General features: G+C 38.6%; 2 protein-coding genes, 2 long non-coding RNA genes and 1 other non-coding gene across 5 annotated transcripts in view; 2 read left to right on the forward strand and 3 right to left on the reverse strand.

Moving 5' to 3' along the window:
• Window positions 1-9,233: 9,233 nt before the first annotated feature.
• On the reverse strand, window positions 9,234-15,528 carry LOC104216797 (cryptochrome-1). The gene is made up of 5 exons (XM_009766931.2): window positions 14,698-15,528; window positions 12,207-12,428; window positions 11,280-11,986; window positions 9,741-10,419; window positions 9,234-9,575 (listed from the first exon to the last, which is right to left on the reverse strand). Exons 1-5 carry the CDS (start codon window positions 15,008-15,010, stop codon window positions 9,559-9,561), a joined length of 1,938 nt encoding a protein of 645 aa, XP_009765233.1. The 5' UTR covers window positions 15,011-15,528; the 3' UTR covers window positions 9,234-9,558.
• Window positions 15,529-23,998: 8,470 nt separating this feature from the next.
• LOC104216804 (uncharacterized) lies at window positions 23,999-25,030 on the forward strand. The gene is made up of 3 exons (XR_011402670.1): window positions 23,999-24,072; window positions 24,611-24,833; window positions 24,961-25,030. It is a non-coding gene; the product is annotated as an uncharacterized lncRNA (long non-coding RNA).
• Window positions 25,031-52,727: 27,697 nt separating this feature from the next.
• On the reverse strand, window positions 52,728-52,834 carry LOC138882095 (small nucleolar RNA R71). The gene has a single exon (XR_011403580.1). It is a non-coding gene; the product is annotated as a small nucleolar RNA R71 (small nucleolar RNA).
• A 100-nt stretch (window positions 52,835-52,934) lies between these two features.
• LOC104216796 (uncharacterized) lies at window positions 52,935-56,493 on the reverse strand. The gene is made up of 4 exons (XR_011402671.1): window positions 56,352-56,493; window positions 54,467-54,567; window positions 53,561-53,636; window positions 52,935-53,436 (listed from the first exon to the last, which is right to left on the reverse strand). It is a non-coding gene; the product is annotated as an uncharacterized lncRNA (long non-coding RNA).
• Window positions 56,494-72,020: 15,527 nt separating this feature from the next.
• The window catches only part of LOC138891270 (uncharacterized), a 561-nt gene continuing 492 nt past the window's right edge, over window positions 72,021-72,089 (forward strand). The window contains exon 1 of the mRNA XM_070174574.1: window positions 72,021-72,089. This exon is cut by the window's right edge and continues 59 nt beyond it. Coding sequence (XP_070030675.1) covers window positions 72,021-72,089 — 69 coding nt within the window.

A 72,089-nucleotide genomic window follows, 5' to 3' on the forward strand; every position in this document is an offset into this window, starting at 1 on the left:
CAATTTAAATCTTTCAATGATATCCACAATACGCATATCAAGTTTTTCATATATTGCCAGATTAAAACCTGAAGTGACTATATCCACTATAAGAGAACATGTCTCCATATAATCAATGTGAGGATATTTATTAATTTTCTTGTGCCACAAGTCGTCTTTATGTCTATCGACTTGAACCTTTCGCACAATAACACATTTATACCTCAATTGACTTTATACTTTCAGGTGTTGGACTATCCGTCCAACTTCACATTTTTCAAGTGAAGTCAATTTCATTGCGTATTTTTTATTTGGCCAATCTTTTATCCGTCCAAATTTCATGACAGATTTGATCTCAAGATCCTCGTCAATATTAATCATATTGAGCGCTACATTATATTAACAATATCGTCGACAATCATTTTATGTCGGTTCCATTATTACCCAATAAAGACATAACTTATTGAGATCTCTTTATTTCATTATTTTCAGGTACCTGAGCCTCTCACATGAGGTCTTACGAAGTGTTATGTCGTGGTGCTCTTCTAGAGCACTTGCCTCCTTATTATGACCATTTTGAATATTTGCCCCTCTCATTCTTCAAGGAGTTTTATCTTTGGAACCGATTGGTCTGTTACACTTCATGTGTGCCATAGACTCTGTCCCTCATGGACTTTATTCTATTTGGAGCATTAGCAGCTGAAATATGACATTTAGCTTTGGGTCAGCAAATGCGTCTGGCAATAATTTGTAAATGAATTATCACTTGAACTTCAAGTTTATATTTTCTTGTACGAGGATCTATATGTATTCATAATAATTCATTTCACGTATCACTTTCTCAGCTGCCCATTTTCTCCCCCTAATGTTGGGATCACCAACACATTTCCCAACCATCTTTGGGAACTCATCTTTGTGCATTTTGGTGGCATAATTAAATCATATAGCACATCCATATTTCTATATAGAAATTATTTGGTTCCTGACCCTGAACCGATTGTGATAGGGAGAAATTTTTATAACTTGGTGTCACGACCCAAATCCCGGTCGTGATGGCGCCCAACACACTACTAGGCAAGCCCGACCATTATTCAACACTTAACCCAATTTATCAAAAATAGCGGAAAGAAATATCAATTAAGCAAGATTAAAGTACTGAAGAATTTAACAAAATACACAATATAATCTCACTAGGACCCGGTGTCACGAATCTGAGCCTCTAGAATACAGAATATCATCCTAATACACGGTATATCTAAAGTCCGATAATGCGGAAATAAAGAGATAGGATAGGAGGGAGAAGATCAATGGCTGCGAACGCCGTGCAGCTACCTCGATACTCCCAGAGGCTGGATCTGCTGATCAACTGGATCTACTGAGCCTGAGACTGCCCTGGATCTGCACACAAGGTGCAGGGAGTAAAGTGAGTACTCCGACCCAGTGAGTAATAAAAGTAACTACAGTCCGAAGATAAGAAAATCCAGTAAATACACAAAGTAAGCTACAATCCGAATATACAGCAACATATGGAACTGAGCAGCTAAACACTAGTATAAATACAAATACATGAATGCAATGCAATGCATATGATGGTACATTCCAGTACCCACTGCGGCGTGCAGCCCGAGCCATCCATATTTATTTATCGTCGACGACGCTCACTGGGGGTGTGTACAGACTCCGGAGGGGCTCCTACAGCCTAAGCGCAATATCTTGGTCAGTCATTGTTACCTGACCGGTCAGCCATTGTTACCTGACCAATTTATATCATACAGTGCCATTGTTACCACTGTTCAAGTATATCATCCAGTGTCATTGTTACCACTATTTCAAGTATATCACACAGTGTCATTGTTACCACTGTTTCAAGTATATCACACAGTGTCATTGTTACCACTGTTTCAAGTATATCACACAGTGTCATTGTTACCACTGTTTCAAGTCACTTTATAATCAGTCCAGAAAATAATATAATAAGCCCCTTGGGCATTTACAAAACAGAAGTTCCCAGCCCGGAATACATTTAAAAATATCATTTAAGTTTTCAACACTTAGAATTATGGCTGAGTTTGCAAAACAGCATTTAAAACCTTGGACTGAAATTAAATGATATGCAAATCATGCTAAGCAGTAATATCAATCCTCGAAGGATTTTACAAATCGGCACAAGGCCCCAAACATGGCATCAAGCCCAGTAATATCAATGAAGTATGTGTATCAATCACCAGTATAGTATAAACATCACACGGGATGGACCAACTCACAATTCTCAATAGTATCCGACCCCGCACTCGCCATAGAGTGCGTGTCACGCCTCAATATAGCGTTACGATGTGAAAGTCCGGGGTTTCAAATCCTCAGAACAGCATTTACATCTATTACTCACCTCAAGACGGCCAAAAGTCTACTCCGCGATTCCCTTTCCTTCGAATCGACCTCCTCGCGCGTTGAATCTTGCCAAAACCACAAGGAATATATTACAATAGGCTAAGGGAATATAACTCAATCAAAAAGACTCGAAAAATATCGAAAATCACGAAATTTGCAAAACCCGAGCCCCGGGCCCACTTCTCGAAAAATTACGAAAGTTACATCACCGGATTCCTCGTCTCGCCACGAGTCCGTACATATAAAATTTACCAAAATCGGAGTTCAAATGACCCCTCAAATCTTCATTTTAGAATTTCAATCTCAAACCCTAATTTCTTATAATTTGGCTATGTTTTCATGGATTTCAAGGATGATTCTTCAATAAAATCATGTATTTAACTCATAAAACTTACCTCCAATCGATTCTCAGTTGAAACTCCCTTCAATCCCCGTCCAAAAGCTCTCAAAATGACTGAAAATGGTGGAAAAATGACCCAAAATCGGATATAAACTCACTGCCCAGATTTTTCGCAATTACTGTTCACCCGCGCGGTACTGTTCACGCGCGGGTTACTGTTCACTGCTGCTAAAAAAATGCACCAGCAGCCAATTTAAATTGCAGTACAGCCATTTTTCACTAAAATAGCTCTAACTCCATCATACGAACTCGGAATTAGACGATTCTTGTTCCTATGAGTCACAAATAATAATACGAACACAACCCTTCAATCGAAACTCAATTCGGAGCTCATTTTCCCAGTGCGATATCCATTTCACTCGTTAAATAATTACTCATGTTTCGCGTCAAAAACCTAATCGCGACTGGATGAAATTAGACCAAAATTTTCAGATCAGTCCTATAATTCATTATCAAAATTCCGCAAGTCTCGGGATCAAATTTGGATCTATAGAATTAAAAATGAACCTTTAGATCATTACATTTATGCTCAAAACGGCAAAAATCTTCCAAAAACTCTTCCAAAATTTGTCCGAGCCTCATGGGATCCCAACAAAGTATACTAACAAGTCCCATAATATGACACAAACTTAGTTGTTCCTTCGAATCACCAAAAACAACGCAAAAATACTAAATTCACCACGGATTCAAGCCTATGAACTTTGAAACTTCAAATTTTCACATCCGATGTCGAAACACGTCAAAACTAGTCCGAATGATCTCAAATTTTGCAGACAAGTCCAAAATAACATAACGAAGCTACAGAAACTCTCGGAATTCCATTCCGAGCCTCGGATCAAAATCTTACCTATCAACCGGAATTCGCCAAAATACTAACTTTGCCGATTCAAGCTTAATTCTACACCGGTCATCACAAAAATATTCCGGACACACTCCTAAGTCCCAAATCACCTAACAAAGCTATCCGAACCATAAAATTCGCATTTCGAGCGCTCTAACACATAAGTCAATATCCGGTTGACTTTTCCAACTTAAGCTTCCTTAAAAGAGACTAAGTGTCTCAAACCTTACCAAAATCATTCAGGAATGACTTCAAATTTTGCACACAAGTCACATTCGACATTACGGACTTGCCCCAACTTTCGGAATCGCATCAAAATTTCCACTTCCGGTCGAATTTTCTCAAAAACCTTCAAATTTCTATATTTAGCCAAATGACTCCAAAATGACCTACGGACCTCCGAATTCACTTCCGATCGCGCTCCCAAATCCAGAATCACCATACAGAGCTACTCCCAGTCTCGGAATTCCAAACGGACATTAATAACACTGAAATGCATTTTAAACCATACTGATGCAATTTCTTCTAAAATGCTATCTTCCCCAATATGCGCCAAAACGCTCCCGGGTTATCCAAAACCCGATCCGGGCATACGCCCAAGTCCGAAATCATCATACGAACCTGCTGGAACCTTAGGATCCCAATTCCGAGGTCGTTTACTCAAAATTCCAATCCTAGTTCATTTCTTCAATTTTAAGCTTTCAAAATGAGAATTTCCATTTAGATTTGACTCCAAACTTCCTGAATTTTAATTCTGACCATACACACAAGTCAATATACCTGAGATGAAGCCGCTCATGGCCTCAAACTGCTGAATGACGTGCCGGAGCTCAAAACGACCGGTCGGGTCGTTACAATTGGCTAGATGCGTACACGTGCTGCTGTATATTAAATAATAAATCTCATACCAAATTTCGTTTTTGGGAGTTTTGTTCTCATAACCAATGATTTAGCTATAATTGGAGGCATACAATTTCTGCTAAACCAACTTGGATTTAAACCAGTATTATTAAGATAAATCATCATAATTTATATTCTGGAATTGTGCTCTAATAATTTGAGCAAGCAATCTTGCAAAAACCAAACTGCAAGTTGATAACAAATGCACATGTGACCATAAAATAGATGCATCTATTAAAATAATATAATAGTATATGGTTCACATGGCAGGTGACTGGGCCCATATATATATCACCTTTTATTCCTTCCAGAAATCAAAGGATTCAATCCCAACCTTTAACTGGTATATCATGAGAATAAGCAGCACAAGAGAATTCTTGAAGAATATTCTATTCTTCAATATGTGTCAATGTAATTCTTAATTAATTTTTCGCATCATAATTGAACCGATATGGTCAACCGGTCATGCCAATTAATATTTATTTTAGTAAATCTCTAGTTTACTTGTGGCATATGATTCCAGCATCATGCTTATATTTGTGTAGTACAAATAGAAAGAAGATCGGGTAACCTTTCATATTTACCCGGTATGATTATAGAAATATGAAGATATTCAATCTTCCTTTCATTTATAGTCTCAATATGCCAATCACTTTGACTTATATATTTGAAACTCAAAAAGTTTCTTTTGAGACTTTACAATATCAATGTCATGAATAAGTTTATTCATCCGGGTAGTAACAAATTAGTTTTTCCGGAGTTCTTAACAACTTTTGTACTACAAGATCTTTTATCATACCATTCATATGGTAAATGTCTCCTTCACGGAGAAAATTATATCATAATAAATTGTCATGGTCAAAATCATCATAAGCAAAATTATTTCTTGCTTTAATTTTGCCTTTAATAACTTTTATAAGGCATGACAAAATAATATTTGGCATATCACATGTACGTGACCGATGACATATTCATGTAACTACACAATAATATTTATTCTCTTTATTTTACTCAAATCTCCCTTAGAGGTGAGTTGTGTGGTATTCATATAATCATGAATTGCATGTCTTTATTCATTGCTTTTATCACATATTGTCACATTCAACTTTAGGAATGGGTTTGCATTCTCAATGCTTATCACAAGTCACATTCTCTTCAAGGAATGGATCATAATTAGCGACGTGCTTTATTATTTTCATATCAATTTAATGGTAAGCATTGCCTTCACATTTTGAAGGACTATTTTGAGAACGCTTATTGTTCTCCTTTTATAATCATAGTGATTATTATTATTATTATTTTGATATTTGGAACGCCCACGTTCATTGTTCAACCACTTGTCTTCATTGAAACTTATTATGCACTGCTATCACATTCATTTCAAGAATGGAGCAAATCAAGTGGGACATTTTTCATGCCTTTTCATGAAAAATATATTATTTTTCTTTAGTCATCATTATATCATCAATATGGTACATTGGGACTCAAACCCAATGTCTTACCAATATAAAGGCATGTTAGTCCATAATAAATTGGGACTCAAACCCAACTCTTATCATTATGGAGCATCAGGACTTGATCCCGATGTCTTATCCTCAATTAATGGCATAATAGGCTAAACAATATTGAGATTCATTCTCAAGCCTTAATTTCAATCACATGCCAAGAAAGTTATACACAACTAATTTGCAACTTAGCAAATCAAATTTGCTTTCTTAAATAAGTGTACAAATCTCAAATCAGCGTAAAGCTTTATTAATTATTTGTAGCATCTATATGAAATACAACCGTTTGTAGTCAGAATATTTCTTCTAAATTCTATTAGAGTTTAAAAGGATCATAAAATCATTGTCATAATATTTATTGAGTCTCTCTCAAAAATATTGTTGTTTTCGGGGTATACCCTACCTATTGGATTTGATTTAACGCCATGACTTTCGTTCACTCAGTTCAACCAAGCAATTAGTGAATAAATTTATCAAAAGTATACCATATAGGTAACAACACATACATAGTACTAATACATAAATTCAGCATTTATATTACCTAAAAAGTGACATTATAGGTAACAACTTACCAGTTGTAGCTTGTGCATCATTCATATAAAATACTTAAAAATGGTAAGTCAGTAGCAAGCATCAAGTAGGTCATGGATACTCAAAAATACCTCTTCTAGTAGTCATACTAATCATTGTTTGCTTTCAAATGATACGACCATAAATTATGAAGTATACTTTCTCAATAGCTTTTGAAGTAATTAATCAACCTAGATAAAGATGTGAAGTATTTCTTGTTTTCTTCAAGATGATTTATGCTTTTAATCAGTATGACCAATTTTATTTTATTTTTTATTCCTTTTTTTGGTACTATATGCAAGTGTAAAAATCCAAAAGGAAAAAAATATTCATCAAAGTAAAAGAAAATGTTAAAAACGGCAGGACAGATTGAAGATAGTTAACACATAAATATGCATAAGACAATTTATATAAAATATCCTTGGTTACCATGACATGCATCATATCAACAATTAACTGCTACTATGATTTTCACATATAGAACTTCGAAAATTTTATTCCATTCATGTGATATAAAAGATGTAATATTAATATGTGCTTATGCAATACAGGTGTAGTACGAAGTTGTGTGCATATGAGATTTTAAAGGAATGACAAGTATAAGATAATCATACCTTCTTACATTTCATTACTTACCATATGTAGTTTCTCTTTACATTTAACCATGTAATGATATGTATGACTTCTAATTGTAATCTTTCTGGATGTAGAACATTTTTTGTAGATATATATATATATATATATATATATATATATATATATATATATATATATATATATATATATATATATATATATATATATAATTGGTTAGAGACTCGTGCTGATAACGTGTTATGGAATAAAAGCAATTTAGTAAAACATGAACAAGAAATAGAGATAGAGAGAAAGAAGAGATTTTCTTCTTCAATTGTGTGTATTTTCCTATCTATTACAAGGCCTTTATATAGGCATGAAAAGTGAAGAAAATATGTCATGGAATATGTCATTGAACATAGAAAATATGTCATTGAATATGTCATTAACCATTTGAGAGAAAGATCATGGAGAAAGAGTAGACATCCACCATATTTTGATTTTTATCATAACATCTTATTATTTTTAGATCTATGAAATTAATCAAACAAAAGCAACAAAAGAGTGTCAGAAAGTAGGAGACTTTTTTCATTCCATTTTGAGACTTCAGAAAAACATTTCAACAAATGCATAGTTTAGCGTAGGGATGTACATCAATCGGGCTGGTTCGGTTTTGATATACCAACTTTATCAGTTTAGATTGGTTTGATTTTGTCAGGTTTTTTAGGGTTTTTTTTTTGTTGCATGAATATTATTTTAATCTTACTTTATTAAACTCATGGATAATTAAGTTTTGATAAGTGAATATATGTCTAGTAAAATTTGAAAAAATTGATAAACATATGATCTATTAAAATATTTTATGGAAGAATATTTTTAGTAACACATGATAGTTATTTTCTTAGTCGTCTAACAATAAACTTTCGTTGACGTACGTTTTCAAGGTTAACCGAGTTTAATAATTAAACTTAAAAATCAATATGATGCCTAAATAATGACATGTTCTATTTAATTTTAAATTATTGAAATACCATTTCAAATTCAAAAAAGATATAAGAAATCTTGATATATGAATATGGAAGAACAAAGAGTTGATTGATGCATTTCAATAACACTTGATAAGAAAGTGAAACAACCCATTATTTAAAGTAAATAAAAACGAATGCTCTTCATAATTCTATTAAATATTACATCCCATAAGAGGATCCCAAATATTTCTAGACATATTTTAAAGAAAAATTTATATAAATCTTAAAAGTGTATATAAAAATTATATATTTATATGTCAGTTTAGTTCGGGTTTTTTAAACTCAATACCAAACCAAATAAAACCAAACGTAATCGGATTTTTTAATCGGTTTGGTTTGACTTTTTGGTTTGGTATAGTGGTGGCAAAATGAATTTAAATTATAGTTATCCACCCATATTATTCATTAAAATATGGGTTGGATAATGAACTATTTAAAAGCGGGTCAAATATGAATAAGAACCATATTATCCACCTAGAAAATGGATAACCAATGGACAACTAAAGTGTTTAATTTTCACATTTGTAAAGCCTCAAATTGTGGGTTTTTTCAAGTGTGGGAGATTAAGAATTCTCTCAAACGTGATCATACTCAAGAAGCCATGGATAATATGTATATCCATATTATCCACCGGTTAACCTTTTTTTATCCGTATTAATATGGGTCGGGTCGGATAATTTATCTATTTTTGCATTACCCGTTTTTTATCCGACCCGACCGTTTGCCACCCCTAGTTTGATGTGGTTTTTCGATTCGATTTGAACACCCCTAGTTGAGTGCTTCGAGAACTCGTCATAAACAGTTGTATAAAAGGCTACTGACTACTCAGTGACATTCTAGTCAAATGCTACAAATTTCTAAACCTAGTATGTCCCTTGCCTAGTCAGATCAAGTGCCAATTTTTCACCGCTGAAAGAAAAAAGGTAGTCCGGTGCACTAAGCTCATGCTATGTGTAGGTCGGGGAAAGGGCCGAACCACAAATACATATGCAAAAATCTGTGAATTATAAGAATAGACAAGCACATCATATCCACAGTAGACTGTGTTATAGTTTCTCAAAACTGGATGACCTCTTTCATCTTTTATTACTATGAAATACAAGAGAAATTCAATTTCAAGATTACAAATGCATGGTCTATATATGTAACTAAACAAAGTAGAGATTCAACCATGAATCTGAGCTGGCTGCTTCAGTTGAGTTCTATCGTTACTATGTCAAACAAACTACAACCCCGCTAACGATTACCAGGTAGTTATTTACAAGACATGTTTAACAGAATCGCCGTTCCACTGCATATGCTGATTTGACTATATTTGTATCTCCTATTGAACAATTTCGAAAGAGACAGCCATTTGAGATGGTGAAGAAATCATTCTGCAATAGCTCCTGCATACGGAAAGAAGACAGGTTCGTCATGGTGAAGACTCGAACAGAGACAAGACAAAAGATTGAACAGAATGAAAGTATTGTGTAGAAATACATGAAGCTTTCCTGTTCTAAATGGAGAAATAGGACAAACAAAAAGTCAACCTTAGGGTGTTTGTGTCGTACCATTTTTGCATGAATTGATTTCCATGTCAATCTCTTCTTCATTTTGCAGCTTCACGTGTGATGATGCTTCACCATCAAAGGATTTTATGTCGTAAGACATGGAAATTGCTTGAGGTACTGAAAATGAATTTCTGCTGGTTGTCATTTGCTTTTTCATAGAAGAGGATTCTGCAGTCGAGCACAAGTCATCATCCGCCTTTGAGATCTTCCCTTCAGTCTTGATCTTGCAACTAAGCCAATTATCTTTGAACTTCTTTTCTTCTTCGACCGGGTTTGGTCTCTTCTTATTTGTGCTCCCCTTTTGCATTGATGGCACCCTCTGATCATAAGATGAACTGCTCGGGCAAGGCACCTTTCCCTTTACAACCTTTGGATTGACCGAATCTCCAACATTTTCAGAGTTATCAAAAACAACTTCGTTGGTTCCATTTGCATCTGCGGCATTTGCAGCTGCTTCTTTTTCTCGCATGATAAATATAGCTTGCATCAGACGATCCCTCGCAACATCTACATCAATTATAGGGTTTGGATAATTCATTCCGAGTTCCACCCCCGCAGCCTTGAGCACGGTAAGAGGTGCATCCCAAGGATGATGGATCCATTCAGCTGGCATTCTTGCTAGCTCGGGCAGCCAATGCCTCACGTATTCACCCTCCGGATCGTAGTTGAATCCTTGAACCTGCATGAAGAGTTGATGAAACTAAATAAACTTTGGACTCATCAACTAGATTCCCCAAATATACGCCATGCTTATAGCTAGGTAAAAAAGAGAATTCAGTTTCTTTTCTCAATTAAAATAGTTGTACTTAACAGGACAGGTTCTTCTTTCGATTAGAGTACTCGTACATCACAAAAAGGGCAGCCCATTGCCCTAAGCTCTTGCTATGCGCGGGGTTCGGGGAAAGGCCGGACCGCAAGGGTCTATTGTACGCAGCCTTACCATGCATTTCTGCAAGAGGTTGTTTCCACGGCTCGTACTCGTGACTTCCTGGTCACATGGCAGCAACTTTACCAGTTACGCCAAGGCTCTCCTTCAGTAGTCGTACATCACAAGCAACTAACAAGACTTGAAAATTCTGACTCCCAATTTTCTTTTGTGCTATTCATGCATCAAACTCCGACTATATGAGCTTGCTCACATTGCCGATCCCAAACCTGGATAAAGGAGGAGGGTTGCGGTAGGCTGGCAGCTAGCGTAAAACTAGCCAATTCCTGATGACTTTCAGGCCCCAACTTGTATGGGGACTGAGGCACAGTTGTTGTTGTTGTTGCTATTCATGCATCAAGTTATTGCTCCTCAATATTTATGTTAGTTTCTTGATAACTTGCAGAATATATGTGTGGCTATAAATATCTTTAGCGGAAGAAAAGAAATTAACTTTTGTTCCAGAAAATGATTGATCTATCGACCCAATAGTGCACAAAAATGTCAAGTTGAAAAATGGGAAAATGAAGGTTTTTCTTGGGTTCGGCATGATTATGCAGTCTCTTCTGCCACAAAATGGACTAGAAAAAACAAAACCATGCCAAGAAACATACCTCTGGGTTATCTAGGCGCTCAAGTTCATGACCATCTGGCAAGCTACCAGAGATATATTGCCAGCCAATAATATCGCTTTCTAAATCCGCGTCCAAAAGTGTATCCCAAAAGTACTTCATCCCCCATTGCCATGGCAGAAGTAAAAACTTCACAAAGAAACTTGCCACAATAACTCGTATTTTATTATGAATCCATCCAGTTGCCCAAAGCTCTCTCATTCCTGCATCTACTAATGGGTAACCAGTCCGGCCCTGTCGCCATGCCTTAAAACGGGCCTGATCAGCATTCCAAGGGAAAAACTTCAGGTTGTTCAATAATGATCTTTCATGAGTAAATGGGAAATTAAAACAGATATAGCGGGAATACTCTCGAAGCCCAATAGCTCTAAGGTAAAGACTAGCACTCTCGTCTCCAACAGAGTTCCCCTCTTTGGTCCATAGTATCTGCTTCAAACGCACACTGTTGAAAACCTTCCTCACACTTACTTCTCCAAAGTGAAGATAAGGAGACAAAAGGGATGTCGAGTTTCCCCCGACTCTCAGCCTATCCTTTGAGTAAGCAAGTAGTTGGTTCTCTACAAACTCTGTTAAGGCCTTGTCTGCATTGCTCCAACCTGGTGCCCATCCTTTCCCCAGTAATGCGTTACTAGATTTTTCCGACTCATTTTCCAGTCCCAATTCCTCAACCGAACACATTTTAACTGATCCTGTCAATGAGAGAGATGAAAACTATCAGGTTTTTCTATAGGTTTATGATACGTGTGCATTTAAAATATAAAGCATCTAAGAAATGGTAAACATTGTTCAATATCAGTATTAACCATATTTTTACTAGACATCCAAGAGATGGCGAACAATGGATGTAGTGATACTCAGTGTAATTCCAAATGTTCAAGAAAAATGCGATTAACTATTCTTCAGACATACCTGCAGCTGGAATTAATTTCCAAGGCGGAAGGTGAGAAACGGGTTCTTTTTGGAGACGCAAAGACTTCTCCCAGTATGCATCAAAAGTAGTAAAAACTTTTCCATCATCGTCGTAGACTTCCCATGGTTCATTCAGTAAGTCCCCATTGTAGCTCTGAACAGATATGCCAAGTTCCCCCAGCTTTTGCTTGATATTGTGATCACGAACAAGTGAAACAGGATCTAAATCAAACAGGAAATTGGTCATGTACTTCCTCAGAATCAGATACCATGCACATGGAACTCAAATATTCAAGTACCGTTTAGCCTTCTAAGAATTAGTTTAGATGTGCTATTAGGTTCTTCTCCAGTCAAAAGTAGATTTTAAAACTAATATCATATTTTTCACATTCTTAACGGAGCAGAATTAAGGCTTGAATAACCATACTGGAAAAGGTAATATATGTTTGTCAGGTAGGAGAGGCTGAAATTATTAGACAAACCAACTCATAGGAAACCCAAGCGACCATTAAAAGAATTATACAATACCCAACAAACAAAAATGAAAGGAGACGAAGAGCAGAGAAAGCTTCTACAAGTTATGCAATGAACTCCAAATGATTTTATGGTTGTTTGGTTGAGTACCAAGTGAAATATGTATTCCCCTATAAAATCTAAAAGATGCAGCAGGTGTCATAGTAAAGATAAGACCTATCAATTTTGATACCAGAAATCAAGTGCTCGCAAAGCGACTACATCAGATCATTTAGTGCCTCGGTGTTCATTCAACTTGTAACTCCTTTTGAATTTGAATGATGCTTCTATACATTCAGCCCATAAGAGGGAATTGTTAGCATTAGAAAATAGGCGGCACCTCTTACATTTCTTAAGCCTTCAATTGTTAAGTGAAAATTGCATCCATGTGATTTCAATGAAGGGCAAAGGTAAAATTGCAATGAATATCTCGGCTCCTTAATAGGACGCCTGCAGTATCTCGGAACATAAGCAAAAATACTTCTATTTACCGCTAAGGTGCTGTGTGTAGCCCTTATAGATTCATTTCACTCGGTTTAGTATATTCGACCATTTCTGAACACCTACCTGGTAATTTAATCAGCTTCCAAGAGAATGGTGTCAGTTCAAGTTAAGTGCGCCAGATTTTTGTTGAAGGTCATAGTCTATTCATATGGACTCTTTAACATCGCTGAGAACATTACTTTTTTATGTCGTGTAACCTTCATTTACTAGCGAAATAGAGTAACAACAAAGCGAAGCAAAAGAAAAGAAGTAAAGAACCAAAAGCCAAAAGCTTCAATAAGTTTGCAAGAAAAAAGATAAATCACAAACAGCTCTGCTTCCATGGAGTAAAAATTCTGGGTTATCCAAGTCCAATCACCAACAACAATAACGTACCCAGTTTATTCCCACAAGTGAGGTCCCGGGGTAGTGTGTACCCAGACCTTACCCCTACCTTGTGTAGGTGGAAAGGCTGTTTTCGATAGACCCTCGGCTCAAGTAAGCACAATATCAGTAGTAAAGAAATGCAATATATAAAATGAACAAGTCATGGAAAGGGAACACAGCCAACAACGGGATATTAACAAACGGAAACACAAGCAATATCAAGTATATGAGTCCACGAGTATGCCACAACTAGAGTAATACTAAAGCAACCGGTATTAAGGGAATATTCTTTACTACCCAATATTCCTCTACCCTAATCTTCGACCTCCATACCCTCCTATTAAGGGTTATCCAAGTCCAATCAAAATGTGATTTTCACTTAGACTTGTGAACATTCCTAAGGAGCATTTCCAGACTACAGAAGGCACTTTCACATCAAAGATAGCATTTATTCCAACATAAGCACTGATTCATTAGAGGAATTTAACTTACTAATCATAGTCTACTAGGATCTGCACATAAATAGATTTTGGTCTTAGAAGCCTCTCCTACTGTATTATATAAATTAGCCTTCACTGCCCGCCCCACCCCTATCCTTAATCTTAAGTAAGTTGAGTCAATTCAATGAAGTGAACAGCACAACCTCTTTGTTTGAAGCTGTGCCAGGACGCTTCTATTTATTTCTATTAACTACATCAGATAATCCAGAGTGGCTTTGATGCTTATGAAAACTATGGCCTGTAAGATATTGCTATGCTAACTAAACAATTCCGAGCTTTCTCTCTTGTTCTCTTTTCTCTGTACAATTAGTGCTTTTTTAACAGATTGGAATTCTTAAACCCCAAAAGAGATCTGCTTTCCGCGAAAGAAAATCATGTTCTTTCAGTAAATTCAGAAGTATAATATCTCCAATATGTCTAAAACTTCAATCCTTTCCACATAATTAAACAACAACAAAGCTAATTGGAAACTGTTTCTTTTGACAGTTCAATGGATTAGATCTATCAAATTAGCTCATAATACAAAATTAACAAAAACAAGAGGTTTTGTCCATAGAATCAAAAACATTAATTCTAACTGCAATAGCCAAATGAAGGTTACTACTCACCATATAGATGATTATACACAACTTTTGTCGCCCCAACAGCTTCGATGCAGTCCAAGAGAGCAGAAAGTGTACTCTGAGCTTTGATCAGCACAAGTTCAGCACCAAGAGATTTCAAAGACTGTTCCAAGTGAATAAGAGATTGCTTCAGCCACCATCTTGAAACTCTACCTGGATAAAATTGCCCTTCTTCTTTAGGACTCCATATAAACACTGGAAATACACTCCCATTCCTAGCAGCTGCTGCTAAAGCTGGATTATCCTCAATTCTCAAATCCCTCCTAAACCACACAATTGTCTTAGAATTGCTCTCCATTTCCAACTACTCAATTCCCACAGATCCTACAAAGTTGGACAAAAACCAAATAATCCTCAACTAAGTATCTTCAATTCAGCTCTTCAACCCAAATCTTGGAATATCATAAAAATCCAATCTTGCTCAAAATTCAGTCCAATTTCTCATCATATTCCCAAGAAAACCATCATACTTAGTAAAAATCATATTTTGTCAAAACCCAACTAAAGCCAAATACTCAAGAAACTCTAACTCTTCAACCCAAATATTGAAATATCATAAAAATCCCATCTTGCTCAAAATTCAGTACAATTTTTCATCATATTCCCAAGAAAACCATCATACTTGGCTAAAAATCATATTTTGCTTAAACCCAACTAAAGACTAGCAATAATACTCAAGAAATCAAGAATCTCACTCATATCAATAATTCACCCCAAAAAAAAAGGTCAAGTAGAAACATGTCAGGAGAGGACCAATAAGGGATTAATAAAAGATGTACTACAGAATTTTAGTACTGAGATTGGTATAACCAAAGCAGAAAATCAAAGAAGACAAAATTCAAGAACAACTGTTGGAAACATCCCACATGGGGTATTAAATCTAGCTAAGATGCAAAAAGAAAAAGATAGTGAGTTAAAGATTAGACTTCATGTGATCAAGTGGAATGGCTTCAAGACAAACAGCCCATAATCACCTCTCTAGAAGAATAATACTTAAAAAAAATGTCATCTGCAGGACCACCAACTAACTAAGAATAGAAATAAATGAAAAATAATTAAAATAATAAAGGATTAACAGCTTTCCATTTATGTAAGAATTGTGAGGCTAGTAAAGTTGTATTTCTGTGATCATCGCTTCGACCCGTGGAAACATTAGAAATATAATGTATTAAGTAGCGTAGAATGGTAGGCCGGACCAGCGCATAACGTACCTTTTAACAGTAATTTGGATTCTTGATTGTTCTTGCCAGAGAATATGCTAAAATTATTTTTCCTTTTTGGTTTATATTTTAATTTTTTTTTTTTGTATTAGGTCTCTTGCTAAATAACATGACAGTGCCATACAAACTTTTAGATTTGGTTTCATGCTAATTATAGTATCTAACATCATTCCACTTTTCGGTGGCCGTCTTTTGTTTATTTTATTACATACTTGGATCGTAGATCAGACAATCTAAAAAGTTAAGTACTTTTGTTGTACTCTCAATTTCTCATGCTTTCAATTTTTTGCATAACAAAAAATAACATTGACATACAATTTACAACATTAAATTACCATAGAGGTTTGCCACATAAAATTAGTTACAGGCAAAATTTGGATAATATTATAGGAGATGATATGAAATATAAATACGTGCATTAGCAATATATGAATGAGAGCACCTAAAATATCAAAAATATTATACTGTTGGGCTCCTTAAAGTTATGCGCATACATTATACAAGAGGTCTTAAATAAATAAATAAATAAATGTGATTATAAAATACAGTAAACGTTTCTAATATTTTCGAATTTAGACTATTCTTAATGCTAAAAATTGTGCGACAATATTAATTACTAAATTCTTTCGCTTCGTTTGGAAAAAAAGTATTTTTTTACATATTTTTTATAGCCATGACATTCTTCATTAAGTATGATTTTTATCAAATCATAATTGTTCTAAATGACAAAGAGTGGCGTACAGGTAAAGTGTATTACTGAAAATAACTTTCATCCCGTTTAGTGCCAAGCATATTTTAGATTGTACTCTTTATCTCTAGTTTTTAAGTCATTGGCCTTTAAATAACTTAGTCGATTCCGTCGCTTCAATAATCATTACAAAAATAGATTTAACATGTAAACACTAGTATGATTATTTGGTACATGGGATAAGAATAATAGTTTCGGGATAAAGTTTGGGATTAATTTATCCCATATTTAGTGTGGGCTATTATCTAGTCACAGGATAACTCTTACACTAATCGTTTGTAACAATGGTGAGATATCTGTTTGACTCAAAAGATATTGGAACTATTTTGGACAAATCAATAAAAAAAATGAAGGGGTAAATCTTAGTCAACCATAATGAATTCCAGATCAATAAATTAGTTGGAAAAATAAGACATAAAATGAGATAGAGGTAACCAATCTTATTGAAACTTTTCGTTGTGGATCTCATTAATCAATGGAGGAGACCCTTTAACATATTTTTCTTGGAGGATGCTTAGTTCTTCTTCTCATTATGAAGATTACAGGAGAGGGGACTAGGGAGAGAGGAAGAAGTGAAAAATCGCCTCCCATTATTGAAGGTTTTCCTCTACTATATATAGTCATGGGACATTTGTTATGTACTTGGTATGACGCTCTTTCACACTATGTCCGTCTTGGTCGTCCTCTGAGCGTTGTTTCTTCTGACTCGACGGGTATCGTGAGTACGGGATGTGGAATAGACCATGTCGTCTTTCGTAGCCTTGCCGCTTGGATAGGATGTTGGTCAGCTTGACCGCAATGGTCAGATTTTGACCAATACAATTAGTCCCTCCGTCTGTCGGGGTCGTCCTCTGTCGGGCCAGGCAGACGGATCATAATTGCTACAAATCCGAGAGAAATCTGACTACTTATCCCTTGGTTATACTCCTTAGGTTTTAAGTGAGGTGACGACGCTCTTTCGATATCCTTGGACCGTTGTGGTAGTTTCGGAACCGAAACGTCGTTTGGATTGAAACCGTGTTTCGTGGTTGCCGCCATTATGACATACGTTCCTAGGGAATTGAGACGTTTCGTGACCTATCAGATTCGATTGGCAACTCTTGGGTTTCGTGCTTGGGGGGATTTATGTCTCTTATAAATAGAAGGAACACACCATTCGATTGGCACACTTCCTTGCCCTTTAATTGAAAGAATTTTGCGAATACTTTCTTCCTGATACTCCAAATTTTCACTTGCCCCCAGTTAATCGAAAACTTTCATCTTTCCTTTCCATTGTCTTTTTACTACACCAAATTGACATAATGGCTGGTGATTCTTCTCGCGCTAACCTGCCTATCACAATTTCGGCGCCAAAAAATGCTGCTCTGGCAACCGGAGGAGTAGAGGTGGTGGAAGATGAGGAGGTCCCGTCGGTAGCCGAGATCTTGCCTCGTCCTGAGAGAGAATGGACCGACTTTTGCAGTCGCGCCGGGGTGGAGCCGAAACCTATCCCCTCTGTTATAAAAGAGGAAGACATTGCAGAGTTGAAAACTAGGTGGAGAATCCCCAGTTACGTTGACATGCGGCCGGCAGTAGGGAACAACATAGTCCATTTTGACCGCCCGGGTACTGCGTGTTCTATGCCTACACCTTTCTTATTGGATACACACTTCCTCTCCCTCTCTTGGTGGTAGATTTCTACCGTTTTTACGAGGTATGCCCCGTCCAACTTTTGTCGTACCTGTACAAGTTATTCCTTATGTTTCTCAAGTTCGCGGAACTCGCCGGTCGTGAGATCACTTTGGATCGCATGCTCAATATCTTCGCCGCTCAACTCATTCGAGGGACGATGATTCACATGCGTCCCCAGGGGTCGAAGAGTCTGGTGGTGAAAATGGAAGACAGGGCTAACCGTCATTTCTATGAGAATTATTTCTATGTGCGGACCGAGCACATTGTGGCGGATCCAATGGGGTTCCGTGAGAAGTGGAACTTTGCGCGTAAGTTTCTTATGATTTTAGTCGGTGAGATGCCCGACCGCTTTCTGTTACAGTACTAAACCCAGTTATGTCTCTGCAGTTGAGAAATTGCCCCCTCTATCTATTGAAGGTATCCTCGAGTGGGTGAGTGTCATCCTTTCCTATACGGCGGGGGTTCGCACATGGTTGGCCTTTTATGAAAAATTTGGATGCAGGCCCCTTATAGGTGAGATGTCGTTTCTGCTTGCTATTTTTCCTCTCTTTTTACTTAGTTTCTTATGTGTTGTTTGTCGATGCCAGGGAGAGTGCGGAGAGCGAGGGCTCCTCCATTAACTTTTCGTCAGCTTGCATCATCTACTCGCCCTGCTGCGGCACCTACTGCTCGGTCTTCGTCGAGGGCTGCTTCAGTTGAGTCTGCGGCTGTGGTTATTCCTGCGGACGCCACTTCTCAGACTGAGGTTCTGACTCGTGTCGCTCGTCTGACGGGTGAATCTCCTCACGCTGAGGAAGAAGAAGGGTCGTCCAAGAGGTGGCGAGTGGAGTTCGAGGCAACCCCTCCAATTGTAATACACCTGGACGACTCTCCCTTGAAAGGATTTGGGGTGGGGGTTGATACCACTCCGCCCGTAGAGATGGAGCCAGTCGTCGTATCTGCCCCGTCGAAGGAGATTCCTACCACTGTCGTTGATCAGCAACCTGCCGTGACAGGGGGCCAGATTTCGGAGGCCGCCGTTGTGGTTTCAGACGTACCCTCGTCCTCCGTACCTGGTCGTGCTTCCTCCTCAGCTACTCATAGAGGAAAGGGCGTTGTGGTCGACGACTATGAATCCGAGTTGGACCTTGATCCTGATGATGTTAGGATGTTTGAGGAGGGTATCACCCACTCGGTGGTTCATGCAGGAGGTCCGGCCCGTATTCTTGAGATATCTTCAGATGTTAATCTCCTTGGGGGCCACAGAGGATCTGGTGCCGCAGTTCGACATTTTGTGCTCCACTACCGAGAACGAGGCTCTCCGGAACATTCCTGATAGCGACTTGATGAATGAAGTGGTCGCTATGGGCCTGAGGGTACATTTCGCCTTTCTTTCATGTTTCTTTTATTTTTCTGGATGATACGATCTTAACTCGTCTTTTCATTTTTCAGACGTGCATGTTGGAAATTGAGAGTGCTCGTAGGGCTGGCATTCGGACTAAGATTTTCTTGAAGGCGTTGGAGAAATATCGACGCTATCGCGATAAGTGTCGCGAGTTGCACGAGCAGCTGAGGGAGAATCTCGGTGCTCAATACCTCAGCGAGGAATTGGAGAAGAGAGACCAACAGTTGATGGAGGCCGTTCGTATAAATAGTGTGCTCGAGGAGCAACTTCGCGCGAAGTGGGAAGAGCTTGAGTTAGGCAAGGGGGTAGCTGCAAAGTGTGACTATCTGCAGGGGAGACTGAGGTCAATGTAGGTCGAAATGGATTAGAATCTTATCAAGGTCGAGGCGATGAGTACGGAGTGGATGGGAAAGTTGGTTGAGTTAGAGAAAAGATTGTCGGGTTGGAGAGCATCGAAAGCACCTGGTCTTCAGCTTCGGCAAGGGCAGCGGCCCTGGAGAACACTATCCGCATCCTCCAGTTCGAGCAGAAGTTGGAGAGAGCGACGACCACGCTAATGGAGGCGAGTCTTGAAGAACGCATTGGTGAGATCGACCGGGAAGCTTCGACCTTAGGAGATCGGGCGCCTCTCTGGAGGCTGAAAATGAGCAATTGTTGGCTCAAATTGAGTCTTCCTCCGCCCTTGTTCCCCGCCGCTTACACGAGCTTTGGGTTCATGCTGAAGCTTAGCGGGATATATACAAGAGTTTATGGGAGGCGGGCAATGTTAGTGAGGCCGCATATAAAGGAGCACTGGCAAAGGCACGAGAGGCTCGTGTCAACTATGGTTATGACTCTGCGACTCCGGAGGCCGATGAGGGCACGGATGTCTAGGGAGAAGTTCTTGAAGATGGTAGTGAGAGGGCGACGATGATGACGTCGAGTGAAAAGATAGCTGTCTTTGTCTGTTTTCTCTTCTTTTTTTGTGTTTCTCTCTTCTTCTTTTTTTAGACTATTGATTCAAGCCGTATGTAATCTGTGACTGTTTACGCATTGACTTTGTATAAAGAAGAATTTTTCATTGTTATTTGCCTTGTACTGTTTCTTTGTTTTTGCTTTTCATGACTTTGGTGCGAGATAGATTCACATATGGCGAGTCCCGGTGTTTCTTTCCTTTTATATTTTCTGATAGCCCTTGGCCTTAGGAATATTTCAAATTTTCTCTTTGGCGATGGCTCATGGCCTTTAGGATATTATTTCGAACTTATCAAAATGTTAACATGTCGTCGTTCGATCGAGGTCGAACTCTTCTCTGTGGCGAAGGCCCTTGGCCTTTAGGGTGTTACTTCAAACTTATCGAAATGTTAACCCGTCGTCGTTCGATCGAGGTCGAATTCTTCTCTGTGGCGAAGGCCCTTGGCCTTTAGGTTGTTATTTCGAACTTATTGAAATGTTAACCCGTCGTCGTTCGATCGAGGTCGAACTCTTCTCTGTGGCGAAGGCCCTTAGCTTTTAGGGTGTTATTTCGAACTTATCGAAATGTTAACGCGTCGTCGTTCGATCAAGGTCGAATTCTTCTATGTGGCGAAGGCCCTTGGCCTTTAGGGTGTTATTTCGAACTTATCAAAATGTTAACCCGTCGTCGTTCGATCAAGGTCGAACTCTTCCTTTTGGTGAAGGCCACTGGACTTAAAGGGTGTTATTTCGAACTCGTCGAAATATTAACCCGTCGTCGTTTGATCGAGGTCGAACTCTTTTCTGTGGTGAAGGCCCTTGACCTTTAGGGTGTTATTTCGAACTTATTGAAATGTTAACCCGTCGTTGTTTGATCAAGGTCAAACTCTTCCTTTCGGCAAAGGCCCTTGCCTTTAAAGGGTGTTATTTAGAACTCGTCGAAATGTTAACCCGTCGTCATTCAATCAAGGTGGAACTCTTCCTTTTGGCGAAGGCCCTTGGCCTTAAGGGGTGTTATTTCGAACTCGTCGAAATGTTAACCCGTCGTCATTCGATCGAGGTTGAACTCTTCCTTTTGGCGGAGGCCCTTGGCCTTTAAGGGTATTATTTCAAACTTGTCGAAATGTTAACCCGTCGTCGTTCGATCAAGGTCGAACTCTTCCTTTTAGTGAAGGCCCCTGGCCTTAAAGGGTGTTATTTCAAACTCGTCAAAATGTTAGCCCATCGTCGTTCGATCAAGGTCGACCTCTTTGGCGAAGGCCCTTGGCCTTAAAGGGTGTTATTTCGAACTCGTCGAAATGTTATTCGTCGTTGTTCGATCAAGGTCGAACTCTTCCTTTTGGCGAAGGCCCTTGGCCTTAAGGGGTGCTATTTTGAACTTGTCGAAATGTTAATCAGTCGTAATTCGATCAAGGTCAAACTCTTCCTTTTGGCTAAGGCCCTTGGCCTTAAAGGGTGTTATTTCGAACTTATCGAAATGTTAACCCGTCGTCAGTCCCAGTTTTTGGAGGATCAGGTATCCTTTGGGGGAGTCCCAGTTCGCTTGATATTGTTTGCATCGGAGAGTGAAATGTCGGGGAGTATGAAACGTTGCCGTTTCGCGTATGTTTGTTGTGTGCACACATTGGAGTTTTCTTGTCTAATTCCTACTTTCCGGTCTGGAGATATCATCGGTGGGCGATATTTCGGTGGTCGTGTAGTAGTTTCCCCTTCTCTGACTGAGATGTTTCTTTGCTCGCTCGCCCGTGCGGTGCCTGAGTTCCTGCTTGAGCAAAGAACAGAAGGTGAGTCAAAATGATACTTTCTTTGCCCCCATCCAATGGATCGGTGGATGAGAATAGGTTTGCTACGTTGCTCATTTTGTCTGGCATTGCGGCGGTTGAAGTGGCGATGATTCCTAAATTCGGTGACTTTGTTCAGCTCTCTTTCCCCTCCTATGCTGCGCCTTTGCCCTGCATGGGTTGGGTTTTGCCTTAGCGCTCTTTTTGGTAGGTAATCGTGTTTCTCGTCTTTGATCTGGAAGAGACTAGGAAATTTCACTAAGAAAACCTCACAGACGGCGCCAAATTGTTTGACTCAAAAGATATTGGAACCATGGTTGACAAATCAATAAAAAAAATGAAGGGGTAAATCTTAGTTAACCATAATGAATTCTAGATCAATAAATTAGTTGGAAAAATAAGACATAAAATGAGATAGAGGTAACCAATCTTATTGAAACTTTTCGTTGTGGATCCCATTAATCAATAGAGGAGACCCTTTTACATATTTTTCTTGGAGGATGCTTCGTTCTTCTTCTCATTAGGAAGATTACAGGAGATGGGACTAGGGAGAGAGGAAGAAGTGAAAAATCCTCCCCCCCCGCCCCCCGATTTCCCCTACTATATATAGTCATGGGACCTTTGTTATGTACTTGGTCTGACGCTCTTTCACACTATGTCCGTCTTGGTCGTCCTCTGAGCGTTGTTTCTTCTGACTCAATGGGTATCGTGAGTACGGGATGTGAAATAGACCATGTCGTCTTTCGCAGCCTTGCCGCTTGGATGAGATGTTGGTCAGCTTGACCGCAGAGGTCAGATTTTGACCAATACAATATCCCATAGGATTAGCTATCTCACCTTCTATACGGGATAGTTAATCCCACCATTTTATTGTAAAAGTTATCGACGGATTTGCTAATACTGCATACCAAACATGTGATAAAGTTAATCCCAAACTTAATTTATTCTGAGATTATTATTCTTATCTCATGTAACAAACGAATCCTAAAATGGTAGGATTAGTTATCTCATATAGAAGGTGGGATAATTAATCTCATGGTATATCTCACCCCATGGAATATCCTGATATACTAACATTGTACCAAGCGACCCATAAAATGGTGGGAGTAGCTATCCCATATAGAAGGTGGGATTACTAATCCATGAGATATCTCACCCTTACGATATCCTGAGATATCTCACCATTGTACAAAACGATCTCGGCGAAGAATTTCATAATTTATTATAACAAGAAATATAATCTTATTTTTGAAGTTAATTCAGTAAGTAATTATGGATAACTACTTGTAGTTATCCTTAGGTGATTTGATAGCATAAGATATTCCCTTACATTACCGGTATATAGAGATTAAATTTTACCTACCATAGAGCTTTATACTAGTAATTAGTTTATAGATTACATGATTTACTCATTTTGATAACCAACAATGCACTAGTAACTGACACTATTTTTTCTAGTATTATATAACCTCAGCGGTCTATATGCTAGCTGCCTCTGGTATTACTTGCATAATTTGCATAAGAAAATCCATGGCAAAAGTCTGCATTTCTTTGTTTCTTGTTTCTTTCTTTTTCTTCTTTGCCTGCAGTCTTGGAATCTCTGAATGGGCTAACCAAAAGAAAGTAAGAATTTCATTCTTTTTTTAAAAGAAAAAATATATAAAGAATTTTGTTATTGCTTGTTTTTTCTGCTTCTTTTTTTATGTTTTTCCTTGGATCGGGGCTTTATCAGAAATATATAGTCTCTCTACTTTTACAGGACTAGGAGTAAGGTTTGCGTATACTCTACCCTCCCCAAACCCAAAACCTCATTTGTGAGATTAACACTGGGTTTTTTGTTGTTGTTGTTGTTGATTAGAGCAACTTCTATATATGTTTGTTGCAGATGCGGACCTATGTGTAGTGTTGAGGGGTTAGTGGACCTCGTAAATATAAGCAATTATATATATATACACACACATTGAAAATAAGATTTTAAATAATTGGGTACCCTAAACAATAAAAGCCTTTAAGCGCCATTAATTGAGCAGAATAGTGGTGTCCCGTCACGTTAAAATTCTGGTTCTGTATATGCGTATATATATATATATATATATATATATATATATATATATATATATATATTTGTCTTCAAAAGATTAATTATTGCATATGTATACAGGGGAATACATGGTGTGTAGCAATTGTATCAGCTCCTCCAGACAAATTACAAGGATTTATTGATTCTACATGTTCACAATTAGATTGTAGTCCAATACGTCCAGGTGGTGCATGTTTTGAACCAAATACTTTGAGAAATCATGCTTCTTATGCACTTGATCTTTTCTATAAGGCCAAAGGTATATGCAATTCAGATATTGGAACACCTGCTGTCTCTGATCCTTGTAAGTAAAATCTTATCCTAATTTTAATTTCCCTTCCCAACAAAAAAAAAAAAAAAAGAAGAAGAAGAAAAGTGTGAAATGTATGTACTTTATCTAATTATTTTCTAAATTTTTTAAATCTATGCAGCTTTTGGTAATTGTCATTATCCTTGAGGAAAGAAGTTGCAACACCTAAGACAGGACGTGCACTGTTCGACTGTTTCAAGAATTAATTAAAATGTTCTGGAATTAGTATTATTGTATTTGTATCTCATCACGTTGAGAAATCAAGTCTACTTATATGGAATTACTCTCTCTCTCTAAAGTGGTAAAATTGTTCAAGTTCGTAGCTAATAGAATTTCTTGATAATTTGTCGTTAATCTATCGCTAAATAGAATTAGCGATAATTTTTTTTATTTACCTATAAAATTTATCTGTCGCTAATTTCTATTTTTTAGTACTGAATATAAAATATCTTAATAGTACAATAATATATAAATGAAAAGTTAACTACGAATCTACAAGTCTTAATTTTGGATTTATTTGAATCAAATAAAAGTAAATAAAAAAACAATGCATATACGGTCAAAATCAGATGTTTTGTTTCTTTCCTTCATGGCAGAAATCAATGCCATGTAAAGAAAATTCTCAAATTTTGACTGCTGAACAATTGAAGAGTTTCTGATTAATTATTACTTTTCTTTTGGGGATTATATATTTTCTCCTGCAAAGGTCAGTGTTTGGTGAAAAAAAGCCAAAAAGCAAACTTTGAAAAAACAAGTAGATAAGAATGAGCTATTGACACATTGAAAATGCAAGTCAAATATAACATAATTTACTTTTGGAAGTTAGCTATCTAGGCCCCTCAATTTAGAATATTTTCACCTAAACCATTTAAGTTCTATGGCAAATTAGCCGACAGATTCTGTTTAGGAAAAACACTGTATCCATCCTTATACAACTATTGATATGTCGTACATGATATTCATTTTTCTTTATACAAATTTGTGAGACTGAATATTAGCAAGCTTACTCACCGGACAGCATTTTTATGCTTTTCATAATTAATCTAATACTCTACGAAATCAATCTTGATTAATTTTACGTTGATCAACATTCTATAACCTTTATTTTCCGCAATAGAGCAAGCTCACACATGCGATGTTATTTGTTAGCCAGATACTTATATTTTTAACGGAAAAGAGTCAGAAATACTTCTTTACTATATGAAAAGGATTGTTTATATCCTCCGTTATACTATCAGTCCATCACAACCCTTGACGTTATAGAATAGGTATAAAAATACTCCTCTATCGTTAAGGCCCTCCACAAAGGCCAATATCATCCCACATGGCCTAACATTTTGCTGAGGTGGATGCCATGTGGCATGCCACCTCACCACCCAACCCCATTTTACTCTCTCCCTCAATTTTTTTCTCTAACACCACCTGAATATCCTTGTTCTGAACATTACTTTATAGTTCCCTTACGTTCCCGTAAATCTATTTATTTTACAAAATCATCAAGACTCAATTACATATTGTGTACTTGTACCTAGCCTCACCACCCAAGTCTTTTTCTTGATTGAAATATGCTGAACCTAGCCTCTATTACATGTTGTGTACTTGTACTATGCAGAAAATATTTCCTTATTTGTTATGCTCAGCCTTATATGATTTCCTTCCTTATTTGCCACATGTTTATTACCGTTTGAAGTTGACTCCTCAATTAAAGGGAGTACTTACCTTGATTTCGTGACTGATTGATTCTGAGTCCCCATAGTTACTGAATTTTGATTTTTACCTTATTTGCTACCTGCTTTCAAACTATATATACACACCCTCTCATTGACACAAACATACGAACACTCTTGGTTCAAAAGCTCTCTCTCTCACACTTAAACTTTTTGCTCTCTCTCCTTTGTGCTACTTGCTACTATTCTAAGTTAGCCGGCTGCAAGCGAAGGCTAACTACTGTGCTCTCCTACTCCTTCACTTTTGTTTACTGTCTCCTCTACTGGTATGTTCTAGTTCAATTCAAAGTTCCAAAAACAATATGGTTCTTTTATTGCTTCAATTCATCATGTTTCTAGTTTGCTTTTACTTATGGTTTTGTTGTGAAACTTGCAGTTAATATGTTTACATGATTAGCATGTTATGAACTCCCCTTCCTTAGAACCAGTATGAACATGTTACCCCTTCTATGTAATCTGTCTCCGTGTAATCTTGCACTATCTGGACTCTGATATGAATCTCCTCTAGGTAGTCTGCACTCCTAATTTGTATGGTTCTAGGATTAAATCATATGGATCCTATACTGAACAACATTAATAATTGATGGTTCTATGACTATGTCTAATTAGTTGTGTATGTAACATGTTTGTACCAATTCCTAAGACCTTTGCTTGTTATCATGTGTTCTATGTATCCGCAAATCCCTTGACCCCTATTTGTGACTACTGAATTTGCTTTGGTTCTGTGACTCCTGGCTATGTATGAACCCGTCTTAAGGGTGTTGTGTTTGGACTGTTGTTTACTACTCCACTCTGTTTTCAAACTATCTCAGTTGTTTTACTAAATTATTTCAAACAAACTTCCTTTTTATACAGTTTTCCCATTAAAATCTTTCAACTTGTGTCAATCACTTTCACTCTACTCCTGAATCAATAAGTTCTGCCCCCTCCAGTATGTGTACTGCCTTGGGATCCTCTTGAGAACCCTCTGAACTCTGGCATACAGAGGCTGGCCCTTCCACACTGCACTTATTCAATTTTGGTTAACAAGTCAAGATATAAGCACTGCCCGGGATCCTTGAGATCCTTAGGGAACTTTGATGAACCTAGACTATGACATTGTCTATGGAATTGAGGCATTTGAGGTTATTGGAGGTTTTGGAAATTTGGGCCTATCTGTAGGCTCCTTGTAGAATAACTTCTTATTTTCTTATTTACTTATGTAATTCATTCATATGGTCTGTAATAACTTGTAAATGAATATAGGGGTAATTAGTAAAAGGGTGGGTAGCTATATGTTTGTGGGGTAATAAGGGTAGAAACCATGCCTATAGGACTTTACAATTTGTTGTGTTTGCCTTTGTAAGTAGAGATCATGCCTATAGGAATTTTGTATCTTGTCATGTTAGAAATCATGCTTATAGGTCTCAATTGATTCCATAATATAAATCATGTTTAATGGGTCTTAAATCAGTTTCACAAGTAGATGTTATGCCTATAGGATATAATCCAAATCCGACTTCTGTTATAACAAGTGTTTATGTATGTTTCCATGTGTCATCATGCCTGTAAGTCTTTAAAATCAGTATTGAAATTATATATCATGCCTATAGGGAACAACATCAGATTCTGCCTATAGATCTAAACTAGTTTGGTTTTAAATAAATAAATCCAGTTAACGTTTGGCTCACTTCTAAATTGATTTAATTGAAGTGGTTTGTATTTCCTTGAAACGAGTTCTTTAATACTGCCTTAATCTGTTACTAGACAGCATGCCTATAGGGATTAAAGAGTTCGTTTCAAAGCCTGACTTGTTTCACTATATAAAATGTAGTCATTAGTGTTCCGCGTATAGGCAAGCCTGTAGGGCGTTTTCAAAACTTGCGATTCTGAAACTGTTTCTGTGACTAATGTTGTTCTAACGAGCTTTAAAATCAGTAGTCCACTGATAGGGTCATTACCTCCGAGTTTATAAAATAAACTACTTGGTTTTTGTATGTTCACTTAGACATCATGCCTTAGGATACAGTTTAAACAAAATGCCCTTATTTGTGTTTGAATTGTTCATTGCCTTATTTGAGGAGGAAATTTTGAGCTTCTAATTGCTCCCTTTTGTTATTGCTAAGAGTCCTAATTGTTCTTGCATGTCGCCTTAATATTTGTACCTTTAAAACCTTAGGGGTCTGTCTAGAACCACCTATAGGTAGAGGTCCTAAATCCCTCCACGACCATTAAGAAGGGACGGGTAACAGCACGCAATAAAGATCGTTGACCAAGCACTCGCTTTAAATGACCACTAAGGGGATGGGAAGGGTAGATATGGGATATGATGACTATGCGCTAATGTTACGTGTAGCCCCTCATCGAGGAGTGTTTACCAAACATTGTATGGAGTGATCCTATAGGCTAACCAACCTAGGACTCCTCCTTTCCAAAATTCCTTTTTCTGTTTAAAACTTTGTTTTATACAACTTGTTCAAAAAATCTTTATCTTATTGTTTGAGTTATCCAACGTGCTTTACTTGCAACCTATTTGATTCAACTGTTTATTTGTAATGGACTAATTTGCGAATATAAGTTTGGTCGGGATCCACAGTTGTGGACCAAGAGGGGTGTCTAACACCTTCCCCTCGAGGTTATTTCGACCCCTTACCCTAAATCTCTAGTAATGCAAACCAATCCAAGAGTTAATCACTCTTGGTGCCCTAATGTACCATATCTCGTTAGGTGGCGACTCTTCAAATACTCAATTCCTAAAAGGAAATGAGTCATTGCACCCCGTGAATGTCGAAACTCGGACCTCTCTCTATGGAGGGAAAAAAGGAGGCGCGACAGCATGGTGACTCTGCTGGGGATACCTTTAGGCTCTTACCATAACGAACTTATTTTATGAATTAGTCCAAGCATGCTTTATCATGTACCCTTCTCCCTTATTTGAATTTAACTATCCGTTTCATTTTAAGCATTTATGATTCTTTATCCCTGAAACTGACTTGTCTCTTTGTTTTCTTTTTCATGTAACTGTATTTCAATTATTTAAATACTGTATTTATTTTTCCTACGTGTAAGTACTTGACTACATGTTATTAATTGTTGAATATATCATGTTTCACATCATATTCCACTCGTGCGTATCAAATTCTATAGCAACACTTTAATGAGTGGCTGCGCTCTTCCTATTTACTACCCTTAAATTCGGAAAGGCTTATTTGCAGTAAAACCAGTCGATCAGCGGTGCAGTCGACGGTTCCGTGCCTTCCCCCTCGAGTTTTCCACTTGAGGGTACCAGCCTAAAACTCCATAAAAACCTTACTTTGGTTAAAATTGTGCATGTATCATGGTAAAACCTAGTCGGATCAGTTATGTTGTCCACATAATGATCCTTTAAAATAAGCCTTATCCAAAGTCCATCGGGTTTTCCACAATCCCAACGGACACAAACCACGTTCTATGCATTAATTTGGAGAACTAAATGCCGATATGTTGATCATAAATGTATAAATAATCGAGTCCGGTGGGGGTAAGGTCTAACCCTTTTGTTTTGCAGAAAATGAGGAACGAGGTCCCCAGATTTGGTATGGTTAGCAGCATCCCACCATTGCTGCTAGATTGGTGGGAGGACCTTTCCTCAAGTGATAAGAAACATGTGAGAAAGTACCTGAGTAACCAGCCTTCCTTGCTAGATATTGAGCCAAACAACAAATTGATCGAAGTTTCCACTTTATTATGGGATAGCGAAAAGGTTGTGTTTCATTTCAGTGACATATAAATGACACCGCTTCTAGAGGAAATTGGAGGTCTTGCGGGATCGACTTGGGACAGTCTCGGGCTATTGGTACCAAAAAACCATACGGGCAGGTTTTTTTTTGAAGATGATGGGGCTGAAGAAGAATGTCGACCTAATGTGCTTAAAAGAATCTTACATACCTTTCGAATACATGTACGAGAGGTATGGCCATAGCAAGTCTTTCTGTACTTACCATGACGATATCTCTCTCACTTCTCTGGGTCAGATCCACCGTAAAGTGTTTGTATTCATTGTGTGCTTCCTGGGCCTGATAGTGTTCCCAATGAAAAAAGGAAGAATCCACACTAGGTTGGCCATGGTCGCCAAGACTCTTATGGAAGGGATTAATGGACAGACATATACCATAGTCCCCATGATCGTAGCCGACATCTACAAGGCTCTGGAGCACTGTCAAATAGAGGTCGAGCATTTCGAGGGTTCTAATTTGTTGCTGCAGTTATGGTTGTTGGAGAATTTCCAAAAGGGTTGTTATCGCCAAGAATTTTCGCGAAGGGCTTGGAATGACCATATTACCTTCCATTATCCTAAGCAGATGACTTACATTCCATACAGATTCGCTCAGCCGGAAAGCGCCAAAGAATGGGTAGAGTTCTTCGACAATCTAACCAAGGAACAGGTGCAGTGGATGTTTGAATGGTTCCCAACAGACGAGTTTATTATCAGGTCCAGGGATGCTCCACTCTTGGTGCTGATTGGGTTGAGAGGGATATATCCATATGTCCCTATGCGAGTTATGAGGCAAGCAGGCAGAAAACAAGTTGTACCAAGGGTTGTCAAAATAAGTCATTTCAGGGCAGACTTCCAAGATGACGACATCCCTTACAAGTGCCAAGCTCAGTACATGTGGCGCTGCAAAATCATTGTGGAGAAAAGCACCGTTGAGCCATACAGGTATCATGCAGGGTGCGAGCCTCTCTACCTGGCATGGTTGGAGGACAATCTGAAAGGAATGGTGACACCAGGGACCGGTCGAGGGAACAAAATCATAGATGAGGAATCTGAAGCTCAAGTCAAATGCAACAAGTTACGCAATAGGGTCTACAACTCCGAGAATGACCACCGGGAAATACATGAGAGGAATGTGAGGTTGATCGAGGAGTGAAAAGAAATGGCGATCACTTCCAACAAGAAACTGGAATATCTGGAGCGAGGAATAGTGGAGCTCGAAGGCAAAGTCATAAAAAGGATTGAAAATTACCAGAACACTGAAGGAGCTGAAGGAGGACATCTGGACAAAGCCTACTTGCTATTGGGACTGCGCCAGCTGGGGGATCTATATGATGGAGTCCAGAAGATCGAATCTAGGGAAGGTCCTTCTGGGACCAAATAGGCTAGATTTACTTGCTTTTCCTAAAATGTAATAAGGCCAAGTGCCAATAGTGACTTAGTTTATTATTATCTTAGTGTTGTTTTGAGATTCGACTATTTTTATATTATGAAATAAAGCATTTGTTAGCATTAAAAGTTCTCCAAGTTTATTTGTTTCTAGGCCTACCTCGGGCACAACGAGGTTCCCCAAATAGGACACGAGTTTACATTTTGCAATATGTGTTTAAATACTGCAAACGTTTCAGGATCCTCACTGACTTGTTACCTTTTTTGTTTTTTGCTTATTTTTTTATTGTTATTCCCATCCCCTTAGGTTGGTTCACTCATACTGGCCTCATCAACATATCACACTAGATCTAGAGGCCTTATACCTCCTCCTCTTCCAAGCAACACAAAGGTAAAAAGAAAGACAAAAATGGACGACTTTAGTGGTATCCGAAAGGAGAATATTGAGAACGCAAAGACTTTAGATGGTCGTAGTACTCCGGCCCCAAATGATCTAGTCTTGAGACTGGAACAAAAGATACTGGAATTGAAAGGAGAACTTGAGCAGGTTAGCAACTTAGCAAACTTGTCACTCACTCTCAATGTCCCTGATATCCACCAACAAAACACAAAGAACCCGACACCTCCTCAGAACACACAAAACCAACATCCACAAAATCCTACCGCATCAAATCAATATGCACCTCCACCCCAAAATATCAATCTATTGCCAATACCAACTCCATCGCAACATCATCATCAACTAATTCAGTACCCACCAACTGCCACTTACCACACTCCCTAAAACATACCACAACCCATTCCCGATCCACAAAACTCCACCAATGACCATCGTTGTACCCAAGTTCTTGGCACCCATCAAAGCAACCCTATATATGTGGAAACTGTACCTCACTCTATCCAACCAATCTCATATACACCGGAATCCTCCGAGAAGGACCTTCTCATTAAAAACATGGCTGAAGAACTCAAGAAGTTAACAAGCCGAGTTCAAGGTGTTGAAGGCGACAAAGGAATAGAAGGTTTGAACTATGAAGATTTGTGCATACAGCCGGATGTCGAACTACCAGAGGGGTACAAACCTCTCAAGTTCGAAATGTTCGATGGCACAGGTGATCCCAGGGTTCATCTAAGGACCTATTGTGACAAGCTTGTCTGGGTTGGGAAAGATGAAAAGATCCGGATGAAGCTCTTTATGAGGAGCCTTACTGAGGACGCTTTGTCTTGGTATATCAGCCAAAATCCCAAGACATGGCCCAATTGGGTAAGCATGGTGTCGAATTTCATGGACCAATTCAAGTTCAACATAGAGAATGCACCGGATGTCTTCTACATTCAGAATCTTAAGAAGAAACCTATGGAGACTTTCCGTAAATATATTACTCATTGGAGGTCGGAAGCGGCCAAGGTCAGGCCCTTTTTGGACGAAGAACAAATGAATAAATTCTTCGTCAGGGCACATGATGCACAATATTATGAAAGGTTGATGGTTATCAAAAATCACAAATTCTCTGACATCATCAAACTTGGAGAAAGAATCGAAGAAGGAATCAAAAGCGGGATGGTAACGAACTTCGAGGCACTGTAAGCCACTAATAAGGCACTACAATCAGGTGGCATACCGAAGAAGAGAGATGTTGGGGCGGTAATGGTGGCCCAACGCCCAAAATCTCCACTTACCTATCAGACACCTCCAGCCATATATCAAATACCTCCACCTACATACCAAGCATCACCGCCTACATATCAACCTTCATCTCCCAGATATTCCCAACCAGCCATTGTCCATCACACCTATAACTCCCAACTATCCCATTTCTAATCGCCTCCAACTCACCAAAACTTTCCAAGACCAAGACCCAACTTCGACCGCAAGCCGCCCAGACAATACACCGCTATTGCTGAGCCCATCGATCAACTATATGAAAGTTTGAAAGCCACAGTTTACGTTACTCCTGTTCCCACTGTGGCATTAGAAAATCCATCCCAATGGGTCAATCCAAGCAAAACTTATGTGTACCATTTCGGTATAAAAGGGCACACCACTACTGAGTGTCGAACATTGAAGGATAAGATCCAGACGCTAATTGACAACAAGGTCATACAAGCAAAGGAATTCACACCTAATGTCCGCAATAATCCCCTCCCTGATCACAGAGGTGATGGTGTACATGTGATAGAGACAAATGAAGAATGGGACCCCGAGGGGTCGATCGAGCTTATTCGAGAAGACAATTACTTTAAAGTTGCAGTCACACAACTCCTATTGTGGTTTAGACTCAGGCACCTATTGATGTTGAGGTAACTACATCAGTTCCATTCGAGGTGGAAGTGGCTCCGCCCGCAGCCACCTCCGCTCCCTTTGAAGTATAAGTGGTCACACCTTTTACTATGACGGTATCAACCATACCCCCTTTCAACTCAAAAGTAATACCCTGGGATTATGTTGCCGAGGCTCGATGGAAAGGGAAAGCCAAGGTAGAGGAATCTGACGCTGCGCAAGGGATGACTAGAACTGGAAGAATCTATACCCCTGAACACCTGAGAGGTTCGAGTAAGGAGGCCACTACTAGGTAGCCTATCATTGCGATTGGGCCAGATGACCTATGGAGGAAAGTGAAGGCAAAGGAATACTCTGTTGTTGACCATCTGAACAAAGTCCCTGCTCAGATATCTATCTGTCGCTATTGCAGAATTCGGAGGCACACAATAACGCTCTGATGAAAGTACTGAGCGAGGCTTATGTACCCAATAACATCACTGGTGGAGAAATGGCCAACATGGTTGGGCAAGTACTAGAAAGTCATATGATCATCTTCCACGAAGATGAGCTACCACCCGAGGGATTGAATCACAATCGAGCATAGCATATCACAGTGCAATTTGAAGACAAGTTCATTGCTAGGGTCCTGGTTGATGGAGGTTCAAGCCTAAATATTTGTCCATTGGACACTTTGAAAAGGTTACACAAAGGTTTCCATGAGATACGGGTAGGAAGCATGAATATGAAGGCTTTCAATGGGTCCTAGAGGGCAACGATCGAGGAAATCAACCTTTGCTTGCAGATGGGGCCAACTTGGTTTGACGTTGAATTTCAGGTGCTTGACGTACCAGCCTCATATAATCTTTTATTGGGCCAACCATGGATTCATACTACTGGGGCCGTGTCTTCCACACTACATCAAGCCGTGAAATTCGAATGGAACCATTAGAAGGTGATTATCCACTGAGATAGGAGTAACCCCATCTACACCAGTCAAACCATCCTAGCCATGGGACACAGAATAAGGCTAGGAGGGGAAACCTATCATCACATTGAATGGGTCAATGTCGCCGAGAAGGATAAGTGGTGGAGTGACAAAATAGAAAGCATACTAGCGTGGTCTGGATATGAACCCGACAAAGGGTTGGGAAGGAACCTCCAAGGCATCACCAAACCAATACAACTGAAAAATCATGGTACCACCTTTGGGCTCGGATACCAGTACATATGTCAAAAATACAGGAATTGGTAGCCTCCATGGCGTGGACAATATTACCCTCTTTAGCAACCGGTGCCACGTTTGGAACAGGCTTTCCACTAGGCCGACACAATATGGGGGACTGCAGAAGAAGCACTAGCTGGGTTGAAGAATTTGTTCTTGGAAGATGAGGACATGGACCGCGGTGCCATAATTGAGGAGGAGGAAGAAGAAGGCCTCACTATTCAGACTGTGGCGAAGGGAGCTGTTCTCAAAAATTGGACCGCTACACCATCCCGAGCCCCCCGAGTCCCTAGGTAGCTTGGCAGGATTTACTTCTACAGCCGTTTTAGGCATTTAAAATTTCCTATAGTTTCATTTTAATCTTTAATTGTTTCAAAATAAATGCTCGATTCATCGAGCCGTGCTTTGTTTGAACAATTTCTCAAGTTTTAATCAAATGCATTTGCTCTTTATTATTCACTACTATCTTTACACTTTTTCTTTCCACAACGCTATTATTACTTTTCCTGATGAACCAGTGACTATGACATGTAATGAGGCAACGTAACATGAGAATAGTGACTCAGAGGAAGAAGATGAGATACTCGAGGAAATCGTCAGGGAGGTTGAAAATTTTGAAAATAAGCCTAAGTCCAATCTGGATGAGACAGAAGCAGTAAATTTGGGAGACGCCGAGACCGTCAAAGAAACTCACATCAGCATTCAGTTGTCGCCAACAAAAAATAAAGAGTACATTCGTTTCCTAAAAGAATATGAGGACATCTTCACATGGTCGTATGATGACATGACCGATTTGAGCACTTCCATAGTAGCTCACAAGTTGCCTACTAATCCCATGTGTCCGCCAGTCAAGCAGAAACTCAGGAAATTCAAACCAGACATGAGTCTGAAAATCAAGGAGGAAGTTACCAAGCAGATCAAAGCCAAGGTTCTCAGGGTGGTTGAATATCCAACCTGGTTAGCTAACATTGTGCCAATTCCGAAGAAAGATGAGAAGGTCAGAGTATGTGTTGACTATCGGAATTTAAAAAGAGCAAGTCCCAAGGACGACTTCCTACTGCCGAATATACATATCCTGATCGATAATTGAACCAAGCATGAGCTCCAATCCTTTGTAGATTGATTCGCGGGTTATCACCAGATCTGGATGGATGAAGAAGACGAAGAGAAGACAATTTTTATTACACAATGGGGTGTATATTATTACAAGATGATGCCATTCGGTTTGAAGAATGCTGGGGCCACTTACATGAGATCCATGACAACCATCTTCCAGGATATGATACACAAAGAAATAGAGGTGTATGTGGGCAATGTTATTATCAAATCCAAGAGGGCCACAGATCACATAGCAGACTTGAGGAAGTTCTTTGACAGGCTCAGGAAGTACAATTTGAAATATAACCCCACAAAGTGTGCATCCGGGGTTCCCGCAGGAAAGTTACTGGGATTCATTGTCAGTCATCGAGGGATCGAACTGGATCCGCCTAAAGTCAAAGCTATTCAGGAGTTACCACCACCTAAGAGCAAAAAGGATGTGATGAGCTTCTTAGGACGTCTCAACTATATCAGTCACTTCATAGCATAGTCCACAGTTATATGTGAACCCATCCTCAAGATGCTAAGAAAGGATGCCGAAACAAGCTGGACCGAGGATTGTCAGAAAGCTTTTGACAAGATCAAGGAATACATATCCACACCATCAGTTCTGGTCCCTCCAGAACCAGGGCGACCTTTGCTACTCTATCTATTAGTATTGTATGGAGCCTTCGGATGTATTTTGGGACAACATGACGAGACAGGAAGGAAGGAGCAAGCCATATATTACTTGAGTAAGAAGTTCACACCGTATGAAGCACGGTATTCTCTGCTTGAATGCACTTGCTGCGCTTTGACCTGGACAACCCAGAAATTGAGGCATTACTTCTATGCCTACACTACATACCTCATATCCAGGATGGACCCTCTGAAGTGCATATTCTAGAAACCCATGCTGACTGAAAAGTTGGCCAAATGGGAGATATTATTGAGTGAATTCGATATCATCTATGTGACTCAAAAGGCGGTCAAAGGACAAGCATTGGTGGATCACCTTGCTGAAAATCCGATAGGAGGAGCATACTAACCTTTGAAAACATATTTTCCTGATGAAGAAGTATCATTCATAGGAGAAGACATTACCGAAGAATATGACGGTTGGAGGATGTTCTTTGACGGAGCCACAAATTTCAAAGGAGTAGCCATTGGAGAAGTGTTAGTATCAGAAATGGGCCAGCATTATCCGATATCTGCTAAACTCAGATCTCCCTGCATCAACAACATGGCAGAGTATGAAGCCAGCATATTAAGGCTTAATATGGCAGTTGGCATGAACATTAAGGAGCTGCAGGTGATCGGTGATTCAGATTTGCTCGTGCACCAGGTACAAGGAGAGTGGGTTACCAAGAATTCCAAGATATTTCCATATCTGCATCATGTGCAGAAATTGAGAAAGAGGTTTACAAAGATAGAATTCTGACATGTGCTCAGAACTCAGAACGAGTTTGTCGACGCATTGGCCACTTTGTCATCTATGATACAACATCCAGATAAGAACTATATTGATCCCATTCCGGTGAGGATCCATAATCAACCGGCATATTGTGCTCATGTCGAGGAAGAAGTAGATGGAAAGCCTTGGTTCCATGACATCAAAGAATACTTATCAAAAAGAGTATACCCGGAGCATGCAAATCACACTCAGAAACGCACGCTCCAGAGATTATCAAATCACTTTTTCCACGGCGGAGGGAACTTGTATAGAAGAAATCCTAATTTGGGTTTGCTAAGATGTGTTGACACAAAGGAAGCTTCTAAGCTACTTGAGGATGTGCATGTTGGGACCTGTGGTCCACACCTGAATGGTTTCATCTTGGCTAAGAAAATATTCAGAGCCGGTTATTTTTGGATGAGCATAGAGACGGATTGCACTCAGTATGACCGCAAATGATTTCAATGTCAGGTGTATGCCAATATGATAAAAGTGCCGCCAAATGAGCTCAACGCAACAAGCTCACCTTGTCCATTCACTGCCTAAGGAATGGATGTTATTGGTTCGATTGAGCCTACTACTTTAAACAGATAGGTTTATTCTGGTAGCCATTGATTACTTCACAAAATGGGTAGAAGCTACATCGTACAATGCTATAGCCAAGAAAGTCATCGCAGATTTTGTCAAGGATCGTATCGTCTGTCGATTCAGAGTTCCCGAGTCGGATCGTATCGTATATGATGAAAGCTATGTGTGAAACTTTCAGAATCAAGCACAAGAATTCCACAGCTTACAGACCTCAGATGAATGAAGTCATAGAAGCCGCCAACAAAAATATTAAGAAGATATTAAGGAAGATGGTAGAGAATCACAAACGGTGGCACGAAAAGCTACTCTTTGCTCTGTTGGGTACCGCACTACAGTTCGCGCATCAACTTGAGCAACTCATTACATGCTGGTTTATGGTACAAAGGTTGTCATCCCAGCCGAGGTAGAGATTCATTCTTTAAGAATCATACAGGAAGCTGAACTTAGAGATGCAGAGTGGATAAGGATCCACTATGAACAATTGGCCCTTATAGATGGAAAGAGGATGAACGCAGTGTGTCACGGCCAACTTTATCAGAATAGAATATCCAGAGCTTTCAACAAAAAAGTCAAACCAAGGTAGTTCGCACCAGGGTAGCTGGTATTGAAGAAAATCTTCCCACATCAAGATGAGGCCAAAGGAAAATTCTCTCCCAACTGGCAAGGTCCGTACATGGTTCACATGGTACTGACAAGAGGAGCACTCATACTTGCAAAAATGGATGGAGAAATCTGTCCAAAACCAATCAATTCAAACGCAATCAAGAGATATTATGCTTAGATACTTTACATTTCCTCATTTGATGTAATTGAACTACACTTGACCTGATTCCCATTTAAGAGGGGATACGCATGCAGCCTCATGGGTTCGGTCATATCATAATAAAATTTTCATTTCCCCCAAGAGCAGAAACTGGGGCAGAATTTTGAGGAGGACCTTCAAAATTCTGGAGCAAGTCCAGTCAATTCCAACATGTATTAGACGGTCAGTAATCAGTTAATAAACTGGGGCAGAATTTTGAGAAGGATTCTCAAAATTCTGAAGAAGGTTTAGCAAGATCCATTATCCACAAACAGCCGAAGGATCATCTACCAAACTAGGGAAGAATTTTGAGGAGGACCCTCAAAATTCCAATATAAGATAGTTGCAATGCCTTTGAGATGTGTTACAGTCACTAGTTCATCAAAATTACTTGATATATCAATACATTTCCAAAACAACTCTATTTTTATCAATAATTGTATATTTTTCGAAAATTCTATTTTTAATGACAGTCAAGTGTCACTCAAGGGAACTCGAATGGCTTTCAGAACAGAGCAAAGAAAAGCCAGTCGATAGGAGCACGAACCAACCTTCCTCCCACAAAACGTACATTTGAACGCAGGCACATTTGACGTAACATTAGCACTCACAAAGCATGTATACACAAAGATAATTCATTATCAATCAGGCCATCAGACATCGAATACATCTCCAGCTAAGACATACACTACTCTTATTTGTTGCTCGCTCTTTGCAAGGGACTAATCCCTGTCCCCCATATTGGTATGAGGCTAATCATTGCCTCCTAATTTGCATGAGGCTAATCCTTGCCTCCCTGTTTGCATGAGTCTAATCCTTGACTCCATCCTGCATGAGGCTAATCCCTGCCTCCATATCTGTATGAATCTAATACTTGACTCCGTGAGGCTAATCCCTGCCTCCATACTTGCATGAGGCTAATACTTGACTCCATAAGGCTAATTCCTGCCTCCATACTTGCATGAGTCTAATCCTTGACTCTATGAGGCTAATCCATGCCTCCACATTTGCATGAGGTTAATCCTTGCCTCCCTATTTGCATGAGTCTAATCCCTGACTCCACATTTGCATGAGGCTAATCCCTTCCTCCCTATTTGCATGAGGCTAATCCCTGCCTCCATATCTGCATGAGGCTAATCTCTGCCTCCATATTTGCACAAGGCTAATCCTTGCCTCCATACGTGTATGAGTCTAATCCTTGACTCCATGAGGCTAATCCTTGCCTCCATATTTACATGAGGCTAATCCCTGCCTCCACATTTTCATGGGACTAAGCACTGTCCCTTTTTGCACAAATATTTCTCTATTTCTAGTACTATCTATTTGCTTTTCAATCGGGCTAAGCTCTACCCTCCATTTCACAAGACTAATCATTGTCTTGATAACGTCATGACTATTGCACATCATGGGCTGAAATTTCGCCAATCTATCCGAAGGCGTCATAGTATAAAGGCATCATCCTTAAAGCCGGAAGACACTATACCATGGCCTGAGGATCCCTCAAACTTGCATATCATTATTCAAAGGCGTCATGGTTCGGAGGCACCATTGTCATGGCCTGAGAAAATTATTTCATGTCCTGTGAATCCCTCACTAAAAAATTCATGGCACAGGATGTCATGGTCTAAGGGCATCATCTTTAACCGTCCAAAGACAACCTTCATGGTCCAAAGGGAATCTGCATCATGTTTAAATTTTCGCAAATACGTTTGTAGCATCTTTTATCTACAGGTAACCAGTAAGCAAATGCTATCCTAGTAGGAGCAATCTCGCTCCAGTTCCCTCCAACCGTCCCGAGCTTTAACCACTCATCGTAGCCGCTTCCGCATCGTGTGTCCATTCTTGTAGTAATTTCATCGGCATACTCCGCAGATGAATCCAGAACTACACATGGGCTGATTCCTGTAAAACCGGGGATATGTAGACAACTCGAAGACTGGAGTTTGGACTCTATTTCAAAATATCTCGTCCGGTCAAAATTGGTCATCATTTCTTTACCCAAAAACTCTTTCATCATTTTCAGGTAAAGAGGGGCAGGTGTTGATACCCAATTTTTTCTATATTTTTAATATGTATAAATACCTTCAAAATAGCATATACATGCATATATAAGCATGCACAAGGTTTTTATAATTTTTTCCATAATTTTAAGGATTTAAATTGATTTATTTCCTTCCCTTTTATTCATAAAATCCCCAATAATTATCCCTCAAATTATTATTATGGTAATTTAGTCATTTAATTTCTATATTTATGCCAAAATATGGTTAAAATATTTTTATGCATTTTGTATAATTGCATTTCGTATTTTTAAAGCTAAATTTCATATAATTGCAATATTATCCTCATTAATGTATAATTACATTTATATGCATGAAATTGATCTCATATATTTTTAAAATGTTAAATATCTATTTTAAACCATTTTAGTACCTGAAATTATTTTTTTAGAAATTGTTTATCACTTATTATAAATTATATATGGAAAATTGGCTATTTAAAATATAGCCAGATTTACATTTCAATTGTAGCCCAATTTAAACCCAACCCCAGCCCAATTTCATATTAAAAATACCCGACCCAAACCCTGAACCTGCCGACCCGACCCAAGACCCGTCAAATCCTGGTTATTGATCTAAAAGATCAACGACCCTCATTCGTTCTTACCATTTTTAATTCCAACGACCCCCTAACCCTATCTCATTTCCCAAATCCGCCGCCTCTGTATTCTCTCATCTCCTCTCTGCTCTCAACCCCTCAGCTCCTTCAACCACCGACTCCCTTCTTCGGTCTTCTCCGGTAATCTCCCTTCAACTCCTAAGCCTCTAATAGCTCCTCTATTGCCATGCTCGCCTTCTCTGAGGCCTTCAAGGGCCCCGACCCACGCTAACTTGCATCTAGGGTTTTCCATCTGGTCTGTTCTTGGCTACTTCGGTATGATTTCAAGCGAAATCATGTTGTACATATTACGATTCTTGAGATTTTAGACAGGTTCTTTCATCTCTACTTGGTTTTTTTCCGAAACCCTAATTTTTGCTTACATCTCCTAGATCTGTACGATTTTAAACGATTTGAGTCTGTTTCTTTGATGTTTTACACTATCCTTGTAACTCTTTACAAGAATCATCGATTTCAAAGTGTTTTCACCTTCTTCTAAATTAGAGTTTTTGGAACTTCTTCTAAAACCGTGTTTAAACCGATTCTTTATGTTTAAACTTCTATCTCTTGCATATTTCGACTGATTCTATGATTTTACTACCTCTTAAACTTGCCTATGTTGAAAACCCTAATTTCTTAGTTCTAATCTTGGGTTTCTAAGTTTTGTTTTGATAACGTGTTCAGTTAATCTATATGTTTTTATGATTCTGTGATTTTATCCTATGATTGCTTGTTAAGGTTCCTAATTATGGTTATCCCTGCCTATTGTGTTATTTTACCCTATTTTGTTCACTAATATTTCTGATTCTTCACTTCTCCTACCTGTATCATGCTTATTCAACTAATTCAGACTATGCTCTACATGAACCCCTAATTTATATATGATTTTTGTCCTACTCGGCCTCTTAGAGTTCTGGTTTTTGCTTACTATGTGCTTATTCTTTTAAAGTTGTGCTAAATTAGTGCTATTTTCTACTTTTGAATCCATGAGTCTTTATGATTGATCTTTCACTAATTTCGCATGATATCTTTACTGATTTTTAACCTTGTAAAATATTTTTTGACCTTATTCTACGGTCAATTATGCTATTAATTGGTTTCTTAAGTCTTTTCCTTGATTGAAATATATTGAACCTAGCCTCTATTACATGTTGTGTACTTGTACTATGCAGAAAATATTTCCTTATTTGTTGTACTCAGCTTTATAAGATTTCCTTCCTTATTTGCCACATGTTTATTACCGTTTGAAGCTGACTCCTCAATTAAAGGGACTACTTACCTTGATTTTGTGACTGATTGATTCTGAGTCCCCAATTAATGATGAACTTTGATTATTACATTATTTCCTACCTGCTTTCAAACTATATATACACACCCCCTCATTAACACAAACACACGAACACTCGGTTCAAAAGCTCACTTTCTCTCTCACTTAAACTTTCTGCTCTCTCTCTTTTGTGCTACTTGCTACTATTCTAAGTTAGCCGGCTGCAAGCCAAGGCTAACTACTGTGCTCTCCTGCTCCTTCACTTTTGTTTACTGTCTCTTCTACTAGTATGTTCTAGTTCAATTCAAAGTTCCAACAACAATATGGTCCTTTTATTGCTTCAATTCATCTTGTTTCTAGTTTGCTTTTACTTATGGTTTTGCTGTGAAACCTGCAGTTAATATGCTTACATGATTAGCATGTTATGAACTCCCCTTCCTTAGAATCAGTATGAGCATGTTACCCCTTCTATGTAATCTGTCTCCGTGTAATCTTGCACTATCTGGACTCTGATATGAATCTCCTTTAGGTTGTCCTCACTCCTAACTTATATGGTTCTGGGATTGAATCATGTGGATCCTATACTGAACCCCCTTAAGAATTGCTTGTTATGTGACTATGTCTGATCAGTTGTGTCTGTAACATGTCTGTACCAATTCCTAAGACCTTTGCTTGTTATCATGTGTTTTATGTATCCCCAAATCCCTTGACCCCTATTTGTGACTACTGAATTTGCTTTGGTTATGTGACTTCTGGCTGTGTATTAACCTGTCTTAAGGGTGTTGTGTTTGGACTGTTGTTTACTACTCCACTCTCTTTTCAAACTGTCTTTGTTGTTTTACTAAAATTTTTCAAACAAACTTCCTTTTTATACAATTATCCCATTAAAACCTTTCAACTTGTAAGCACTTTCACTCTACTCCTAAGTCAATAAGTTCTGTCCCCCTCCAGTATGTGTACTACCTTGGGATCCTCTTAATAACCCTCTGAACTCTAGCATACTAAGGCTGGCCCTTCCACACTGCACTTATTCAATTTTGGTTAGCAAGTATAGGTATAAGCACTGCCCGAAATCCTTGAGATCCTTAGGGAACTTTGGTGCACCTAGACTATGACATTGTCTATGGAATTGAGGCATTTGAGGCTATTGGAGGCTTTGGAAATCTGGGCCTATCTGTAGGCTCCCTATAGAATTGTGACGACCCAAGGGGTCATCACCGTAATTCTTCCTTGTTCCGTGCTCCCGAGGCCTTGAAAACCTCGCTTTTAGTTGCCTCGATTGGCGTGCACAGTTCGGGCGCGTAGCCGGAAAGTTTTTATGTTAGAATATGTGAATTATGTGAAACATTTGATGAATTTTTGTATTAATATGCATAATGTTTACTTCGGTCAACATTTTGGGTAAACGGACCCAGACTTGTGATTTGACGGTCCCAGAGGGTCCGTAGGAAAATATGGGACTTGGGCGTGTGCCCGGAATCAAATTCCGAGGTCCCAAGCCCGAGAAATGAATTTTTGTGTGAAATTGTTTTCTGAAATTAATTAAGGAAAATGAAGAAGAAAATTGATCAGAAAACTGTGGTATCGGGCTCGTATTTTGGTTCCGACACCTGGTACGAGTCTTGAATATGTTCTAAGCACTATCTGTAAAGTTTGGCTAAAAACGGACGTCATATGATGTGTTTCGGACTTAAAATGGGGAAGTTGAGTTTTTGTGAAAGTTGAAAGAAAATCATGTGTTTGAGGCTTGATCCTATGTATATGATGTTATTTTGGCGATTTGATTGCACGAGTAAGTCCGTAAGATGTTTTTAAGGTTGTGTGCATGTTTGGTTTGGAGCCCCGAGGGCTCGGGTGAGTTTTGAATGGGGCCCGGGAGGTCTTGGACTTAGAAAAAAAATATACAGGTTCAGATGTTGCAGGCCCAGCGCGGCCGCGGCCATTTCCGCGCGGTCCGCGCTGGCAGCCACGCGGCCGCGGTGATTTTCTGTGCGGTCCGCGTGGTGGGGTTCAGAGGGTCGACCAGCGCGGCCGCGCACCAAATCAGTGCGGTCCGCGCTGGGTGGGTTCAGAGAGAGCCCACTTTTTCCCTCCCTCGGCGCGGCCGCGATACATTTCCGCGCTGTCCGTGCTGGCAGCCACGCGGCCGCAGTGCATTTCTGCGCGGTCCGCGCCAGCCCCCAGCATATATATAAATTCAGGATTTTCAGTCATTTTTTCCACTTTTCAAAAACCCAAAACCTAAGAGGCGATTTTCCAAACAACTTTTCTTCTTCAAAACGATTGGTAAGTGATTTCTAACTCATTTTCTTCACTTCTTAACATCTTTTAACATGATTTCAACTTCAAAACAAAGATTTTCATGGGGGAAATTGGGTGTTTTGGGTAGAACCTAGGTTTTCTACAAATTGAGAGGTTGGACCTCAATTTGGGGTCCGATTTAAAAACAAATCATATATTTGGATTCATGGGGGAATGGGTAACCGGGTTTTGGTCCGAACCTCGAGTTTCGACCATGTGGGTCCGGGGGTATTTTTGACCTTTTCGGGAAAAACCTTGAAAAATCTATTTTTCATACATTGGGGATGATTCATTTAGTAATTATTAATGTGATTAAGTAACTTATGACTAGATTCGAGCGGATTGGTGGTGGAATCAAGAGGTAAAGCTATACTAGAAGTGTGAGTTGAGTTTGGAGCATTCGAGGTAAGTGTTTGCTCTAATTTTGGCTTGAGGGAATAGGATTAGGATGATATTTGCTACTTGCTAATTTGGAGTACAGTGTATAGGCATGGTGACGGTTATCTATGCACCGGAGTCTAGCACGACCGTGAGTCTTGATTGCTTTTAATTCGAATAATGTGACACAAGCTCCTTGTTTATTTGATGAGTTTCACATAATATGAACGGTTGAGGTAAAATTGCGATTGGTGTACTTTTGGAGCGTTAGCTCGAACATGAATGTGTTAGTTGAGGAAGAATGGATTTAAAAAGGAGAATGTGTTGTGAATACTCCCTTGCCGGGATGTGTAGACTGATATATATATTCTCCCTTGTCGGGATATTTTGGGCTGTTAGCTGTACCCTTGCCGGGTTAAAGGTATTGAGTTGTTATGCTTCCCTGAAGGGGTCTACTATATGAAGTCGGATATTATGAACTATATTATGGGATCGTGTGGCACGCCGTCCACTTATATATGATATTATGGGATCGTGTGGCACGCCGTCCACTTATATATGATATTATGGGATCGTGTGGCACGCCGTCCACTTATATATGATATTATGGGATCGTGTGGCACGCCGTCCACTTATATATGATATTATGGGATCGTGTGGCACGCCGTCCACTTATATATGATATTATGGGATCGTGTGGCACGCCGTCCACTTATATATGATATTATGGGATCGTGTGGCACGCCGTCCACTTATATATATATATATATATATATATATATATATATATATATATATATCATGGGAACCAGAGTCTCTTCTGCTTATTTTCGATATTTCATTTTTATCTGTTACTCCCCGATAACATGTCCCCTCCCAGTTTTACTTTGTATTATCTTGTTATTGTTTTCTTGCACTTGTTGTATATATTTGTATAGGTTAAATGTGGTAGGTACTGTCTAGCCTCGTCACTACTTCGCCGGGGTTAGGCCAGGCACTTACCAGCATATGGGGTCTGTTGTGCTGATGCTACACTATGTGCAAATTTTTGTGCACAGATCAGGGAGCAGCTTACGGACCATAGCAGTAGGATTTCTGGGAGCTGTCTTCAGTCCAGGGACTCTCGAGGTAGCCTAGCTGGCGTTCGCAAGCCGAAGTCCCTTTCCATGTTTTTCGTTTGTTCATCTTGTATCAGACAAACATGATGTATTTCCTTTCAGACATTGTTTGTAGTATTCTGTAGTAGTCTGTGAGCTAGTGACACCAGACCTTGGGTAGTGATGTGTATTAAACTTCCACACTTTTGGTTTTCAGTTGCTTTAGATTTAAAGTCTTCCGCTTAAATTTTGTCTCGTTTATTATATTGTTTGAAAGAAAGCAGGAAAGGTGTTTTAAATATTTGGCTTGCCTAGCTCCGATAGTAGGCGCCATCACGACACCCGATGGTGGAAAATCCGGGTCGTGACAAGAATAACTTCTTATTTTCTTATTTACTTATCTAATTCATTCATATGGTCTGTAATAACATGTAAACGAATATTGGGGTAATTAGTGAAAGGGTGGGTAGCTACATGTTTGTGGGATAATAAGGGTAGAAACCATGCCTATAGGACTTTACAATTTGTTGTGTTTGCCTTTGTAAGTAGAGATCATGCCTATAGGACTTTTGTATCTTGTCATGTTAGAAATCATGCTTATAGGTCTCAATTGATTCCATAATAGAAATCATGTTTAATGGGTCTTAAATCAGTTTCACAAGTAGATGATATGGCTATAGGATATAATCCAAATCCGACTTCTGTTATAACAAATGTTTATGTATGTTTCCATGTGTCATCATGCCTGTAAGTCTTTAAAATCAGTATTGAAATTATATATCATGCCTATAGGGAACAACATCAGATTCTGCCTATAGATCTAAACTAGTTTGGTTTTAAATAAATAAATCCAGTTAACGCTTGGCTCACTTCTAAACTGATTTAATTGAAGTGGTTTGTATTTCCTTGAAACGAGTTCTTTAATACTGCCTTAATCTGTCACTAGACAGCATGCCTATAGGGATTAAAGAGTTCCTTTGCAAAGCCTGACTTGTTTCACTATATAAAATGTAGTCATCAGTGTTTCGCGTATAGGCAAGCCTGTAGGGCATTTTCAAAACTTACGATTCTGAAATTGTTTATGTGACTTAATGTTGTTCTAACGAGCTTTAAAATCAGTAGGCTACTGATAGGGTCATTACCTCTGAGTTTATAAAATTTCCCTGGTTTCTGTATGTTCACTTAGACATCATGCCTTAGGATACTGTTTAAACAAAATGCCCTTATTTGTATTTGAGTTGTGTTATTCATCTGCCTTGTTTGAGGAGGAAACTTTGAGCCTCTAATTGCTCCCTTTTGTTCTTATTTGCTAAGAGTCCTAATTTTTCTTGCTTGTCGCCTTATTATTTTTACCTTAAAACCTTAGGGGTCTGTCTTGAACCACCTATAGGTAGAGGTCCTAAATCCCTCCATGACCATTAAGAAGGGACGGGTAACAACACGCAATAGAGATCTCTAACCAAACACTCATTTTAAATGACCACTAAGGGGATGGGAAAGGTAGATATGAGATATGATGACTACGCGCTAATGTCACATGTAGCCCCTCATCGAGGAGTGTTTACCAAACATTGTATGGAGTGATCCTATAGGCTAACCAACCTAGGACTCCTCCTTTCCAAAATTCCTTTTTCTGTTTAAAACTTTGTTTTATACAACTTGTTCAAAAAATCTTTATCTTATTGTTTGAGTTATCCAACGTGCTTTACTTGCAACCTATTTGATTCAACTGTTTATTTGTAATGGAATAATTTGCGAATATAAGTTCGGTCGGGACCCACAGTTGTGGACCAAAAGGGGTGCCTAACACCTTCCCCTCGAGGTAATTTCTAGCCCTTACCCTAAATCTCTGGTAATGCAAACCAATCCAAGAGTTAATCACTGTAGGTGCCCTAATGTACCATAACTCGTTAGGTGGCGACTCTTCAAATACCCAATTCCCAAAAGAAAATGAGTTATTACACCTCGTAAATATCGAAACCCGGACCTCTCTCCACGAAGGGAAAAAGGGGGCGCGACAATTGGTTGTCCATTTAGCTTCTCCAACATGCTTAGACAGCCTCTATAAATACTTCAATCCTTCATTCTTCAAACTTTTACTTTTACAATACCATCAAATCCTTTTTGCACTTATTCTTTCCTTGTGCCCATTTATTAACCAGTCCTTTCTCCTTCTTCTGAATTTTCACAACAAAAATGGCAAAAAATTTTAAGACAGTTCCACAAAAAGAGAAAGCCTCTTTGTCTTCACGCCCATCAAAGAACAAAATGGTGGTACCTCCTTGTATTGAGGAGTGTACCCCTGGGCTTTGTGATACATCTTCTGATTTCAAGGTCGACAAGCCTGCTTCGGTTCCAGGACGATGTGAACCCATGTCTCGGTATATTAGCTTAACAACAGACCTCAAATAAGTGAAGGCAGATTGTCGTTGGGGATATGAAGTGAACGTGAAAATCCCTTCACCTGATGAGTATATAACCACTCACAAAGCAAGGTACCTAAGCGTATACACATACACATTTACCTTAGGTCTCATAGATCTTTCTTTGCCCTTTCTAGACCCAGTGTTCCTCAATTTTTGTCGATAATACCAAGTGACACTCGGCCAAATTTATCCTTCCTTCTGGCGGATTGTTCACCTAATTAGGTACGTTTCGAGCAAAGTCAAGGAGATGTCTTTTACCCTTGACTATCTGATCAGATTATACAGCCCTCTTCTTTATCGAGGTGGTCTGATAAAATTGCAACGTCGATCTCAGAATTCTTTCTTCACTAGAATCGTTGAGGATAAAGACCGTGGGTGGATGAGCTGCTTTATTCAAGTTAGGTCCTCCGACCTGATTCCCGCTGAAAAGATGTCGTTCCTCGAGGAATGGAATACGAAGCGTAAGTACAGACCTATCGAGCATGTTTCATTACTTAGACATTTTCCCTTCCCTTTGAACTAACTCCCTTTTGATGATGCAGCCGTTGATTGGTATTCAAGTGCGATTGCGGACCTCCAGGGATGGGTCCGACAACTAGCTTCCACTTTCACATATTCTGAGCGTGTCTGGCGCGATTTGGCCAAAGACCGATGGGAGGCCAAAAACCACGGTGAGTCCTTATTATTTGCATAGTTAAATCCCTTGGTGAAATACTCCTCAGTAATACACTTAACTTTACGCTTATGTAGGCCTCGAAGATGTTTTTTTGATGAGGCCGCCCCCACCTGGCGAGGGAGAGTCCCAAAAATCTGCCAAGGACAAGAAAAGAAGGAAAGGGTCGCCGGCGGAGCCCCCGAAGCCAAAAATAGCCAAGCTTCGAAAACCTAGGACCGATACGGTGGCCTTGACTCCGAAAAATGTTACACGTCTTCGTGCTAAGGACGAAGAGAGAGATGAGGTCGAGGACGAAGTTACTCACCTGTTAATAACTCGGAGAGTAGGAGGCACCGATCCTTCAAAGGCTACTGATGACTATATAATATTCATATATTATATACTTAAAAATAAATTATTTTAAATTATATATATATATATATAATATGTCAATTATATGTATTTTCTAATAGTATTTTGCAGGAAATAAAAATATCATGATAAAGCAAATAAAGGAATAAAAAGAGAAGCACGAGGCATCATGGCAAAAGAACCACGAGGCATCATGGCAATAGAAGCACGACGCATCATGGCAAAAGAACCACGAGGCATCGTGGCACCTTATGAGATTTGATTTCTATAAATAGGATGTTTGTATTGAAAGGAGGAATATCATACGTGCCTAATTAGCAACTTTTCTCTAGCTTTTGTCTTTACTTCTCTCTTTATCTATTTCATTTTAACTTGTAGTCTTTGAATTTTCTAAGAGTGTTGATAGTATTTTAAGAATTTCTTTCTTTGTGAGATTTAAATACTCCATAATGGGGTAACCTCTTTTGTTGGGATAGTTGATGAAGCTCGATAGCGTTATAATATTAATCTCAATTTTACTATATGCTTGACTTGAAACTTTCTAATTATATTTCTATATTGTGCTGGAATATTAGTTTTAATTAATTAATATCACTTCTATCTATTTATTCTCCAAAGTTAGTTGTATGTCAATTTTGTAATTCTCACGAAGCAAAATTAATAAACGATAACTATTGGGTAAAATAATAGAGCGAGAGTAATTCTTTTTAAGCTACCATTCCAAGTCTGTAATCTTGCTTACTTCCATTCTAATTCTCGCGGAGGAGTTGCAGTTAGCAAGATTATTGATTTTTAGTAAAAAGTAATCGCAAGAGGTTTTTGCTATCTTTTAGCACAATTCAGGCAAGAAAATTATTTCGGTTTAATCATCACAAGTAATGAATCAATTGGTTTACATAACCTCGCGGAGTGTTGTTAATTGATTATTTCTTAGTGAGCAAAATATAATTGTATTAGCAATAAACAGTTATTCCTAAGAGAAATATATGTAGAAGCTAAGATTTTATTATTATCACGCTATCGAGTGAATTCAATGATTCCCAACTCTTTTTAAATATAAATCTTCCGAAAGTTATTTTATTTCAACTTAGCAATTTAAATTTTCAACAAACAAAATTTCATCAATTTGATTCTCTCAAATAGTAGTAAGAATATTATATGTTTGTAGCTAGATTCTCCAATCTCTGTGGGACGATATCATAAACTATACTAGAATTTGACAGAGTACGAGTAGCAAGATCTTATATACATTGGCCTCGTCAAAATTTTGGTGTCGTTGCCGGGGATTGGCACAAGTCTACTTCAGACTAAATATTCTGTTACTAATTTGGGAACTTACTATTAGTATTATTATCTTTGCTATCAATATTTACTAAATATTACTAGTATTACTTTTAGTATTACAAGTACTAACATCTTATACAAGTGTTATTATCATTTATCCTTCTTATCATCATTATAGTATAGCAGTCACTATTATTAATACTAGTACTACTTGTAACTATATTCTATATTAGTATTATATTATTATTTTTCATCGTTAGTTACTGTTACTACTAACTGATTTTGTTTACCATTTTTTTCATAACATCTATTGCTAATTAGTACTAATATAATTATTATTATCATATATTACTACTACTACTACTACTACTACTAATAATAATAATAATAATAATAATAATAATAATAATAATAATAATAATAATAATAATAATAATAATAATAATAATAACAACATTATCATACTACTATTTTTATTTGATCGCTTATTATTTTTGTCATCTTTGTTGTCCTTGTTATTCATCATTTTCTTTTAATTATTTTCTTCTAAGTACTACTACTACTACCACTTTAGGAGTTAAGTTCAGTTTGTTTGTTTTTTTAAATTTTGAGTAGTTTATGACCCGCTCTTCTATAAAAGAGTTGGTCAATTACGATCCTGAAATTGAAAGATCTCTTCGATTGCGTAGGAAAGGAAAAGCACTATCTTTCCAAAGCATAGCTTGTGAAGGTATGGAGAATCAGGAAGTAGAAAATATCAACCCAGGCGAAGTACCACCACCCGTCCAAATAAAGGATCAATTTGATGAAGTGGCGCCAAGGCCAGCAAACAGAATCCTAAGGGATTATGCTAGACCTGACCGCTTCAACTGTGAATCTAGTGTCAGAAAACCTCCAGTGGAAGCCAACAACTGTGAAATCAGAACTGGCCTGATTCAAGCAATTCAACAGTCTTGCATATTCACTAGAGACGCAAGTGAAGATCCACACAGTCATTTAATTGACTTTTTGGAACTTGTTGAAACAGCTAAGTATAATGGAGACCTCTTGAAGCTATCAAGTTAAGGCTATTTCCTTTCTCTTTAAAAGGAGATGCCAAAACTTGGTTGCAAAGTTTACCACAAGGTTCCATTACCACATGGGATCAAATGACTCAGAAATTTTTAAACAAATATTTTTCCCCTGCTAAAACCACAAAGTTAAGATAAGACATATCTAATTTCTTGCAGACTGACACAGAGTCATTTTATCAAGCTTGGGAAAGGTTAAAAGCAATGTTAAGAAAATGTCCACACCACGATATTCCCGAACATATGCAATTATATATTTTTTATCACGGGCTAAAACCCTCTTCTAGAAATGTGATAGATGCAGCTGCAGGAGGTTCAGTAATGGGAAAACAACAGAGGAAGCGTTGCAATTGTTGAATGAAATTTCTGAGAATGTCATCCAATGGCCATCTGAGCGTATAATTATCAAGAAGGTCGCTACAGTAAATCAGGTTGATGCTTTAAATACACTAACACAACAAATTGTTTCTTTGGCACAAAATTTTGAAACTTTTCAGGTGAATACACAACAACCAAGCCAATATGAGGCTTGTGACATGTGTGGAGGAAATCATCAGAACCATGAATGCCAAGCAACCAATCACAATGATGAACATGTCAATGTCATCGGTTACAAGCAGTATCCTTTTGGAAGTTCAATGGCACAGAAACATCCAGGATTTCAATGGAACAATCCAAATAGTGCAGAGAACTCTCAAAGCTTCCAGAAGCAACAAATACAGGGTCACCCGGATACCAGAATCCAAATCATGGTCAATCAAACTTTAGACCTTATCAACAAACAGGGTCCTATCAGCAAAGGCCTCAACAAGCTCATTCAAGTCTTGATGATCTTCTGTATAAGTATATTAAGGTCACTGATGAAAAGATGGAGAGCCAAAATTCATCCCTCAAAAATCTGGAAATACAATTGAGCCAATTGGCAGCTCTTGTTTCAAAAAAGATTCAAGGTCCCTTACCAAGCAATACAGAGAAAAACCCAAAAGAGCACCTTAAGGTCATCACCTTACGGTCAGGTACGGAGCTTGATGAACCCTATGCAGACCAGTCAGACAACAGGTAAACAATGGTAAGAATATTGAAATACCCTCTGAACCATCTGAAAAGAATGAAGTCAAGAAAAAAGAAGAAAAAATTATTGAAAAATTGACTCATCTCCCTATGACTATTCCCTTTCCACAAAAAATGAAAAGAGAAAAATTTGACAAACATTTTGCAAAATATTTGGAGATTTTAAAATAAATTCACATCAATATTCCTTTTACTGATGCTTTGTTACAAATGCCTTCATATGCCAAATTTTTAAAGGAAATTTTGTCAAGTAAAAGAAAATTAGAAGAAGTTTCTATGGTAATGCTTACGGAAAAATGCAGTGCTATACTTCAAAATTAGTTACCACAAAAACTTGGTGATCCAGGCAGTTTTACAATTCCATGCACCTTAGGAGGAGTATATTTTGAAAAAGCACTTTGTGATTCTGGAGCTTCAATAAATTTAATGTCATTTTCTATCTTTAAAAAGTTAGATCTTGGTGAAATAAAAGACACAAGTGTTTCTCTTCAGTTTGCAGATCAAAGTACTAAGAAACCTAAGGGAATAATTGAAAATGTACTCGTAAGAGTAGATAAGTTTGTTTTCCCTGTAGATTTTATAGTACTTGAAATGAAAGAATGTCCTAATGAACCAATAATTTTAGGTAGACCATTTCTTGCTACAGGAAGAGCAATTATAGATGTTCATCAAGGACAATTAATTTTAAGAGTTGATGAAGAAAGAGTCATATTTGATATGCAAAAGATACTAAGATATTCAGGAGATGAAACATCATCTTCATGTTTTTCAATTGACATGATTAGTTATCTTACAGATGAATTCAAAGATGATCAATTAATTCCGGATTCAATGGAAAGATGTTTGATCAAATCAGGCACCACACAGGACGATAATCCCACCATCAGAAGAGAAGCTGAAATATTGGACAAAGATTCAGAAGAAGAAGAGATGAAATCCGAACAAGTTCAATCAAAACTTGAACTCAAAACTCTCCCTTATCATTTGAAATATGTTTATCTTGAGCAAGAATTATTTCCAGTAATTATTTCATCTTCTCTTACTGCAGAACAAGAAAATAGTTTGATTAAAGTATTGAAAGCATACAAAGGAGCCTTGGGGTGGACTGTAGAAGATATTAAAGGGATTAGTCTGGCTATTTGTACACACAAAATCCTCATGGAGGATAGCTACAAGCCAATAGTCCAGCCACAAAGAAGATTGAATCCAACAATGCAGGAAGTAGTGAAAAAAGAGATCGTAAAGTTATTGGCAGCACGTATTATATACCCCATTTCTGACAGCCCATGGGTAATTCCCATTCAAGTAGTACCAAAGAAACGAGGACTGACAATTTCAAAAACATAAAACTAATAAGCTCATACCTACCAGGACTGTTACAGGATGGAGAGTCTGTATTGATTACAGACGTCTCAATGATGTCACTAGAAAAGATCATTTTCCTTTGCCATTTATTGATCAAATGTTAGAAAGAATTGCCGGATATGGTTTTTACTATTTTCTTGATGGCTACTCAGGATATAATCAGATACCAATCGCACCAGAAGATCAAGATAAGGCAACCTTCACATGCCATCATGGAACATATGCCTATAGGAGAATGCCATTTGGTCTGTACAACACCCCTGCTACATTTCAGTGTTGCATGTCGGCAATTTTTGCTAACATGACTGACAAATTCTTTGAAATTTTTATGGATGATTTTACACTATTTGGCAAAACATATAAGGATTATCTTAACCATTTGACCTTAGTTCTTAAAAGATGCGAAGAAACAAACTTAGTTCTTAATTGGGAAAAATGTCATTTTATGGTTACGGAAGGAATTGTTTTAGGACATAAAATCACTGCTAAAGGGATAGAAGTTGATAAGGCAAAAATTAATCTTATAGCAGGATTAACCCTTCCCACAACTGTGAAAGGAATTAGAAGCTTTCTAGGTCATGCATGTTTTTACAGACGATTTATAAAAGACTTCTCAAAGATTTCAAAACCACTGACTAACCTCTTGATGAAAGACACTAAGTTTGATTTTTCAGGTGACTGTGTGAAAGCATTGAAACCATTAATTAAAAGTTATCAACTACACCTATAGTTGTGTCCCCTGATTGGAACCAACCTTTTGAGCTCATGTGTGATGCTAGTGATATAGCAGTTGGAGCTATTTTAGGCCAAAGAAGGGATAAGATTTTTCGTCTCATTTATTATGCTAGTAGGACATTGAGTGAGACACAAGTGAATTATGCTACGACAGAAAAAGAGTTACTAGCAGTAGTGTTTGCTTTTGATAAGTTTCGCTCCTATTTGATAGGAACCAAAGTCATTGTTTTTACTGATCATACAGCTTTAAAATACCTCTTAGCTAAGAAAGATGCTCGACCTAGATTATTAAGATGGATTTTACTTCTGCAAGAATTTGACCTTGAGATAAAGGACAAAAAAGGGACAGAGAACCAAGTAGCTGACCATTTGTCTAGATTAGAAAATCCTCCCCTTGAGCTTAATGAGATAAAAAAAATTCTTGACGAACATATTTTTCGTCGTAAACATACGGAGACACCTAAAGTTGGCACAATCTTTCACTTAGACACTTAAACTAGGCCTCTTTCCAATTAGACACGTTTCTTAGGGAATTCTCATACCAATTAGACACATTTTTTAGCTGGCTTATTAACTAACCAAGCGCGTGTTCTGCAATCTCCGTCTACGTGGCAAAAGTAACCATTATAAATCGTACCACATCATTTTTTTCCACCTCAGCTATATAGTGTTATTTCCACTAAAATACAAATACCCCCTTCGGCCCCCACCCGTAACGTTCCCCCACCCGCCGATGTCTCCAATCCTGTCGCCGACATCACCCCTGCTCCCTCTTCGTTGTCCAATTTTTGTCCTCTGATCTCGTCTGGCAAGCGGCGTCAAACAGATCCAAACTCCAAAGCCTAAAGTTCATAAAACCCATTATCAAACTCCTTAATAAAGACAAGAATTTCCGCAAAAACATCAAAATTACATAACAATGGCCAAGTAATTTTATTCTATTTATTAGGATATTGGTCTCATTTGTTCACCACTTTTTAGTTGTCTTTGTTTGAGATTGATAGTTCTGCTTGATGATTTTTTTCCTGCAGATTTATTTACTTTTTGGTGTTATGGCAATGAAATATTATGGTGGTTGGAGGAGAAGTTTTGGTGGGATTTTGGAATTGGGGGTTGGTGATGATAAATGAAAAATGGTTGCTGCTAGGTAATTTATGAAGAGAAGATGACTTATTGTAGTATTATTACGGAGGAGGAAGGTTTAAGATAGTGGAGGAGCTGATATGGTGGAAAAATGGAGAAGATGATGGAACACAGTTTGTTTTTTGGGGGGATTTAGTGAAAATAGGGTTTTTGTGGTCAAATGCATTTTTAATATTTAATTAATTGAAAAATTCCATGTTTATTTCATTCACGCGCTCAAGGAGACTGAGAAACACTTTCTTTGCCATGTCATAGTTTTGTGTCTAATTGGTATGAAAATTGCCTAAAAACATGTCTAATTGGAAAGATGCCTAATTTAAGTGTCTAAGTGAAAGATTGTGCCAACTTTAGGTGTCTCTGTATGTATTACGCCTATTTTTTCAGTTGACATAATTGTGACTCAACCACTTTGGTTTGCAGATATCGCGAATTACTTGGTTGGAAAGTGGATACCACAAGATTACTCTTACCAACAAAGAAAAAGGCTTATATCTGATGCAAAGTATTATCTGTGGGATGAACCTTACTTATTCAAAAATTGTGCAGATAATATCATTAGAAGATGTGTACCTGAAGAAGAGATGAATAAAATTCTATATCACTGACATGATGGAGCAATTGGAGGACATTATGCAGCAAATCGAACAGCTTTTAAAGTTTTAGAAGCCGGATTCTTCTGGCTCACACTCTTTAAAGATGCCCGAGCATATGTAGCACAATGTGACAGGTGTCAGAGAACAGGTAATATCACCAAGAGAGATGAGATGCCACTGCAATCAATACAGGTATGTGAAATATTTAATGTTTGGGAAATAGATTTTATGGGTCATTTTCCTTCTTCTCACTCTTTTGAATATATCCTTGTGGCTATGGATTACGTGTCAATATAGGTTGAAGCCATCCTTACAAGAAAGAATGATGCTCATACAGTGTGTAATTTTCTTAGAAAAAATATTTTTACCAGATTTGGCATACCGCGAGTCATCATTAGTGACCAAGGAACTCATTCATCAATAGGCAATTTTCTGCTTTACTGTCAAAATATAATGTAACTCACAAAACAGGAACACCATATCATGCTCAAACTCAAGGGCAAGTTGAGGTTTCCAACCGCGAGTTAAAAAGAATTCTTGAAAAAACGATTGGAATCTCAAAAAAAGACTAGGCTTTAAAATTAGATGATGCATTATGGGCGTACCGAACGGCTTTCAAAACGCCAACTGGAACATCTCCATATAGATTAGTCTTTGGAAAATCTTATCATTTGCCCGTAGAATTAGAACATAAAGCTTTTTGGGCATTGAAAGTATTGAACTTTGATTTAACCTCTGCTAGTAAGCGATTTATTTAGGTTAATGAATTGGAAGAACTGAGATTGGGAGCCTATGGAAATGCTAAAAATTTTAAAGGAAAAACAAAAATATGGCATGACAAGTTGATCCGACCAAAAAGTTTCAAAATTGGAGATCAGGTACTTCTTTACAATAGCCGACTCAGGTTATTCCCAGGAAAATTAAAATCTAGGTGGACGGGTCCTTACAATGTTATAGGTGTTACTCCGTACGGGGCAATTGAAATTCAGAAAAATAGAGGAGACAAGTTTAAGGTAAATGGTCACAGGCTAAAATTGTACTATGGAAGACATTTTGAACAACATCCATCGGTTACTTTGATAGACTGATGAATTCTGCAATTAATAAGTCGAGCTCAAGACGTTAAACTCAGAACTAAGATACAAAACCTGTAGCCATTGAGGGAGAAGCAGTGGAGCCTCATAAGCCCAACATAGATTTGGGTAATTAAATTCTTAATCAATTGATCTGGTCAATATTCAGGTTATTGTACAACCAGAACATCTCATGAAGGCCTCTACAAAAACAGAGTCACCTGTGCAAGAGTAACTCCATGGTGATCGGTATGCCTAAGTAACTGGTTGATTAACCATTTAATGAATCAATTCAAAATGTTGGCATAGGTAAATTTGTTGGTTTATATTTAAACCAGGACCAAATGACTGATAAGGTCTTAAATTAGTCAGTCTATTACATATAAAAACATGTGTTGTCACACACTCTTTCAAGTTTTTTCTTCTCTCCCTCTCTCTCTCTCTCTCTCTCTCTCTCTATATATATATATATATACATACATATACATCTTTTATTTTATTCTTAATTGTTGTTCTTGTACAATATTAAAGTTTTAAAGTAAAAGTTTACATATTTTTCAAAAATAATTTTTTTTATTTATGCCATATAACTTTCAAGTTTGTGATTTTATTTTTGTGAAGGCAAGAACGAGTATCTCCAAATTTGAGAAAGTATTGGAATTGAGAAGCATTATAATCTCAACAGGTAGAATCAATAAAATTCTACTAGAATTTGCCCCAAATGTCTATCAAGGCGAAATTCTAGACAACACTATTTTTAGAATAAAATTAGGCTTTCTTTGATACCTTTTTTAGCCTAACTATTTTTAACCACAAATATTTATATTTTACCTTCTAGCACCCAACTTTGAGCCCAAAAAAAAGGAGGGATAAACCCAATTTTATTGATACACCATATTGGTTTATCCTACAAAAAGATCGATACTACTCCTTCCGGTTATAGTTGAGAAAAAATGATTATTAAAGCAAGCGATGAAGGAATACTTGTGGAGTAAATGTTCTATTTCACTCGAAAAAAGGGGAAAAAGAAAAAGGAAACAACGTGTATATATCTGTAGAATAAATTCTTGGTTCAAGAAGCTTGAATTTAAGGAATCTATTGAGAGAAATGATGACTTAAGTGATATTAATTATGGAATTGGAGACCGGGACCTTTAGCTCAATGATAGAAATGTTGAGTTGTACATAGTTACTTTGGTAAAATAGTCAGCTCTCATAATAAAGCTGGATGGAACAAAGTCACTACCAATATATCCCTTTACCTTACCAGCATTAAGCCTATCATTACAAGCCTGAAAAAGTCCTAAATTAATTTTAGAAATTAGTGTTGATTATACGTTAGTGGAGACTTACATGAAGGGAAAGCCTATGGACAAAATTTGAGAAACTCGAAATTGTGATCATAATGTTATCAATCTCAAAAGGTTCATCAAAAAAGGAGTTGAAAGTTTTTGGCAAACAAAAGCAGAAGCAGAAACAAGGGATAGATTTGGCGACATGAAAAACTTATAGGTTTTGAATTTTATGTGAAATTTTATTTTTTTACTTTTGTACTCTACAAGAAACAACAATTATTAATAAAATTACTACCTCGAGGATGAGCAAGGATTCAAGTGCGGGGAAGTTTGATGACTATAAAATATTCATATATTATATACTTAAAAATAAATTATTTTAAATAATATATATATATATATATAATATGTCAATTATCTGTATTTTTTAATAGTATTTTGCAGGAAATAAAAATATCACGATAAAGCAAATAAAGGAATAAAAAGAGAAGTGCGAGGCATCATGGCGAAAGAACCACAAGGCATAATGGCAATAGAAGCACGACGCATCATGGCAAAAGAAACACGAGGCATCGTGGCACTTTATGATATTTGATTTCTATAAATAGGATGTTTGTGTTGAAAGGAGGAATATCATATGTGCCTAATTAGCAACTTTTCTCTAGCTTTTGTCTTTACTTCTCTCTTTATCTATATCATTTTATCTTGCAGTCTTTGAAATTTCTAAGAGTGTTGATAGTATTTTAAGTATTTATTTCTTTTTGAGATTTAAATACTCCATAATGGAGTAATCTCTTTTGTTGGGATAGTTGATGAAGCTCGATAGCGTTATAATATTAATCTCAATTTTACTACATGTTTGACCTGAAACTTTCTAATTATATTTCTATATTATGCTGGAATATTCGTTTTAATTAATTATTATCACTTCTATCTATTTATTCTCCAAAGTTAGTTGTATGTCAATTTTGTAATTCTCACGAAGCAAAATTAATATATGATAACTATTGGGTAAAATAATAGAGTGAGAGTAATTCTTTTTAAGCTATCATTCCAAGTTTGTAATCTTGCTTACTTCCATTCTAATTCTCACGGAGGAGTTGTAGTTGGCAAGATTATTGATTTTTAGTAAAAAGTAATCGCAAGAAGTTTTTGCTATCTTTTAGCACAAATCAGGCAAGAAAATTATTTCGGTTTAATCATCACAGTTAATATATCAATTGATTTACATAACCTCGCGGAGTGTTGTTAATTGATTATTTCTTAGTGAGCAAAATATAATTGTATTATCAATAAACGGTTATTCCTAAGAGAAATATATGTAGAAGCTAAGATTTTATTATTATCACGCTATCGAGTGAATTCAATGATTCCCAACTCATTTTAAATATAAATCTTCCGAGAGTTATTTTATTTCAACTTAAGAAATTTAAATTTTCAACAAATAAAATTTCATCAATTTGATTCTCTCAAATAGTAGTAAGAATATTATATGTTTGTAGCTAGATTCTCCAATCTCTGTGGGACGATATCATAAACTATACTAGAATTTGACAGAGTACGAGTAGAAAGATCTTATATGCATTGGCCTCGTCAGCTGCTAAGCCGGAGGCCACCGAAGCTATTCAACCTCAAGCAAAGGAAGTTCCCGATGGGAGCTCGAGCGAGGTTCTCGAACTGACTAGTGGCAAGAAAGCGCCCCGTCCTGAAAGGCACTTGGTTGATGAACTCAGAGAACCCAGCCCTGAGGTTCCTCGAAGGCAGGAGAAGGGCCCGATAGAACCACTCGGGGTGATTGATGTAGATGACTCTCTGCCAGGCCAGTCATTTTCTGAGGGACAAATATGGGATGACCAAGGTATGAAGACTTCTGATGGGGGAACATCCCATGGCGAGAATGACATCTTCGGCAAATACCTTGTCGAGATCGAAGAGGGCCCCAATCTTGACGCCTCGTTCATCCTCGAAAAGGTTGAAAAGCTTCGAAAGCAGGTAAACTTTGAGTTAACAACTTCATTCAGAGTTTGATTCTTGCTTTTCTGACCTCCTTCCTTAGTCTACGATGATCTTTGATCAGGCTTTTTCCAAGTCTCGAGCTGAGCTTGCCCGTTGTGAAGATGAGATCAGGAAGCTTATGTCATAGATGGATGCACTCAAGGTTCTCTATGCCAAAAGAGAAGGGAAACTCAATGATCTTCAAGCTAGTTCTGTGAAGGCTTCCCAAGAGTGGTCGAGCTCATTGAAAAGGTAATATAGCCTTTGTGGGCTTATTTTGTAATTATTTTTTTGGCGTCTAATGTTCCACCTTTGCAGTTCCAAGAAAAGGCAGACCTGGTGGAGCAGATCCGGGATGAGCTTAAGACCAAAGAGGTTGTAACCCTCGGGTGGAAGAAAAATATGGATCACTTTGCCTCTGAAAAGTCAGTCTTCAGGAACAGCTGTCCTCGGCCGAGAGTCAGCTTCAGAGTGCAAAGGAGGAGGGTCGTAAATTTAAGGAGCTTCACACTGAGATGGCCGCTGAGTTATTTAAGGTTAAGTCCGATCTAATGTGTTCGTGTCTTCTTACCGAACCGATGTTACAGCTGCCAATGCTCGGGCTAGGGAGATATCCATTGCAGCTGAGCTTAAGTTATCCTGCGCCGTCAATCATGCTCGGTTGGAATCTCGAAGCATACTCTCGAGGAAGTGCATGCCAAAGGCTTTGACCTTTCTGCAAAAATTGAGAAGGTGAAGGCCTTGGAAGAAGAGGCAGCTACACTGCTATCTACTGATGAGGATTCTATCAGCGTCTCCTAGAGCGGGGAGACGAAGATGAAGTCCCCGAGGGAGAAGAGGCCCCTGAAGATGTAGTTTCGATAAATGTTGCCCCCGAGCGAGTGATCCCGACGGTAGACTAGCTCTTTTTTAATTTTATATAAGGGCTCCATGGGGGAGTTTTGTAAATGTGTTTTATACCATCTCTTGAATATAAAAGACTTTTGCTTCATCTTTGTTTTTGTGTTAAATTTCGCCTTGCCTTCACTTTTGAAATGAGATTTGGTGTTGTTAACGATCAGTCCGATGTATTGGACTTAGAATATAATACCCTTAGGTTACCCCTAAAGGTTAGAAGTTCGAGCCGAGTCTTAAGTTAATTCGACGTCAGTTTGGGGTGAAGGACTTTTGAGTTCAAGCTAGGTAAGGTCTCGAGCATGGTGTGCTTCAGCCTTTAAGCTCCTTAAACATTGGCCCTTAGGCTTTTAAATATCGGCCCTTAGGCTCTTTATAGTTGTCCCTTAGGCTCTTTTAGGTTGGCCCTTAGGATATTTTGGATTGGCCCTTAGGATCTTTAGGTAGGGCCAATTCGGCCTCTATAATGGCTATAAATATTTCCCTCTTTCTGGCTAAAGACTTTAGTGAAAATTTTGGTATGCCTTAGCATGTATTTTGTGTATTCATATTCGTTCAATTTTTTCGAAGGTTCGATTGATTGGAACCTTGTTTGTAATTTGATATGCAATGTTAATCGAATACCTTTTGAGGTTTTTTCGAAGGCTGGTGTTATCGAAGCCTTCGCATTATTTGAGGGCTGATTATATCGAAGCCCCTTATAATTTGCTTTTGTTGAGGGTAGCCTGATTTTAACCGGTTTTTTTAAAGTATATGAAGGCTTTTTAGTTTTATAGCGGAATTTGGACGTCTCCGAGCTGCATTATTTCGGTTGTAGTCTTTTCATATGACCGCAGTCTTTTATATGGCCATAGCCTTTAGTCGCCGAGTGTGATGGCCTTGGCCTTAATATCGAGAGGATGCCTCTTTGAGGTCTTGTGAGCTCGAGTGTGCCTCTTTGAGGTCTTATAAGTTCGAGTATGCCTCTTTTGACGTCTTATAAGTTCGAGTGTTCGATGACTCGATGTGTCGATTGTTAATGACAGTCCCCGAGTATTCAAGTGCGTTCGGGGTTTTGGCCCCTGAGCCGTTAAATGTAAAAATAGTAGACTTCTTTGAGGCACAAAGTATTTTGATATAATAAGAATTCTTTTTCAAATAATTGATACATGCATACATGTTTTGCCGTTGGGGGCTTGACTATTCTACATGGACACGGTTCATTTGACCACTTGGCCCATTACAACATTCCCCTATCTCGTTGGTATGAATTGCTTTCTTCGAAAATGTGTCCTCCGAGATTGATGCCCCCCAGTGTTCGAGGTTGATTGAAAAGAAGCCTTGAATACTCGTTGAATATTCCTTAGGTAGCATATAGGTGTTGCCTCGTTAAAAACCTTGTCGGTAAAACCCATTTGGGATAAAACCCGATCTAAGGGGAAAAGAGTGCGACGCATGCTTTAAAACCCAAGGTCTTCGAGCCGAAAAGTGCCTCGATGCTTCCAATTGAACATCTGCAAGGAGTTAGTTTAAAATACAGATGGAAAAAGGGAGAATGTCATACCTCAGTAGTAATAACGTTTCAACAATGATACATTCCAATTGTTTGGTAGTTGCTCGCCTTCCATCGTGCTAAGTTTGTAGGATCCTTTCCCTACGACTCTAAGGACATGGTACGTTCCTTCCCAATTAGGGCCTAGTTTCCCTTCGTTTGGGTCTCGAATGTTAAGAGTAACTTTCGTTAGGACTAAGTCCCCGACTCCGAAATATCGAAGGTTCGTCCTTCTGTTGTAATACCTTTTGATCCTTTGTTTTTGCACGGCCATTCGAATAAATGTGGCCTCCTGTTTTTCATCTAGTAGCTTGAGAGAAGTGTTCATGGCTTCATGGTTCGAGTCCTTGATAGTATACTGAAACTTGACGCTAGGTTCCCCGACCTCGACTGGGATCAATGCCTCAAACCCATACACGAAAGAAAATGGGGTCTCCCCCATGCTTGACTTCGATGTCGTTTGGTATGCCCATAGCACCTAGGACAATACTTCTCTCCATTTCCCCTTTGCATCATCCAACCTTTTCTTTAGGTTTCGAATGATGGTTTTGTTTGTGGACTCAGCCTGACCATTTGCACTTGGGTGATATGGCACTGATAGAATCCTTTTGATTTTATGGTCTTCGAGGAATTTGGTTACTTTGCTGCCGATGAATTGTTTCCCATTGCCACACACTATTTCGGCAGGTATCCCAAACCAACATATGATGTGGTCCCATATGAAGTCGATGACTTCTTTTTCTCTTATCTTCTCGAAGGTATGCGGTTCTACCCATTTTGAGAAGTAGTCAGTCATAAACAAAATAAATTTAGCTTTACCTGGCGTCGTTGGTAGGGGGCCGACAATGTCCATCCACCATTTCATGAATGGCTACGGGGATAAGACTGAATGGAGTTGTTCACCAGGTTGATGGATCATCGGTGCAAATATTTGACATTTATCACACCTTCGAATGAACTCCTTGGTATCATTTTTCCATGTTATCCCAATAATCCCCGCTCTGATCACCTTGCGAACCAAAGAGTCGGTACCAGAATGTTTCCCACAAGTGCCCTCGTGGATTTCTCGTAATACATAATCGGTGTCCCCGGGTACCAAGCACACTGCCAGTGGTCCATCGAAGGTTCTCCTATACAACGTTCATTTTCATCGAGTGAGAATCGAGCTGCTTTAGCTCGAGGTGCTCTCGACTCTTTTTGGGTCCGTGGGGAGCTTCCCGTGCTTCAAGTAGTCGATGTACTTATTCCTGCAATACCATGTTAAACTTTTTGAATTAATTTTTGCATGGCCTTCTTTAACCACCGACCTCGATAGTTGGACGACGATCCCCGGGACGATATCATCTTCTTCAACCGATGACCCCAAGTTTGCAAGTGCATCAGCCTCGCTATTCTGTTCTCGAGGTACATAGTCCAGTGTCAATTCCTTGAAGTGGTGCAATGTCACTTGAAGTTTGTCTAAGTACCTCTGCATTTGATCATCTCGAACCTAGAAGCCCCCATTTACTTGATTACTACCAAAAGGGAGTCACACTTTGCCTCAATGACCTCTGCTCCAAGGCCTTTGGCTAGTTCGAGACCTACAATCATGGCCTCATACTCGGCCTCATTGTTAGTCAATTTAGAAGTTTTGATAGATTGCCTAATGACACTGCCCATAGGCGGTTTTAAAATGATGTCAAGCCCGGATCCATTCACATTCGAGGCACCGTCTGTGAAGAGGGTCCATACCCCCGATGACGTACCAATTTTTAGTAAGAGTTCTTTTTCTACTTCGGGTACGAGGGCAGGTGAAAAATTAGCCACGAAGTATGCCAAATTTTGAGACTTGACAGTCGTTCGAGGCTGATATTCAATATCATACCCTCCAAATTCGATGGCCCATTTGGCCAATCTGCCCGATAATTCGGGCTTATGCAAGAAATTTCGAAGTGGGTACATAGTCAATACACATATAGGATGGCATTGAAAATATGGTTTTAATTTCCTAGATGCGCTTATTAATGCAAGGGCTAACTTTTCCAAATGTGGGTACCTAGTTTCAGCATCTCCTAGGATCCGACTCACATAATAGACAGGAAATTGTGTACCTTGTTCTTCTCGAACCAACACACCACTTACCACCACCTCGGACACAGATAAATACAAGTAGAGTGTTTCATCCTCCTTCGGAGTATGGAGCAGGGGTAGGCTCAAGAGATATTGTTTTAATTCTTCCAAGGCTTGTTGGAACTCCGGAGTCCATGTGAAGTTGTTCTTCTTCTTAAGTGGGGAAAAGAAATGATGGCTCTGATCTAATGACCTCAAGATAAATCGGCCTAGGTCATCTATCTGTCCGGTCAGCCATTGTACGGCTTTCACATTGTTCAGTATGGTGATTTCCTCGATGGCTTTAATTTTATCGGGGTTGATCTCAATACCTCTATTCGACACCATGAAGCCCAAGAACTTGCCCGAGCGACTCCAAAAGTGCATTTCTTAGGGTTGAGCTTCATGTAGTACTTTCTTAGGATGTCGAACGTCACCTTCAAATAGGTCAAATGGTCCTCTGCGCGCAGGGACTTAACTAGCATGTCGCCAGTATAAACTTCCATAGATTTACCTATTTGATGTTCGAACATCTTATTAACTAGGCGTTGATATGTGGCTCCTACATTTTTTAGCCCGAAGGGCATTACATTATAACAATACGTACCATACTTCGTGATGAATGAAGTCTTTTCCTGGTCCTCCGGGTTCATTTGAATTTGGTTGTACCCGGAGTAGGCATCGAGAAAAGTAAGCATCTCGTGACCGGCAGTAGCATCGATCGAATGATCGATGTCAATGGGAAAGAATCTTTAGGGCATGCTTTGTTCAAATCTTTGTAGTCTACACACATTCTAAGTTTATTTCCCTTTCTAGGGACTACCACTATGTTAGCTAACCATTCGGGATATTTTACTTCCCTAATGGATCCTATCTTGAGAAGTTTAGTTACCTCTTCTTTGATGAATGCATGCTTTACCTTGGACTGAGGCCTCCTTTTTTGCTTCACCGCCTTAAATCTGGGATCGACACTTAGTCGATGGGTAGTTATCTCCTGTGGGATCCCTATCATATCTAAGTGGGACCAGGCAAAGCAATCAATGTTATCGATAAGAAATTGAATGAATTTTTTCTTGAGTTTGGGGGTTAACCCCATCCCCAGGTATACATTTCGTTCTGGAAGATGCTCGATCAATATGGCCTGCTCGAGTTCTTCGATCGTGGACTTCGTCGCATCCAATCTCCGGGGCAACGAAAGCTCGGGGGTAAGGAAATCTTCTTTTTTGTCTTTGACAACATGTTCATCGAACACCTGTCCCTCGGGATCAACCAAGGGTATGGGTTGTGATTGCTATTTGGCCACCCGTTCGTCCTTTAGCTTTTTCGATGTGCATGGTGTCGATACCGGTGCCAAATCATGTACTACAAACATCTCCTTAGTTGCATGCTACTCTCCATATACTATTTTCACGCCATCCTTTGTTGGGAACTACATCATTTGATGAAGGGTCAATGGCACCGCCCTCATTTTATGGATCCACGGCCTTCCAAGCAAAGCATTATACCTTATGTCACCTTCGATGACATGAAATTTGGTATCTTGTATGGTTCCAGCCACGTTGACTGGGAGGATGATTTCTCTCTTCATTGTTTCACTTGCCATATTGAAACTATTCAAGACTCGAGATACTGGTATGATTTGACCGAGCAACCCGAGCTGCTCCATGACCCTTGACCTAATTATATTTTTCGAACTACCTGGATCCACAAGGACACGTTTAACTTGAACTTTATTTAAAAGGACAGAAATTACCATTGCATCATTGTGAGGCTGAGATAAGACCTCGATGTCTTCCTCTTGAATGTGAGGGTGTCCTCGGGCATGTAGTCCCGAGTCCGCTTCTCCCTTGTGATAGATACTTTTGTACGTTTGAATATAGGTCCCTATGGGACGTCGACTCCACCGATGATCATGTGAATGACATGTTAAGGTTCTTTAGGTTCATTCTTCCTATTTGCATCCCTTTCTCGGAAATGGTTCTTGGCCCGTTCGTTGAGAAATTCACGAAGATGCCCCTCGTTGAACAACCGGGCTACCTCCTCTCTAAGTTGCCTGCAATCCTCGGTCCTATGCCCATGCGTACCATGGTACTTGCACATCAAGTTAGGGTTCCTCTAAGAAGGATCAGTGTGTATAGGCTTGAGCCATCTAGTATCTCTAATTTTGCCAATGGCTGAGACGATACTCGAGGCATCGATGCTGAAGTTGTATTCCGATAATCGGGGTGCCTCCACCGGTACCGAGTGCCTATCAAACCCAATTTTGCTCATGAGTCCTCGGGAACTTTGACCTCGATCTACTCTTCGATTATTCCGAGGTACATTACGCCTTGAAATGTTCCTCCAATCCTTGATGTATGGCTGATATCTTTCCTTATTCGACCTTGACCCTTGTCTGCATTTCCTGGCTCCTTTGTTAGTAACCTAGTTGGATAAATTGAGCCCGAGGGGGCTCCCAACTAGTCATCCTCGACCCTAACTTTTGATTGGTACCTGTTATGCACATCCGCCCAAGTCATGGCAGGATACTCAATCAAGTGCTGCTTCAGCTGCTTCGAAGCTATCGAACTTTGTTCATTTAGCCCCTGAGTAAAGGCTTGTACGGCCCAGTCATCCGAGACTGGTGGTAACTCCATTCATTCTAACTAGAAACGGGATACAAACTCCCTCAACATGTCATTCTCTATTTACTTTATTTTGAATACATGGGACTTCCTTGTTGCAACTTTTATGGCGCTGGCATGTGTTTTTACAAATGAGTCTACCAACATGGCAAATGAATCAATAGAGTCTGGGGGTAAGTTATTGTACCAAATCATGGCACCCTTAGACAGAGTTTCCCCAAACCTTTTTAGCAAAACAGACTCAATCTCATCATCTTCCAAATCATTTCCTTTTATGCCACAAGTATATGTGGTGATGTGCTCGCTGGGATTAGTGGTCCCGTTGTATTTTGGGATTTCTGGCATTCGAAACTTCTTTGTATAGGCTTCGGAGCTACACTCTGGGGGGGGGGTTTGCACGAACTTCTTCGAGTCCAGTCCTTTCAAAATCGGAGGTGCTCCCGGTATTTAGTCGACCCTTGAGCTGTATATCTCCAACTTTTTGTCATTTTCTTCAATCTTCTTTTCTCTGGTATCTATCCTTTTGGCGAGCTCTTCGAGCATCCTCATGATGGTGGGGTCAGTCCCAGAGTTATTTTCGATTGATCTCTCCGGTTCTGGTTTAGCAGGTCGAATATTCTCAGGTTCAGCTATGCTCAGGGTCTTATTTTGCCTCTGAAGTTGAGCGATGGTGATTTGTTGAGCCTGTAGCATCTCAAATATCACTTGGATGCTAATCCCCCCATCTTCCATTCCTCGTGCTCTTTGGTCACCAGATCGAGCTTCCTTGCGTTTATTCCCTACGGGACCTACGCCTGAGTCCGCGTTTAGAGCATTATGTGAACTGCTATCAACTGGCTCCATATTTGTCATTTCCTCAGGGTTGATTGGTGGTACACCGACCCCTATACTATTGTTTTCTCCATGGGATCCGAGACCGTCGTTTCAATGCATGGGCGCATTTGCTGAGCTAGACATATCTTAGCCTGAAATCAAAGAATCTTTGACAAGAAAAAGTGTAAAGACTAACGTGTGTTATCAAAAAACTAGCACTAAAATAATCACTATTATCTTTATCCCCACGGTGGACGCCAAACTGCTTACCTCAAAAAATGTGAGTAACAATTAAAGGTGATTTGTTGTTTTAAAGATATGTGATTATTCCAATACTAGTGAATATATAAGTAATATTAGGTTAAGTAAGAAGAATTGGTAAACCAAACCAGTGTTGTTAGAGCAACGGGGACCTCGAGCTTGATTATATTGGGGGCCTTGAGGTCAGTTAAGATCAAATATAGTATGACCAATAAAGTAAAAACAATAAAGCTGAAGAACAATTGTAGAGCACAGTAAACGAGAAAAGCATAGTAGAATGTTCTATTGCAGTGAAAAATGAGACGATTTTTTACAAATGATTGGGATCCCCTTTATATAGGAGGGGAAAACCCCTAATATGGTACATTCCCAATTATGGTAAAGAATTATATTGGTACACCTGTATAAAAACCTAGTACAAATTTATACCATTTCGTACAAATCTTATCCCTTAATTTCTGCCCTGATCCACGTATTCTTGAGAAATTCCTGCTCTTTCTTGAGTGTCATCGAAATTGTACTATCCTCGAGGCAGATCATGACTGGTCTCCTATTTTCTTCTCGAGGTGTGCATATCCCAGCTAGACTCGATTCTTACTTCGAGCTTCCGAAATCGAGCTCGATGTGTGGTCAAGTCTTATAAATCGAGCTCTCCAATTTAGACCGTATACAAATGGTAAAATTGTCTCCATGTGACCTATGTTCGAGTCATGGAAGCGGCCATTAACAATTGCATTAGGGTAGTGTTGAATATTAAAGTTTTGATAACTAACAAAGTATGACTAAATGTTCAAAGAACCAGGTACACAACGTAGCTGCTTAACTGCTCTAAAGAACCTGTTTTGAAGAACCTACTCCTCAGGAGAAAGAATCATCTCCTCCTGAGTGATACTTGTACGTCTGTACAAGGCAGTAACTTTATCTCAAAGTACCCAGGTCCGAGTTTGGTGGACGATGGCTACTATAAGTTATAAGGGTCATTGCTCAAACAGATATGGATAATTCAATCAGTGACTAAATTCCCAAAGCGTGTGGAATACTTGGAACAGTAGGAGTTCTATGAAAGAGGAAGCTGACTTTGAATAAGACTCCTAGAAGATCTCAAATCGTGTTTAAATAGGATTGATTTTGGACTTCTAAACGATCTATTAAGACTATTGAATTAGTTAGTGTATTTATCCCTGTAATAGTGCTGAGTCAGCATCTTTAGCTAGCTAGTAATGTTAGTTAGTTAGTGTTAGTATTGTGATTAGTTAGTCCACTACTTTGTATATATTGATTAGTGGTAGTTACATTCATTGTACTATTTATTTCATTGTCTAATAAAAACTTTCAACACCTTTCCTTTCTCTCTCTCTCTCTCTCTCTCTCTCTCTCTCTCTCTTTATTCGAGCTTCTTCAAGAAGCTTTAGTATCCTCCATTGGAAGAGATTCGGAGCTCGTTTCATACCTGAAATCTTAACATGGTATTAGAGCGGAGGTTCTTTTAATGACCACACTTCATCTCGTCCGACTATTTCTGATAGGCGAGCAATCTAGGGTTTTATTTTCTTCATCAACCTTAATTTGGGGAAAACTTGAATCGGACACATGCAGTAACGATTCGTTGAGGAATATAAGAAATCTCACACGTACGAAGACTGATTCAACTATTTTTCACAAAATTCTACGGCAATTACAGATCAAATTGATGAGACAACCACAACGTAGGCGACACAGATGATAATCGATGTTGGTAGCCCTCTTTATATACATCCTTCTAATAGCCCAGGTTCTACACTAGTTTCGGTTCTATTTGATGGAATTGGCTATCACTCCTAGAGAAGGAGCGTACTCAGAGCTCTTTCTGTGAAAAACAAACTAGGTTTCATCAATGGAGATAGTAAGAGACCTGATCTAGCGTATCCACTTTTTCGTCAATGGGAAAGGTGAGACGATATGGTCACCTCGTGGATCTTAAACCCATTGTCAAAAGACATAGCTGATAGTGTTGAATATGTAAACAAC

Source organism: Nicotiana sylvestris, chromosome 1 (assembly GCF_000393655.2).
Source record: "Nicotiana sylvestris chromosome 1, ASM39365v2, whole genome shotgun sequence".
Lineage (NCBI taxonomy): Eukaryota > Viridiplantae > Streptophyta > Magnoliopsida > Solanales > Solanaceae > Nicotiana > Nicotiana sylvestris.

What these genes read in the sequence shown, in the direction of transcription:
- LOC104216797 (XM_009766931.2), bottom strand. Translation starts at nt 15,010, where the DNA reads ATGGAGAGCAATTCTAAGACAATTGTGTGGTTTAGGAGGGATTTGAGA. An exon ending in TGTGTATAATCATCTATATG is followed by an intron (nt 12,429 to 14,697) that starts GTGAGTAGTAAC and finishes TGTTTGATTTAG; the next exon opens with ATCCTGTTTCACTTGTTCGT. An exon ending in GAAATTAATTCCAGCTGCAG is followed by an intron (nt 11,987 to 12,206) that starts GTATGTCTGAAG and finishes TCTCATTGACAG; the next exon opens with GATCAGTTAAAATGTGTTCG.